Source organism: Mizuhopecten yessoensis, unplaced genomic scaffold (assembly GCF_002113885.1).
Source record: "Mizuhopecten yessoensis strain PY_sf001 unplaced genomic scaffold, ASM211388v2 scaffold715849, whole genome shotgun sequence".
NCBI classification, from domain to species: domain Eukaryota; kingdom Metazoa; phylum Mollusca; class Bivalvia; order Pectinida; family Pectinidae; genus Mizuhopecten; species Mizuhopecten yessoensis.
This window is the reverse complement of record NW_018479822.1, coordinates 1-57,056: the sequence shown is the minus strand read 5'-3', so window position 1 is coordinate 57,056 and position 57,056 is coordinate 1. Positions and strand designations below refer to the sequence as shown.

Here is a 57,056-nt window from a genome sequence, read left to right as displayed (position 1 = left end):
CATAGAGGGGAGAGGTGACCTGAGGTAGCCACAGTACATAGAGGGAACAGTTAATATCTTGTAGCAACAGTACATAGAGGAGAGAGTTGACCTTAGGTAGTCGTAGTACATATATGGGAAAGGTGGCCTGAGGTACATAGAAGGGAGAGGTGACCTGAGATAGCCAGAGTACATAGAGGGGAGAGTTGACCTTAAGTAGTCACAGTACATAGAGGGGAAATGTGACCTGAGGTAGCCACAGCACATAGACGACGGGAGAGTTGACCTGAGGTAGTCACAGTACATAGAGGGGAAAGGTGACCTGAGATAGCCAGTGTACATAGAGGGGAGAAGTGACCTGAGGTTGCCACAGTACATAGAGGGGAGAGTTAGCCTGAGTTAGTCAAAGTACATAGAGGGGAGAGGTAATATGTGGTAGCCACAGTACAAAGACGGGAGAGGTGACCTGAGGTTGTCACAGTATATAGACGACGGGAGAGTTGACCTGAGAAGTCACAGTACATAGAGGGGAGAGGTGACCTGAGGTAGTCACAGTACAAAGAGGGAAGTGGTTACTTTAGGTAGCCACAGTACATAGAGGGAAGAGTTGACCTGAAGTAGCCACAGTACATAGAGGGGAGAGGTGACTTGAGGTAGCCACAGTACATAGAGGGGAGAAGTTACCTGAGGTAGCCACAGTACATAGAGGGGACAGTTAATATCTTGTAGCCACAGTACATAGAAGGTAGAGGTGACCTGAGGTAGTCACAGTACAAAGAGGGGAGGGGTTACTTTAGGTAGCCACAGTACATAGAGGGGAGAGGTGACCTGAGGTAGTCACAGTACAAAGAGGGGAGGGGTTACTTTAGGTAGCCACAGTACATAGAGGGGAGAGGTGACCTGAGGTAGTCACAGTACAAAGAGGGGAGGGGTTACTTTAGGTAGCCACAGTACATAGAGGGGAGAGGTGACCTGAGGTAGTCACAGTACAAAGAGGGGAGGGGTTACTTTAGGTAGCCACAGTACATAGAGGGGAGAGGTGACCTGAGGTAGCCACAGTACATAGAGGGGAGAGGTGACCTGAGGTAGCCACAGTACATAGAGGGGAGAGGTGACCTGAGGTAGCCACAGTACATAGAGGGGAGAGGTGACCTGAGGTAGCCACAGTACATAGAGGGGAGAGGTGACCTGAGGTAGCCACAGTACATAGAGGGGAGAGGTGACCTGAGGTAGCCACAGTACATAGAGGGGAGAGGTGACCTGAGGTAGCCACAGTACATAGAGGGGAGAGGTGACCTGAGGTAGCCACAGTACATAGAGGGGAGAGGTGACCTGAGGTAGCCACAGTACATAGAGGGGAGAGGTGACTTGAGGTAGCCACAGTACATAGAGGGGAGAGGTGACCTGAGGTATCCACAGTACATAGAGGGGACAGTTAATATCTTGTAGCCACAGTACATAGAGGGGAGAGGTGACCTGAGGTAGCCACAGTACATAGAGGGGAGAGGTGACCTGAGGTAGCCACAGTACATAAAGGGGAGAAGTTACCTGAGGTAGCCACAGTACATAGAGGAGAGAAGTTACCTGAGGCAGCCACAGTACATAGAAGGGAGAGGTGACTTGAGGTAGCCACAGTACATAGAGGGGAGAGGTGACCTGAGGTAGCCACAGTACATAGAGGGGAGAGGTGACCTGAGGTAGCCACAGTACATAGAGGGGAGAGGTGACCTGAGGTAGCCACAGTACATAGAGGGGAGAGGTGACCTGAGGTAGCCACAGTACATAGAGGGGAGAGGTGACCTGAGGTAGCCACAGTACATAGAGGGGAGAGGTGACCTGAGGTAGCCACAGTACATAGAGGGGAGAGGTGACTTGAGGTAGCCACAGTACATAGAGGGGAGAGGTGACCTGAGGTAGCCACAGTACATAGAGGGGAAAGGTGACTTGAGGTAGTCACAGTACAAAGAGGGGAGGGGTTATTTTAGGTAGCTACAGTACATAGAGGGGAGGGGTTACCTGAGGTAGCCACAGTACATAGAGGGGAGAGGTGACCTGAGGTAGCCACAGTACATAGAAGGGAGAGGTGACTTGAGGTAGCCACAGTACATAGAGGGGAGAGGTGACCTGAGGTATCCACAGTACATAGAGGGGACAGTTAATATCTTGTAGCCACAGTACATAGAGGGGAAAGGTGACCTGAGGTAGCCACAGTACATAGAGGGGAGAGGTGACCTGAGGTAACCACAGTACATAAAGGGGAGAAGTTACCTGAGGTAGCCACAGTACATAGAAGAGAGAAGTTACCTGAGGCAGCCACAGTACATAGAAGGGAGAGGTGACTTGAGGTAGCCACAGTACATAGAGGGGAGAGGTGACCTGAGGTAGCCACAGTACATAGAGGGGACAGTCAATATCTTGTAGCCACAGTACATAGAGGGGAGAGGTGACCTGAGGTAGTCACAGTACATAGAGGGGAGGGGTAACCTGAGGTAGCCACAGTACATAGAGGGGAGAGGTGACCTTAGGTAGTCACAGTACAAAGAGGGGAGGGGTTAGTTGAGGTAGCCACAGTACATAGAGGGGACAGTCAATATCTTGTAGCCACAGTACATAGAGGGGAGAGGTGCCCTGAGGTAGCTACAGTACATAGATGGGAGAGGTGACCTGAGGTAGCTACAGTACATCGAGGGGAGAGGTGACCTGAGGTAGCTACAGTACATCGAGGGGAGAGGTGACCTGAGGTAGCTACAGTACATAGATGGGAGAGGTGACCTGAGGTAGCTACAGTACATAGAGGGGAGAGGTAATATGTGGTAGCCACAGTATATAGATGGGAGAGGTGACTTGAGGTAGACACAGTATATAGATTGGAGAGTTGACTTGAGGTAGCCACAGTACATAGATTGGAGATCTAGAGTTGACTTGAGGTAGCCACAGTACATAGATGGTAGAGGTGACTTGAGGTAGCCACAGTACATAGAGGGGAAAGAGATGACCTGAGGTTGTCACAGTACATAGAGGATAGAGTTTGTTTAGGGCTGTGACAGAACATAGGGGGTGGGGGGTGATGTACGGTTGTCACAGTACAAAGAGGGGAGAGGGGATCTGATGTATCTATACACAAAATAGAAGAGATGCTATAAGGTAGCCACTGTACAAAGAGAGGAGAAATGCACTGAGATATCCATAGTAGATAGAGGGGGAGATTTCCTGATAGTGGCATGAGGTAGCGAAAGCACATCAAGAGGGTAGAAGTGATATCAGGTAGCTTCAGCACATACTTGGATGTGGTGACCTATGGCAATGTTTTGTAGGTTGCAGTGGACTTCGTATGTAGTGTTGAGAGTAAACCCGTCTACCTCGTGATGAACTAGCTATGACCCGTAAATTATGTCAGTTTTCATGGACTTTTTAGAATCATCAATACACTTACATTCGTTTTTGGTAATTTCGAAATTCAGTTTTCAAAATATGCACACCTGTTATACAAATATGTATATTTGTGAGTTAAATTACTTTGTGTTGATGAGTTACTAAAGTACCTGTGTGGTTAGCTGCGGCAACCGTAGCTTGTAGGCCCGATCGGGTTTTTTTGTTGTTGTTCTATGCTGTTTTATTTTGATACGTCATTCTTCTTCTTCTTTTCTTTTTCTTCTTTATAGTTTCACCAGATCTTCCTGGCATAGAAGATTACCTGGAGTGCGTGGGGGACGCAAAATTAGTTAAAAGAATTTCATTTTTTTTTTTTTGTTATTTTGGATTTAACATAAAACTATATACATAAGTAGTATTTTGTGTAGGAGAGGTGCGAGTACAGCTGGAGTCAGCTGATCTCTGAAGGTGTCTACAGTAGCACTGTCTACAATGGCTGCAGGGAGGGCATTCCGTTGGACTATGGTGCGCGGAAAGAAGGACTTTTAAGGGTGTCGTTTGTTGCGGATATATGTCTGAAGTTTTGTGGAACAGCAATGAGACGGTGGACAATTTCATAAAATACTACAAGTCGTGTTTCTAGACGACGTTCAGCTAGGAGTGGCCAATGGAGATTTTCTAACATTCCTGACACACTGCTTGTATTATGGAAGTTATTGCATACGTATCTAGCTGCACGTCGTTGAACCATATTTTTTTTTATGTTTATTACTTTAAGCATTATTAAGTTCTGAACACTGATATTTATTAAAATAAACCTATAGCTATTGATATACTATTTTAACATAAAGAATGTTCGGTGTTGAGCAGATATCATTGTATCATAATTGCATCGTTTAATTCTCTTTTTTTTTTTTACATAGAAACCGGAAGTAAATATTTCATGAAATCAATTAGCTAGTATACCACAGTCTTTTTGTATTTGTTTTTTTATTGAAAGATTCCTAAAGCCAATATTGCAGCTATAAAAAGAAAGAAAAATCCAACATTATATATAGCTACAAACTCTATACGGTATGCATTGTAGTGATCGTTATTTTAGTCTTTAGTTTTTTTGTAATCACAAGTTGCATAATGCATTTCTGTTCATGGATACAATGTTCAAATGTAAAATATTCCTGTTTTGGCATGTCTTTTTCAATGTCTGCGTTTTCAAAATATTTTTTAGTTTAACTAATAAAGAAAAAATTGCAAATATGCTGTTTAGAAAAAAATATCATAACATTAAATGATGCATTTTTTTTCCACGGCCGGTCCCAAGTACTAAACAATGCACTAGGTCTAGTAGATTTATGTAGGTCTGCATTTGACCAGACAGTCCATATGATGTTCAGCTACGGATAAGAATATATCAATACAAATGTAAATATAGCTAAACATGAATTTCAAAATAAAATCTTCTACGATTTCTGACGTTATCATTTCCCCTCTACCGGTCAAGGGGGAATAACTTCAATGTAAAACGTTAAAAATATAGGTCAACCGCAAGATGGCGTATCCATCGCAGAAATTGTCAACAGAAGCAGCCATCTTGGAACGCCGCGCACTTCATTTCGGGACTACGGCGGGATTCTCAAACTTGAGGACAGTTTTGAGCGATTTCATCTAGAATGTGTATGTAGTCCACAAGTAGAATGAGTCAGTATATCCAGGTAACCGAGGATGAAGGCGACGATCCAATGGAGGTTCCAAGCGAGGACGATGGAACTCTTCTGCTGTCAACACTAGCTGCTCAGTTCCCAGGGGCTTGTGGATTGAAATATAGAAATCCAGATTCGGGTGCTTTCAGAGGAATTAGATTGTCTGATGGACGTCTTTATCCACCTGATGGGAAATGGGGAAACAGGATGTTTATTGCTGTGTTTCCAAAAAGTAAGTAACTGCGTTTTCAAGGATTATATCTGAGTGGTTTTGATGACGCTTTGGGTTTTTTGCTGGAGCAGACGCCTTGGAATTTCACGTTGTTTTTGATATTTTTGTCTTGAAAACACTAAAAACATCGTTGCATTATGATTCTTTAATATTTCAAAAATATGCTTGCATAGACAAAGTTAGTCAAACTGCATTTAATCGTTTCAAATGCATGTGTTTGTTAGGCTAAAGTGAAACTGACAGCGAAATAAGTTTGACAGCTAAGGGCGATAACTCTAATTTTTTAAGCGGAAATAATTTACATGACACAAGGAAACTTAAACTGCGTGTATATTCATGAAGAGTATAATCTCAAATTACTGTCAATGAAGTAAAACAATGTTGAGTGACGTTTATAAGTCTTAAGTTGGCGTTCATTGTTCCTTGTTAAAAGGAAACTATTTGAAATCATATAATGAAACCATCAACTGATAGGGTTTGCTTTGAAACTAAGACAACCATGCTATTGATTGCTACAGGTTGTATTTACTTTTATTTAGCATCGTAGTTATTCTGAGCATTCGTTCAAGTTTTGTTTAATTAGTTAATGTAAATGTTTTTGAAGTATTTACACATTCTCTAGGAGTAGTTGGTTGATGCATTTATATACATGTAGGCATTTCCCTATTATTGTTTTTCAGCTGGAAATGAGTGTAAGCGTGTACGTGAAGAAAATCCTGTTATTGACAACACCATGATCAGGAGGAAACATGAAAAATCAAAATGCAGCGACCTCATAGTTCTGGGTTTACCCTGGAAGAGTACAGAAGAGGACCTCCGAAAGTATTTTTCAACTATTGGTGACCTACTGATGGTTCAGGTATACAATTAAGAAGTGGTGATTTTTATAAATAGGACTATTTGTAATGTGATGGTTTGTTTCACATCTTTCAAGGCATATTTATTTCATGTTATCCTCCAAAATGCTTAAAATCTTATTTACAATACTTTTTATCCTGTTATAAGTCATTTATGTTTAATTAATGGGAAAAAATATTTTTGTGTCCGTTGATTAATTCCTGTCTAACAAGTCAAATTGATATTTACAAAAATGTAAGCTCATAACTGAAGTGAAGTGGCTCTGCTACGAGCATACAGAACGATATTCATTTTGAGATATTTTGTGTGATATGTTAATTCTTGACTGAGTTATATAACATTTCATGATTTTTGCTATAGTAGTTGTACATGTGTTGTGGTATGATAAAGAAACTCATTATAAAATGAGAAGTCTTATACTTTACATTTAAGATAAATTATACCTTAATATTGCTTTGAATTGCCAATCAAAAATTGAACTGCTTTAACTCATCCACCCCTGAAGACAAATTTGAACTCTTCCAATTCAAAGGTTTAATTAGTTCATTGTGAAATTTCAGGGATGCATGAGTTAATAAGTTTTAACTGGCAAAATATTATAATAAGGATGAAATATACCAAATAAGTACAATTTCCACTGAGATTAGACAATCAGTACTTTAAAAAGCTCAAAATGATCACCCTGGGAAAGTATCCTCCCTTTAAAATGAAAATCAATGGCTGCAATGTTGGTTTAGATGTCCACCCAGTGAAACCCTTCAGTAAGGTGCTTATAGTTAACGTAAGGTTGGAAATGTGTACTTTAAATTTGTGTTGATGATAAAATATATTTTGTGTATAAAACTATGAAAATCAACAACAACTATTTCTTTCCTTCAGGTAAAAAAGGACACAAAAACTGGTCAGTCCAAAGGATTTGGATTCATACGATTTGCAGATTATGAATCACAACAAAAATGTATGGCAACGCGGCACCTGATAGAGGGAAGATGGTGTGATGTGAGAATACCAAACTCAAAGGTACGAGACCATACATTGGTAAAAGAGTAACAACTATGGTAGATTTTGCTTCAGACATGTATACATGCATACTTGATCTTAGGAAATGTAACTAACTTTTAACTTTTGCACCCTTTCTACTGTGAGGACATTAAATGCATCATGGTGTTGAATAGTTATGCACAGCTGAATTAAACAATGCTATATACTGGTAAACTTATGCCCAATCCATCTCTCGCCCTTCGCTGGTAACATCTGTATTGGCCCAGTGTTAATTACACCCTCCACATTTGATTACTATTTGTATTATTTTGTTTACTAATATTCCCTCTGATGATAAATCCGCCCTCAATGCAGAGGGTGTAAAAAGGCAAAAGTTATAAAACTTTCTGTATCTCACAAGTTTAAAATTGTGGTTATATTGTGTTTTATTCAAAAACCAATAATCATTTATATACTGTAAAAATAGAAGAAACATAGCACTTGAACATGTACTGAAATACAATGTATGCTTAAATAATGGCAAGATATAGTAGGTTTATCTCAAGTCTCAAAATGTGATCGATTTGGAAATTGAACAATAGTAAGTCAGAATTTACCTAACAAAAGCAACAATACTTGTGTACGAAACTTGTAGAAAAAAAAGAAGCAAAACAACTGAATTTTATATTGAAATACAATGTATGCACTTAATTATGGCAAATGTATATCATGTATAGGATGCAGAAAGATAATAAAAACATTAAAAAAAAAGGCAAAAGTTAAACGGGCGACAAAATTCTTTCAGTGTACAGTATTGTTTCTAATAGGAGAAAATTAAAAGGAATCTGTCAGCATATATATCTTTGTACCTGATTTATGTTGATAACAACAGACCGGTTGCTATCTCAACTCTATTTGTAATTTGAAGAGTTAACTTCATGTAAAGATATATATATACATGTATATGTATGTGAGGGTTGAAAGCTTGGTTTTGGGTGTACCCTTTCCTTTATATGATGTACGAAATGTATATGGATAATGAAACTTGCTCATCACAACTTGTAGGTCTTTTATCTATCAGGGGGAGACAATTTTGATGTCTGTGTTGTCAACAGTACATGTAAATTTTCTAATCTAACCATCTCCATCTCCTGATGATTTGCTGTTCATTTTCATAAATCTGACAGTTTCTTATTACATGCGTATGAAATATTACACCCCATAAAATACAATACATGTCAGTTATTTGTTTTGCTCATTTTTACTGCAGAATACAGGCTGATTCCCCAAGCTAAAAAGTGCCTAATTTTCACAAATTACCCAAAACTGAGGAATATAATCCTAATTTCAATACAAATAATGCTACATTCTCCCAAATCGTAAAGGAACAGGCTTTTGTAAAATTTAGGTAACAAAAACACTGCATGTATACCACCCTGTTACACCTCTGACATGACAAGAGTATCGTTAATTCATTGGGGTTTGACATTCTTTGGTGACCCTCTGGTGCCATTTCCAAAGGCTTTCTCTTATAGCAAAAAAACACCAAAAATTGAAACCGACTTTTAAAAAACTGTGCATTGCCAACACCTAATGAAATATTGGCATCAATTTTACATCTAGATCTGAGAAATACAAATTCACCAGAACCCATCTAGGCTAATTACATTCTCTAATTGAATCACATATATAGTAAATCAGTATGTTCAATAAAGTGAACCAGAGAATCAGGTAATTTTGTAATTAATTGTCTTTGAAAGTTTAGCTACTGCATGTGGTAGGAACTCTTCATCGTTTGTTAGTGGTCCCTATTATGACAATAAAGAGGCCAGGGTCAATGAGGTTTATAGGGGACTTGGCCTCTGGCTTCCACATAATGGATCTAACTCACCTCTATTCCTGCAGAGAGCCAGTAACTAACCAAACAACTAATATCACTTGTCATTTGTCAGGGAAAATCGAGATATCTGCTGTCAGTATCCCATGAAATACAAAAAAGACATTTCAAAAGAATGAGTTTCTGTTTTTTGTGTGATACATTAATGAAATTGACTGCATTTCCAATATATTTATATGATGTTAACATTATGATTGCAGATATACTGGTTTGACTTATACATCATTGATAGTATTATATATTTTTTGTTTGACAAATAATCTATTGAATTGCCTCCCTTTGGTTAAAAAATTTCAATCTTCTGATAAAGTTATATTTTCACTTTTTCATAAATTTTCTAACTTGAAAAATGTATTTAATAAAAGAGTGCTATGGTAAATGAAGGTAGTTAGAACTATATAAGTATTAAACTATTAAAAGATATGTATCCAACAATTCAAACTGAAAGTGAAACTGAAAGTACCTGTTTTAATACTTAGAAATTTCACATTTTGATTTTCTGAAAATGGAGAATAAAGATTTCTTAAAGCAGAATCTAACTTAACCCTTTTACCACTGTAGACCATAATGCACTCATCCAGATCAATGCATGGTAGAGTCTACTAAAGTTACATAGGGGTGAAAGGGTTAAGATAACTAAATCTATTGTGATATGTTTTTCTTAAGTTGTTCTGTAATTTTCTTAACTTATTTGAGCTATTATTTCTGTAGTTATCATATATCTTTTGTAACTGTTGGAGTTTAATTTTGATACATGTATATTATTATCTGTAAAAAGTTTGTATTCAATTAATTTTTTTCTTTATTACAGGAAGGAGCACAAAATGTTATGAACAGGAAGGTTTTTGTTGGAAGATGCACTGATGATATGACAGCTGAAGATTTGCGACAGTATTTTGGAAAATTTGGAGAGGTTGTTGATGTATTTATCCCCAAACCATTTAGAGCATTTGCGTTTGTAACTTTTGCCGACTCGGACGTATCCCAGGGCTTGTGTGGTGAGGATCACATAATCAAAGGAGCCAGTGTGCACATTAGTAGTGCTGCCCCAAAGAACTACGACCGACAGAACGACAAAAAAGCAATTACGCCAGGACATCCTGGATATGGACAGGGATATGCACATCACAGCTCATGGAGTCAGGGAGGGAGAAGCAACACTCAGGCCATGGCCAACCAGGGCAGTGCCATGGGGCATGGCAACATGCCTAATAACCTGAGTCTGGGTCCGATTCAGATCAGTCCTGCCATGCTGGCAGCAGCCCAGGCCATGTTGAGTGGTCAGGGGGGATGGGGCCCCATCGGTCTGGTCAGCCAGGGCAATAACACCGGGACTGGTATTGGAACCGGTGTTGGAGTCAATGTGGGTGGCGCCTCAACCCCAAATGCCCAGCCTACAGTGGAAACCTCAAGCCAAGCTAGTGCTCAGAGCTTTGGAAGTATCGGGAGCAACAGTCAGGCAGCGGCAGTAGCAGCCCCGGTCCCCACAGCCAGTAATAGTTTCCTGGGGTGGGGCAGTTCCCACTCCCAGGGCAGTGAACCAGGCAGCAGTCCGGGGGTGGGGGGATGGGGCACGCCTCAGAGTGGTAAGACAGGGGGTACATGGAACTAACTGGACACTTTTGAGGATAAAATGAAATGCATGTGGCAGAGGCATCTGGAGTTAATTGCAGTGAGCAAGTCTTGTTTGTGTGAAAGTCCATAAAAAACCTGTACATGATGTGTATTGTATTGTTGTGTAAAGGGTGTTGATATAAATAAGCAAATCAAGATGTGATTGTCTTTGTATGAAGTGTTCTTATTTAAACCACAAGGATTACCTAATAACCCAACTCCTCTTCAACTTCGATTCTTATTTAGGATTAAAAGTTCTTTTCAGTATTTTTTTTATATTTTTTGTACAATATGCTACAATTGATTTTGGTTTAAATTACTTTATTGATGAAAATTATGACTGGAATATTACTAAAAAATTACCTTTGCTCATGCACATAAATAGAATATTAATGAAAACAATTTACATTTGAAGTACATGTATTTCTACTATTGTTACAAGCACAATGTTTGAAATTTGTTTTTTTACCAGAGTATTTAAAATCGATACATATACAGAGCTTTCTATTCTGGCAAAATGTAGATGAAGTTACATACATGTTATGCACTGTTACTTTGTTAATGAGTTTTATCACAGCATGCTTTTTGTTAACGATACTTCCTTACATAAGTTATATTGATTACTAATACCACACTACCCGTGTATGCTGCTGTTTCTGAATATCTTTGAATATTTCTTTGAAATTCACCACTTGTTTGTTTTTATTTTTGTTACAATTTGTAATAAGTAAAGTTTGATAACATGTAAGGCTCTGTTTGTTGACAATGTTTTGTTTCGCTTGCAGTTACATGTTTTTTAAGTACACTGTACCTTAACAAATGACTTTTAAATCAACTTGTTTGAAAGGATTGATAAAGATCTTTATCCAATGACAGTTTGCTATAGGAAGTCAGAAGTAAATCAAATTTTCATCTGTACCTTTGTAAGTACATTGTATATGAAAATCAAATGAAGGTAAAGGATTTTTTAAGATGGTACCAGATTTACTGAACTTTTAGTGTTGTTTTTTCATGGTAAATGACTCTATATATGTATTTAATTGCAATCAGTATAAAGTTTTGACAAGTAAATTTAAATTAATCATGATTTTTTTTCTATCAAAATAACAGTTATGATGTAAATTAAATGTGTCGTGTTTCAAATATTCTCAGTACAGTTTTCAATCATGGGACAAAATTTAATAATTTTTGTAAATTGTATTTATCAAACATGTAGTTTTTCTTGTCAACTGCCTCAACTGAATTAAGGTCATAGTAATCATGATAAAATATTTCTCAACATTTTGTAAAGGATATCCAACAATATAGGAATTAAATGTGTTGAAGCCTTTCTAACATGTAATGTTACCCGATACAATTTAGAATCGTCAGAATCAGATTCGGTTATTGTTATGTTTGATATGGAAATATGGGTTTATTGCACATCAAAAATCCTTTTGTCAACTGCTTGAAATCTGAAACTTCACAATGCTTCCAAATTTTGTCGTTATTGTGATATTGATGTGAGTATATATAATCATGATGTCGTGAGGGTTGTTGATTTAGAGTGATGTGGTCCCAGTTCTTTACATTTCAAAACCTTTCATAGACAATGACTTTTTACCGTATATACAGTATCTTCTCTCCCATGGCACTTTCAGGTGATATACTTTTGAAACAAAAAAGCAGAGAATTAAAAATGAATTGAAAAAACTAAATTGAAAACCTGTAAAACATTATACTCAACAGTTTGAAAAAAAATGTGATTAATTTGGGGAATTATTTCTTAAATGTGGATTCAGGAAAGTGTTTTATTGTTATCTTTTTTTTGAAAATTTTAATTAAAAAATTAGTTTATGAATAATAATGCAGAAAGGATTTCAATAGATGTGGGAAGTTGTATTTATAAAATATCTTGATGATGACAGACCTGGAATGTCTGGTTGGATGAGTGAAATATGACCATATCACCTTAAATGACAGGAGAAGGGGAGACATGAAGTGGAAGTGAGGGTAACGTGGCTTGTTGGTTCACATCCTTGTGGATGCCTTTTGAAAGGGAAATACATGTATTGTAAAAATGTAGATAGTTTAGAAGAAGAAATTTGACTGATTGTTTATCAAGCCTGAAGATCAAGATGTGTTTGCTGGAATGTGTTAAGTTATTTAAAAGGACATTCATTTAATATCCGGCTGTGAAAACTGCCCGTATGGAATCATCGCAGAAATCATGAGATGTTTTATATAACTTGTTTACTAGTGAGGTAAAAATGAAGATGGGAATATGGAAAAAAACAACACTTTTTTAGTGTTGGAATTTTATATGCAGAATATATCGTACAACTCACAATAATTTATCAGAGTTGTTTCAAATGTTGGACATTGAATTAATTTTGATATGGTAGTTTATGATTGGTCATGATCATGAAGAATGGAAAATATGGATTTTATTTTTTTGCATCATTTTGTGACAATTTATAGGTGAAATCAGTGTTTTGATTTTTTTAAAGAGGGAGAAATATGGGTACATAAATTTTCTAAAATCTGAAGATTTTTCTTCACAAAATAATTGGCATATTAAGGGAGACCAATACATATACCATACATTGAATTCTGAGAGTAATTTGGTCAATGAAAGATGAAGGATATTATTAAGTCTGAAGTTTATGAGATCAATATGAGATCAGTATGTATATTTTCATTCTGAAAGTCAATTTTAGAAAGTGAAAGATAGCTTGTTTAGATACGTTAAAGTTATAATGTTGGTAGCATCGCATAAGAGTTCTCAAAAATCTACTTCAGGCGGCAACACATAGTACCACAATGGTTTCTGCTGATACTGTGTGGCCAGGGTTTGACTCCATGGTAAATGTAAGGTAATGATATTGGTCCTGGTTTGTGTATGACCTCATTCATTTGCATATATGTAAATAGAAACACCCTGATGGAGCCATTTCACATTAAGTCTTTCTTCAACTAAGAATCTTGTACAAATTTATGCAAACAATTAACCAAATAATTTGTAAAAGACAAAAAAATGAACGAATGAATTTAATGAAAGTTTAGGAAAAGATGGCAAAATATAATGTTGATGTGTTTTTGCTTTCGAACACTGTCTTTGAACTGTTCATGTTTCCGATGCCATGATGATTTTCTTAAAGAAATTAATGCTGATATTGTTTCATATTTATGTAAAAAAAAAAACAGCTGATGACATTGACAATGATGAGTAATGAAATTTGACAGTTTTAAATTGATGTTGACTATGATGCAAAATTGATACAAGAAAATTTCTTTGTTGAGAAAGACTATTTCACTATCTGCTTTTATATTAAGTGTGAATTTGTGGTAGATGTAGTTTGCATAAAGAATATTTGACTGTGTAGAAAGGTGAATTAGAGACGAAGAGTCTCTGTACATGTTATAAGGATATACTAAAAGGTGTGTCTGGATTACATAGACTTTGTATATATGTAAGACCTAGCTATTACTACTTAGGTGTGTAACTGTATACCCATCACTACATATACACGGCTAGATGTGTGGTTGATCTGTGCTCTAATTGAGGATGCATGTGTGTATGTGTAAAACAAATTCTGAATAACTGGTTATTTTTGCAAGTAGATGTACTATAGGTAAACATAGAACACTATCGAGTAAAAGTCATTAGACCGTATTTCAAAACTGAGGATGTAGCAGTAGTATTTTGACTAAACTTGCTATTAATTTCGGCATAAAAAATATTTAAGAAAATAACCAGTTATAAGGTTTGTGTATATATATTATATATTATAAACGTTGACTTGGTCTTCTCTGTTCCCTATATTATGTCAAGCCAAGATTTTACAATGTGAGTAAAGTCATCTGGTCTACACCTTTCTCTAGAATGTCTTGTGGCTGTAGCAAAATACTGTGTCAACAAATTTCTTAAGTAAATACAATATAACATTGTAATTGATTCAATTCAGATGCAGAAATAATTTGGAAACTTTTTAAAATTGTAAAATGAATATAATGAAAACTTTTTTGAATTTGCTAAATGAATGTAAGCCCTGAAAAACTGACTTGTCCTACATAATAGACTGTTAGATCTAACATGCATACATAGTTATCGTGCTATAGAAAACAAGCATTTTTTCTACCTGCTCTTTCTGTCCTTATTTCAGAAATATTTCTAAAGTCTTCTGCTATTCTTATGAACATATTTTCTTTCCTTATTACGATTTTTTCCCAACTTGTGTAAACCCCCGCAGGCACAGAAAAATCATACTGCAAAAAGAATACAACTGAGTACACAGAGCAGTACTTATAAAGGATAGCATAATCATTTCTTTCTGTAAAATATCTTTACTTATTTCCTTTTTTAATGAATTATTTTCTTCCAAAAGTAACAGCATTGCCATCAACAGCAATGTAACTAATGTTTTATTAGATTTGTCCTGTATTGGAGTATTTCACATGGTTTTAGAAGATGATAGTTTAGTTTTGAATGTAAGTGCACGATTGGTATAAATGGAACTTTAACTTCATTCAATAAGATCTACTTTTTATACAAGTGTTATAAATCAATATGTAGATTGAGAGTCTGTGTTTTACCTCTCGAGTTATCTCTCTTATTTTCTTTTTATGCATCTTTATTTCAATGACTTGGTTCTTGTACTGTTAAACAGGAACTGTATGCCTCATTATATTTTCGCCTACTTTCCACCTCTGAACAAGGTTGTTGGTTCAACACTGTTCAATATTTTTAATCTCTCAAACACCTTAATTTTAAATGGTTGGTTCATTTACTGTATAAGGAATATTTTCACCCTTTAAGGTTGAGATTTCCAACACCATGTTGTGTCTCAAGCAAAAAAAGTTTACATCTTTGTCCTAGGGTTACCATTCCCTTGATGTCACTATTAGAAGACCGGGAGTTTACCTACATTGCTAAAATTATGGTACATGCAATATTAATACTTTACAGCAAACTTGTGGGAAATGTTATGCTCTAATTCCTTGAAAAGGCCCGTCACCTTAAATTCTCTTATTATAAAGGAAATGTTACCATGAATGTAACAGGAAAATAAGTTTTCCATGCCTATATGCATTAAAAAAGTGTTGGAACTTTCAATCTTAATGAAGGCAAATTAATCAGGAACAAAATAAAATGTGTCGAATGATATCAGTAAAATCTTGAAAGGGAGGGCAGATTCAACCCATGGAATATAATGAAAGGTGCAAGGGCGAAAACTTAATGGGGCAAACATAATTACATTTTATAGTTACATTTTTTTTTAAAAGAATCTTGTTTTGGTTAATTTTAAGGATGGTTATAATAACAGTTTACCCATTTTTGACAATAATAATTTATAACAAAACAGTACCTAGGGTGTTTGAAAGATTTAGAGTAAAATTGCATAGAATTTATTTTTCAAATCACAGGTGAAAAGATCATATCATAAAGGATACTTGACAAGCAAAAATTGGTTAGGATCTACATTTGCTGTACTCAAGTTTATATCAGGTGTAATCTGCAAGCTTTGGGTGGTAGATTTTGTTTGAGAACAAACTCGTAACATTTGATATATTTCCTAATAAGTTGTTGTAAGTTAGTAATCTGGTTTATCTGATAGTCTGTACACTAAAGAAAAAATAGCACTTTGTACCAGATGCATGCATTGTCTTCTCCCTTTTGATAAAAGAAAATGTAAAATGCACAATTATCCAAAATTAACTAGTGATAATCGAAGTATTGAAACCTAATTCAGTTAACAGATAAGCTAAAATAAGTACCTTGATTGTTAGCAAACAACTTACAAAAAAGTTCTCATGCTCGACACAGTAACACTTATTTAGATTAAGATTTAATACTGGTGGGCTTATACAATTACAACATCTTAATTTTATCATCAGTTCTCTTATTAATTGAGCTTTGTAGCTCTTAATTAAGTATTCCTTAAAAACAAGCTTCTTATCTTAAACTAAATTCTATTTTAGCATGTTTCCTTTTCCTTTTCTTTGGATTTTTTTAAGTAGATAAAAGTTATATTTAAAGGCAGTTGAAACTATGTGCAGTTATTGAAATGTGTATAAAACAAAATTAGATATATTTATTTACTAGATGACTAGATTATCAATTCTAATATGCATGATTATGATCACTAATTAAATACAACCACCATGCAAATAGTTTTAATGGTTCTGTAATTCTACTAACAGCAGAGGGATTGGTTTTAACTTGTAACCAGCAAACTGAATTGTATATATATATATTTGTATCTGGTTACTGATATGAAATACTGGATGAACTGTTTTATTTGCATCTTTATAATTTCATGGAGATCTTTATTATAATAAGTTAAGCTTAAACAGATTTTTAGATTCCGAATAAATTTTAACACTTTACGCGAAACAGTTATTTATTCTGTATTAATAGGAAACTGATTGGACAATGACGTAGCTAATTTATTTACCAAAGTATACATGTGGAATGAATTTTATGATGCATAAAAGTTTTCATCTATTATACCAAGCTTCAGAATTGACGAATAAAATTAGACAAAAAGTTTGTATGTTTTTGTTTTGTCTTAAGCTTACCTGGTATTAAGTACCACTGTGACCTGGGGCTTCGTCTGTCGTTTTGTCAAATTTTGCATTAACCAAATTTCCAAATCTCTAAAACTACCGAGCAGAATTCAACCAATTTTGGAGGTACATGTAGCATGTTTAGCAATGAGAATAAGATTATACAAATAAAAGAGCCTACCCGGGGTATACTTGGTGTGGTGAAATTTGACAGATATACAATAAGATTAAACTAGTGTTTTGTTGAAATTGTTAAGTAAATACGTTTTTTAAACAGCTGGGCAAAGAAGTCGACCATCTGCTCTCCTTTTAATTTAAACGAAAAATATATCAGTATGTAGAGGTATGCTAATAAAATAAGGATTGACCAAATTTATATCAATATCTGCTATACACAACGTATATAGACTTACTACTATTGCCAAGAAGCGGCCGCGACAAGTTCAGAGTTTAATATTTGTTAAAGGATCCCCGTACCANCCCCCCCCGGCAAAACAATTGACGTGATTTAAGACTTACAACCAAACGTGTGTCGTTAAAAACTTTGTTAACATTTGTGTTTTCTTTGCAAAGAGAGAAGAAAAAAAATGTCAGAAGGAAAATTGCTACTTGTTGGTCAACTCGCCCACAAAAATGTACCATTTAAAATATTCATCCGATAATTGATTGGTTTGATAGTCCTCTTGGTGAAATGGTCTAATGTTAAGAATAGATGTACTGTTTATAAATCTAATTAGCAAGAGTGATGAATTATTACGACCAAATCGTAAATTCTCCACTGGAATCCGTCTGTAGCCGCGTTACTTCTGGATGGAAGAAAACAGTCGAATCAAAGGACACAAACCAGGTATGTCAAGTGTTATTTGTGACTTAAGTTTCGAGGTAAAGTTCACAAACATGTAAGCGAGGTTGCCCGGATTGCACAAAGCATGTATTCTGTTTCGACCATCGCCCGAGAGTTTCGTGGCCCTCACTCGAAAGTCGAGGTGATAGACAGATTTAAATGTTCAATACGTTTCTGTGCATCCTCGACATTCCAAGAGTTAACGTTGTACGCTCACTCGCGTTCTCTACGTCCCTGGGATATGTCATCACGACATTGAAGGGTATAAATAAGTTTGATGCACATGAAAAGAATCGCGCGTCACCGTTACGGTTACATTGACTGGCTGTGAAGTTGGGTGTTGTTCTTCTGTAATCTTCAAATGTTAGGTATCAGCCTAGCGATTGATCAGTTATTTTTCACCTAAAACCAATCAAATAGCTTACCGCGTGCCTTTGATTTTGTCATGACAATTTTCAGAGGTGCAAAGAGCTTAACCCCTGGAATTTAGAGAATGGTTCTGTGCTACTCAAAATGAATTTCTTAACCATGTGATCAGTTATTAGTATGCAATGATATATTCGGTTAATGTCTCTCCGCATTTGGATGCTTGCTCGACAGGCAATCAAACAACGACTTTTTGCAGTTAAATATTTTAGGGGCTAATCCTACATCTTGTAACCTTTGGTTGATGTATGAAATCCTGGCAAAACGCATGCTTTAATATTGGATTTCCAGGACGGTACAAATTCAGAGGCAGTCAAGCAAGTGACATCACTCGATGTCCACTTGTAACCAGGTTCGAAGAAGTCACATCATAGTTAAGTGGATTGTTGCCAGTATACACCTTGAACATCTGCCCATAGAGTAGACCACTAAACTGTCTATGATTGTCCACTTTAGTACAAGACGCTCGAGCATGTGAGCAGGAAATGTATTCTCAGACAGCCTTAGTCTAGGTCTGGCATATATATAGCTGGTTACCCGAAGTTACATGTAACCAATCGACGGTACAGTACAACACAATATCTTCTCCTACAGGTATCCATGTGTAGCTTGAAAGTTATGATGATGATGTCAATTGTTTCTCAGCTTCTGAAATGCTGTAAGTTTTTCGCCAAACACCCGTGTTTGTGATGTCTTCTTTCTGCCTGTAGAAAAAAAAGACATCCTGGCCAGACGGTTCAACTTGGTCTCTCTCGAAGCCGCTGGATACTCATTTCTTACGCCGAACAAGTAGACAAATATTAATCTTGAGATTTAGAAAACCAAACCACTCTCTGATACGTGACAGGGCGTTTGGCAATCTGAATGATAACCTTTATAATTCAAATAACCCGAGATATTCAACCTTTATAATTCAAATAACCCGAGATAGTCAACCTTTATAATTCAAATAACCCGAGATAGTCAACCTTTATAATTCAAATAACCCGAGATAGTCAACCTTTATAATTCAAATAACCCGAGATATTCAACCTTTATAATTCAAATAACTCAAGATGTTCAACTTTGTACACGATGCGCTGCTTATAGTACTCCTCCATTTCAACCTGGCAATATTCTGATTTCTTATCAAGCATTGGCAGTATTTACCTATAGCGGTCGATAGCATAGGAATCTTTCATGGTCTGTTGTTATTTTATCAGAAGTTTATACACATTCTAAGCTTACCCTTTTCTCCATACCTGGGAATTTGAATGTACTCACAGGTTGCGTGATGATTTAAATGATCCCCACCTCTTACAACATATGCAGATGGCGCAATAACCTTTTCATACATTTCAGTTGGGACGAATCATTGACCCTGTATGAACGGTTCTGCATTGCCGAGCTCGATGGCGGGTCTCACTGCCAAAATAATAACTGTGCCCTCATCAGGGATGACAATACTGCCTTAAAATGTTTAAACATGGTCTGCGCTTAGGCATCTGCGTCATATACATCTGTTCAAGAAACTCGTCGAATCGTCATCGAATCTCATTTGTATCACCTGTCGACGTACTTACAAAGCATAGCTCTGCTTGAGATCACCAATACCGGACAAGACGATGTTTAGGGTTAATAATACTTTATTCCTTGGACCTAACGCCCGATATGGTTAAAATGCAACATAATTATGTACATTATATACAACCAAACGGAGAGTGATCCGTAACGGAGTGTTTACATGCTTATATTGTACATGAAACAGTATTATAATGAACCCCACATGACTCGTTCTGGCAATGGTACTACTGAAAGGCGTACCCTTCCCTCCGTACAATTGTGTCGGGCAGGATTCGTATTCCAAACCTTAATCAGGATCTCCAGGTCATCCAACGGAATGAACACTTTTGTCAGGTACGAACTACCAATATACAAGAGGACACTTCATCAGATGAGAAGGCACCAGATATAAATCACCCAAACTAGCTCTCCAGTGAACATTCCAAGTTTGTTACGTTGACCCTGATCAAACCCCATCAGAGAACACGCATTAATAGTTCCTGCAGTTACTGCAAAAGTACGATATTGTGTTTGGCCCACACTTTCAGGGCTAAAACGGTGCTGTATGTCCCTTTGAGGCTAAGGTTAACATGGGCCCTGTGTTACCTCCTTAACGGAATGGTCGAGTCCCACAATATTGCCGCAAACAAACAAGGCAAGTTCGATGAACTGGAACAGTTAAGCGTTTTCAAATGGCCAGAGGACGTTAAAATTTCGGTGGCAATCTGTCACAATCTGATTAAAACCAGACCTTTGATTCCACTCCGATACTCTACGTTACAGTGGAATCAAAGATCTGATTTTAATCAGATTGTCATTTCTAGTAAATAAAACAGATGGATGCTACCGCCTTGTCACCGCCTTTGCTGATGTTGGCCGCTACAGTAAGCCCCTGCCCTCATTAATGCCTGATATCGACTCAACATTACGCCAGATTGCTCAGTGGAAGTGACCCCGTTTCATGGCGTGCGGGCGTATGTTCGCTCAGATATGGGCATGCCTGGATCAGCGACTGCTCTAGAAGAGTTAACTTGCCGTGCTCTTTGCGATTTGGTACACGAAGGTACTGTCGCCAAGTTGGCAGATGATTTTGTACTATGGAGGTAACACACCTGATGATATGGCACTAAACTTCGAACGGCTGTTACTATGTTTACACAAGTGAAACATGAGCTTGTCGACAAGAAAAAAAACAATCGCTCTGAAACAGATAACTATCCTTGGTTGGATATGGTGCTCAGGGACGTTACAGGCGCAATCACATCGCATCTCGACATGTGTTCCACCTCCTACCGTATCAGCACTTCGGTCATTTATTGGAGAATACAAAGTCCTCTCTCGATTGATAAAAGACAGTGCCTCACCCCTTACCTTATTGCATGACGTGGTAGCATGACGAAGGACACTATTGTCTCTGATCTGAGTGTCCTGGGGAGTCCTTAAGAAATGCCCAATGCGCACTCAGGTCTCACCGCTCCATAACTCTCACTCGTCCGTCCGACATATTGTGGATTGTCACTGATGGTGCCAGCAAGAATCATGGTCTGGGAGCAACATTGTATGTTTCTCGGGACAGGGTTACACACCTTGCTGGATTGGCTTCACTTGGCTACCTTGTGAAATTGAAGCCTTATCCATTGCCTCTGCCATAAAGCACTTCAGTCCTACATTGTTCAGTCTGATCACCGTGCCTGTGTTCTAACAGACAGCAAACCTTGCGTGCAAGCATTCGACCTTTTCGCGGAGAGCTTTCAGTAAGTCCACGCGTATCAACAATTTATCCGTTGCCAGCAGGTATCGAATATCCATCAGGCATTCTGAAGGTGTGTCCATATTGCCATCCGACTTTGCAAGTAGTTATGCCCCTGCATCCAGATCTGTTCATTTGAACGCTTCGCTGAGGATTCTACTGTTAGGAGTGTCAACATCAAGAATGTTTAAGATGGTATTTCTCAACTACCGTTTGCCGGGAGAAGTGTATGAAACTCGATCCAATCAGGATGTCCTAACTTGCGTCGTGCCAATGCGCATCTTCGTCAGGGCAATCGTCCATCACAAAAGCTTACAGGCATTCACTATTTTAAACGGTATCTCCAAGTCGCATCCATTGCCAAAGACAGTTTGATGGCAGTGAAGCGTAATGTCCAATTACTCCAATCCCACGAGTGTAGAATGGTGCCGCGGAGTGTTATTGATGGTCTTTTGTGATCATTGAACATCAAGCTTAATCATACTTCCGCTCACCAACTGAAAGAGTGTCGTTCATCGCTATTTCTTTGCTTTGGACATGGACAAGTCCATCGGTGTTCTTCCCTTAAAAATGTGCCACATACTATGATACCACAAGAAAATTAATCCCCTTCAGAAACAGTTGGTAGCACTTTCGCTGCCGATGCAATGAAACGCGAACGAGAGCTCATTTTGGTGCTCAGCGAATGTGTCACATCCTACACCGACACTTCTCTGATAGAGAACGAGCAACGCGACACTCTCAGAGATGCCCTTCTTCAACTATGTGCAGAGTTAAACAGAATCGCCCTAAAGGTTGGCAGGGTTAAAGGTAAAAACAGGAGTCCTGTTGCAGAACAACGTATACTCGAACTAGAAAATGAGATTCTTCGTCAAGACCCTGGTTGTCGTTCCATGACGCCTCATGCGTTGTCATTGGCTACAGCTCGAATGAACTCGCCCATTCGCAAACGAGGTCTGTCCGCTAGAGAAATGTGCACTCAAAGGGATCATTGTTTAATTTTCAAATACCAGTACAGGACACCGACCTTATCCAACGGCAACATGCTTTGCGAGCCAGTAGCCACCAGTCGAGTGAGCTATCAAAGTGCCCTAGTGGTCTATACCCCTCGTATCACCACCTTAGCATTGGCGACCTGGCGTACTCGTGACAGATATCTACAGATTGGGAATGGTGTAAAATCCGTAAATTTGTTGGGTCATAACTTCGCAACTCATCTTATCGTGTGAAACAATCTGGTGCTATAACGTACCCCCAGTTGTTACCAAGGATACCCCCCGCATCGGGTCAGCAATTGCCGAACATGCATCGATCTGATGAGGAGGATGTAAATCACCGAAAACCTGCAGCTCCACAACCTCCACCTCCACCAGATATTCTAGTTGTGATATCTGCCCCAGGTCCTTTTGCCTGACAAACAAAACGAGGAAGTTGGTGTTGCTGTATTTTGTGGATTTATGATAGGTCGTTTTTGTTTAATGTTTTGGTCTCTTCGTGCATTCACCTCATGTTTGTGTTGGTACTGATTGGTTGTAGACAGTAAGAGGCGCAATTTTTTTCTGACATGTTTGATAGTTGGATATTTATAGTCCTGTTGATTGCTCTTAGAATAGTAGCTTATCTATCATTCATCAAGTCTTGGCTTTAATTACTAAATTGTCGATAGGCAGTAAAATAATATAAAAACACAAAAAGTCAGATTATATATGGAGATGTGAAAAGGTTTGCCTCCTATAAATATAACATGCCATGTGCATGCATGCGATTACTGCAGAATTTGCGTATCTATCAGTGATGAAGGGCCCTGTTGCTGTATTGAATGTTTGGGTAAACAAGTAATTCAGGAATATAATTTCACCATTAAAGAGGACATTTGAGGTAAGCGAAATAGTAGAAATATATTTAAATGGAATTTGACGAAATCGAGACCATGAGCCGATACAAGCTGTTGTATTTAATCTTCAATCTATGCAAGGAGAAATGGTTTGATGTGAATTAGTATATATTTGTAATAAAAAATCAAATACATTTTGATCATAGAGTTTCACTGGCAATTTGAACCATTCTTTTGATAGAAATTTAAACTCAAATTTGCGTTTGGATATACCAAAACCAGTGAACATTCACAAAATAAAAAATAAATAACACAGAAGAAGCAAATAACATAAATAGAGTCCGATATAATATCACTAGTGTACCTTAAACGGCACACATTAAGTATTAATCGTAAAATGCAAAATAGTTTGTTCTTATAAAATTCCTATTTATTACATTTATTCCAGTGAATTATCAGGAATAATCAATGTGATCCAACATATTTTCATGGAAGTGAAGATGTACGAAATGTTTGTCCATCGACTATGAAGATATAAGGGCCGTTATCTATTTTATGTTGATCCAGACTGAACGGTGTTTTCAATTTACCGTATTCAAAGTCACAAATGTTCAGCTGCAGATTTAACCTTTGGTACAGTACATACACTTAGTTATTGACAGCCTCATAATTAATCGTACCAAATAACACCAGAAAACGATATAACTGCATTCATTAGGCCATTGAAACGGCACGCAGACTTGTCGTCAAGTGTTACTACGCTACTAAATCCCGCGCTTTGTTTATGTAGTTATATTTCCGTCATTGCACATTTAAAATGAGGGAAAGAGATATTGTGTTGGAAACCACATTTATTTTACTAGTATGACAGAATATACCGATGTTTTCACGACTGCTTTGCTCGTGAAATATTTACATTGTATTCAACAGGAAACAATTAAATGTACTCTATAAATCAAATTTAATGTTATATATAATTTAATTGTTACAACCTTAGTCTAGTGCCCTTTCTGATCTCATTACAAATACTCTAACGCGTATAGTGAACTGCACCTTCCTACACTAGCCCTGTTATAACTTCCATATGAGTGGGATCGCACCGAAATTTAATCGGTTTTAATGGTTATCAATTGATTTTATTCCGGCAGGTCATACAGAAACAGCAATATCCATCCCAGATCAGTTATGGCACTTCACTCCAGCAGGTGGACGATGTAACCTCATCTGGCCGTCTGGATCTGAACTTACTACGACCGTCTGGTAAAGGAGCCGTGTAGTTAAGTAGCACACATTAACTTACTAAGGACGTTTATTACACGTGTCTTAAGGATTTGTTTGATGAGTTATGCACATACAAATCTGTTTACTGTTATGCGCACCTACCACGTTGTCTGTTGACTTACTGCGAGGTAAGAGAAATATGTCCAGGATTAGGTCGTTTTGCGTTGACTGATTAACACTGTCATGACTTACAATGTACAGTCACTGTTGTGATACACCTTACAACTTAAGTGGAAATGTTAAGTGAGACAAACATTATAACTGTTATCACAAAAAGGAGAAGTGGCGGTGGAGATTGTAATGTTATTTCGTTGTTGCGATGTTTCCTCGGTAGCTGAATAGTTGCCTTTTCGTATCGCAGTCAGCATTAATATGTAGTCCTTGAGAAGCGACACTGTGATATCTTTATCCGTCTTTACAAAAACAATTTAGATATATTTCAGCATTGCATTAATTGTGTACGCTAACGAAGTTATAGTTTTCGCGTTATTGATGTTCCAGGAGTTCATATGAATTACTATGCCTCAATACATTCATCATAGGACGAAGGTGCCCCATTCTTGTCTTGCTAGAGTAGCCTCCCTTCCATCCATTCTGATTTAACAGAAATCGATGCGAACTCGATCAAATAAACAACAGAACATTATAAGTCACACTCAAATTATTAACATCGGTTTCATTTTTTGTTGTTGTTGTTGTTGTCAATCATCGTATAGGTTTAGCATGCTGAAACAAAGACTTCATAGTCTTCTTTCTCTTTCCTTGCTATCGGGGATATATTACCTGCGTTCGTACCAGAAGAGTTGCTAAATTTCATGAGTTAAAATAAGTCGTATTCCTGGACTTATTAAGCTTAATATTGTTTAGAACAATTTAACCAATCAATTCATCGGGGAAGGAATATCTAGATCCAACCTACATGTCCAAGGCTATATGGCAGTGGAATGGTTTTTACTGTAACATATATATTTGTTAACATGGATGAACGTTAATTAGGTGTCTGTTTTCCACGCTTTAGCCCTTAACCTACAACCAAAAGATGTCAGCCTGCCTTAAACTAATTTGTATCCTTCCATAGCATGCTATTAATTATGTAAAACGAATTGGCAAAATAAATGGTCTGAAGAAATAAACAATACGATATTTGAAATTTAACCTAATGTAGGTCCATATGCAATATGTTGAGCTGACCACAGAGAGGAAGTTGTTCTTTCGCGTTTGCGCATAGGCCATACCTGCATCTTACATGGTTATAATTTCGTAAGGAAAACCAGCACTACTGTCAAGCAGGTGATCAACTATTTACGGTATAGCATTTTATGATTTAATGCGCGGATTTCAATCAAATACGTGACCGATTCTACAGTGTATCACCGGAGAGAAGTTTATTTGATACAGTTTCTGTGCAACTAATTGATGTTTGACTATTAACACTTAGTTGATCTTTATAATAAGATTTCACAACCAATTCGTTTGCTATTGATCTATTTTAACATCCTGTACATATTTTTACCTATAACTATAATTTTAGTTTGATACATTTATTTCTGTGAATGTCAATTCCACAGTGTTGTTTGGTCAGAACTAACATTGTGGATGAGCTGTTGAACAATACACAAAAATGAATAACAAAACATCGCTTTGTTGTAACTCATTCTGTGTGTGCCCTTGCAATTTCTGTATTTTTACATTAATATCATATTATTGTATCTTAAGATTATGTATTAGATAAGACAAATGTTTAGATCATGTCAAAGCATTGTTTCCTATGACCGCATGTCAAACCTGACACTAAGTGTGGTGTCTTGCTTAGAACATTTTTAAATAGCAAAGGTCATACACATTTCCTGTCCGACATTCTACCGACTTTTGCGACTATGTCTAGATCTATTATTATTATATTTTTCGAGACAAAATTTCAATTTGAATAATATATATAAAACGTAGCATTTCAAACAGTAGGCATATCATGACAATAGATACACACTGTAAGTGATGACGTAGGTTATCAATTATCCGTTCACGTTTTTACAGATACATATTTAATGCTCCAAAAAGGTACTACAGTACTGAAAGATTTGGTGATGACGCAGACTGCCATACTGAGACTATACTATATTGCACCAAATAATGATGACGTAGGTTTGGCCAACTCCCTGTTAACTCGTACACAGTTTAATATGTCATAAACTATCAACCTCTCAGTGAAGTATGACATAATTTTTCAAACTTTATGTTCACTATAACCGTGGAATTAGACAAACTATCTTAGTTCGTGCTATTACACACTTAATGATGACAAAACTATATTTAATGCTATCTCTCACTTATACTATTGTTATATATATATATTTATCTTGGAATTTTCATTTAGAATAGAACATATACTTGCAACGAGGTGATGTACTAGAAATATTACAAATATATCGTGATTAAAATGTTAAATGAGAGTGGGTGAATAAGTGTGTATATATCACAGCAGGAGAGAAATCGAAAAAGAACATTAAGATTAAGATTTTCTATTGAAAGTTAACAAACATAATTAATAAGCATGCATGTGTATTATACATTGCATATCAAAATGCATGTAATGTACATATTTACAGGTGATGCTCCATTACTCAGGATTTTCACAATAGAGTAGCCTCCCTTTGATCTATTATGTATTACTTGATTTATGCTGCCTGCACGACTTAATTAATTAGATGTTTCTTTACTTCATGTGATGATTAGTTTATTTCACCTGTTAAAGGACTATCAGCCTCCTAGATGTTGCGTAACATTGTGGCTGAAATGGATTTTCGCAAGGTTTACCGTACTGAATAGTTCACAATAAATGATATGTTGTAGCAAAAAATGTATAATTGTAAATTCATTAAGGATTTTACAGATAACTTCCCCCTTTTTATGTATCTCTTCATCTGTCGTAACACGCTAGACATGCCTTTTCAATCGTTTTACTTGTAGTTTCACTATTGAGTCCTTTTTGGTCAAAATGACCATATTGTGATGTAAAAATATTTATTCTCTTAGACATTTCTCATCGATTTATTAATTTTTGAATAATTGCTTCCGTACTTCATTTATTAAATTTCAGTTATGTTATGGCTCATTTCCGACTTTGTTAAATATGAAATAGCCCCTGCTATATCCCTCCCCTAACGCATCAACCATCCTCAAAAGCACACTATCGTATAGGACATACTTCCAAAATACGCATCCTTTGGTTTCATATTTTTCATATTGCCCTCACAGCATAGAATTAAATAGGCGTAAAAATAAATCAAAATAATAAATGAAATTTTAAATTTAATTTTTCTTTCATTTCAAAGTATTTTTATGGTATAAATCTCAAAAACCAAAAGGAATTTGAAGACAGGGATGAAGGCTTTTCGGCTGAATGTTTTTCTTTCAGTTATATTAGGTACTTAATGGTAGTTAATTGAATTTTACACTGACTGTTTGATGTGTAAAAAAAAACGTGATATCATTACCCTCTGTGCCCGACACGCAGCTGCATGTATGTTTATATCACGCATAACAGCCATTCAGATTGATCGTATCCAAACTCCGAACGGTAAATCTATGCAACATTTCTTTAAAGTTCGGGATGCTACTATGTTTGTGTACGTGACAAAAGCCGTTTCCCCCGAGGTACAACAGTCGACCTGACCTAATGTGTATACATTATGCAGTTTGACCAAATACATTATGCATGTTAGGGTTGACGGTAATTGTACTATTTTCTTTGATCATTATCTCAGTCATTCTTGCCGTCTTTTCGGTTCGTCATGACAGAGGGACATATTTGTGAATTCAAAAATGTTATACGTAGTGATTGTATGCATGCTATTGGAAGTCATCTGTACACTTACAATTGGTTGTAAATTGATAACACTTGTATTATCGTTCATGATCATTTTATCACAATTATAATTGTATTTGCGAAAGTATATAATTACAAGTGATAGGAGTTCCTTTGAGAACCAGTTTAAGAAAGTATCAAATCGATAAAGATTCCTTTTACATGATTTTTATGCATTTTGCAAATTCTTATTTTTCTAATTTTCTTCAAAGATCATGTAATGTTGTTTGTATTCTGCATTGAAATCATCCGGTCTACTTATAACTCATAAAACATCTGGATTTTTTCATATTCGTGCGATGTATAAATATAATTGTATTATTAGTGTTAATGTTATTATATGATATTTACCTGACAAGATCAATGCACATTTCTGTTGACCATCCGAGTTTAAAAGACTGAAGCGTTATATATTTACCATACATTTTAAGTGTACAGATGACCTCCAATAGAATGCATAATACACACTACGTATAACGTTTTCCAATTCAACGACAATATGTCCCTCTGTCATGACGAACCGATTAGTCGACACGACTGACTGTGTCAATGATCAAAGAAAATAGTACACTTACCCTCAACCCCAACATGCATAATGTATTTGGTCAAACTACATAATGTATACACATTTGGTGAGGCCAACTGCTGTACCTGAAGGAAAACGGCTTTTGCCACGTACACAAACATAAGTAGCTTCCCGAGCTTCAAAGAAATGTTGCAAAGATTTACTGTTCGGAGTTTGGATACGATCAATCTGTAATGGCTGTGTGTATTAGTATGCGAACGTATTTTTTCACTATATTTATGAAGACGATATATGATTAGAAAATATTATAATCAGAACACACGGAAATAGCAATGCATGTTGTTGTGTGCATAAAAGCTGCTCAAGTCATAGCTAATTCACCCTGAGCAGCTGTAAACATAACAAATCCACTATGATATGTGGTATAAATATGACAGTAACATTGATATCTGTTGTAAATAAAAAAGGAGTCGCATTCTGCGCCAATCCCATTTTACGGATTTATATTTCTTACTTTCCGTTGGTACTGAAGAAAATTGCATGTAAACATATATCAAGTTCTTGCAAACTAAATCCTTTTTGTTTTATGTGCCAAATACTGCTGAGAATGCGGCGAAGTAGAATGACATATCATTACGCTCCTAGCAGTTTTTTTAACTACTTTGTCAATGTTGAGACGACTGTACAAGTGTACGACGTTTCAGTTAACTTCATATGATGTAATACTGTCGTTTTCATGCGCGCTTCTCCTTAACATCCATCAAGACTTTCAACGTTCCTAGTCACTGTGCAGTCATGTCCTAATTTATTGAATTTTCAGACCTGATAACGCAATGTCGTCTTCAGGAGCTAATATTGTTATTCGTAAAGTTTACCTAATTTAAACATATGTTATTAAAACGATGCCATAACCTAATTCTTACACGTTCTAACTACAACCCCAAACGAATACATGTTTTTGAATATACTGCAAACCAACTCGTACAGAGATATGTTTGTTAGCAAGGTATACAATGTCTCATGCCGTACCTCATGTAAGCTCCTTACCGTGAATTACTTGGGTTTAGAGAGTTATACATTTAGCGTAATAATCCAAAAGTGTAAAGCGCAGATTTAATATCTCGCTAATATCTGTCGACATACTTAAACAAAGAGTATTTAGTTGATTAATGCTCATTTGGCAATCGAATTGTTTTGAATTTTCGCTAAATATACAATTGTAAAAATACTTGCGAATTTACGAAAAAATGAAGAGTGATTAACGGTGACATGGTTTGATTTACAACAGTTATTCTAACTTTAAATCCACGTTGCCGGTATTGTTCTAACTTCAAAAACGTGCAACATCCCATATCGAGGGATCAATCACTGTCATAGTCCTCTTTTTCGTCCTCCGTTATTTTTAACAACAGGGCGGCTTCCTGAACGTATTCCGTTGGCTGTTTATTTTTTACTTCAAACAAAATATATAAATAAAACAATCTTTCCTGAGCGGCCAAGTGCTTTTATAACCGTGCAGCAAGAAAATCCTTAACATCCTAGCCTTATATCATTTAGATACTGTAGTCCAAAGTTTCGAGTAACCTGTGTATTCCGCTTTGTGGTAAGATATCACGTACATAGATTAAGTTGTAAGTTGTGTCTTCAGCTTACGTCCCAGATATAGCATAGTGTACGCACGAATATCTACACAATTGACGGAGTCAATATATATTCATATATGTACGTTCGCCCATTAAAGGAGAATTACACTTGTATTTACAACGTCAAGTGAAGGTATATATCCATGTTGTCCTTTTATATGGGCCTGGTTTTTTATTGAGCATATATATGTGTCGTATTGGTTTAATTGCCATATATACGTGATCGTTATTGTAGAAATTATGATATGATCGCTTAAATATCATATTGGGGGAATGTCTCCATCATTTTTCCATAAGAGTTCGGGATAGAGCGACCAGATTTGGTGGAAACAAATACACGTATAACAATTGTATTTATTGGCAACAAACGGCAATCAAGATAATTTAGATTTGAATGATTTTTTTTTTTGTGACAATCAAACCGAGTAAAGAGTTTTTAAATAATGTTTGCTACCATGTACATTATAATGGGAGTTACGTAATAGTTATCTCTCTTAAATCTTTTACAACTTCATAAACCAAAGTTTTATCAATTCAAGTGTACCTTTCAATCGTATTCAACATTTATTGATAGGAAACCAAATACAGCTACTAGAAAGGACATAAGACACACGGCTGTAATTGCACGTTCATTATTTGGTTATAAGTACCGTATGTCAAAAATGAATTACGCTACACTAGAGGGATGTATCGTAATTCATTTCTAAGGCTCATTGGTGATGCTGGGGACCAAAAAGGTAGAACTCCAAATTGATCTTAACTACTTTTGAAACAAGATGAAAAATGCATAAAACCCATGCATCAATGAATGTGCAAAACTTAAAAGAGTCCTTATTCCGAATATTAATAATGAGTACTTTTTGTTTATTATGAACTGTGCCACGACTCAAAAATACAACGGTTACTATGAAATATAGGTAAATGGAAAGTATATTATATGTATAGGTTATATGTTAGCACAATGACACACTATACCAGTGAAATGTGCTTTTATTGATTACTCAGCACAACTTGTATCATGGCATTATTCCAACGCTTACTACATGTAGTACATACATACTTAACAATTAAACTGCATAGGGGACTCACACCTTACTAAGTAAATCATAATGACAGACTAAACAGATTTAGCTGACACTTGACTGTCGTTTTGTATAGGAAGTGTCAAAAAGACACAGAGAATTTTTTCAAGAACCATTATTAAGTCTGACCTCATAGCAAGAAGGGTTTAATGGTTGGCTACTGTTCAACATGGTTTTATTTTTGGTAACACCTTTGTTTGATTGATTTACTAGTACGTGTCATGTCCATTGCCTGTTCTTACTGGACTATCGCCTCACATTTAGACACAATACATATACAACCATTAAAAGCAGTCGCCATAAACCGACAAAACAGCTTACAACTTTTTGTCCGTTACACCTGCTTTGACGGGCATAATAAAAGGACATTACAACGTTGTCTATAAATAAAGTGTACAAGTCTCAGTCGGCCATGAGTAGTCTCTAGCGAGCGTTGATCCCCTGACATAGAAGGCTTGGTGTGACTCTCGGTTTCTAATGTAACATGGCTTGGACCCTATATGAAAATGACGAAAAATATTTTCCTTCAAATTTCTTATTAAGGCATCATTAAAAGTATGATACAAATACCAACAAGGCAAAGACGGGAATGTCACTCAAATGTGGAATTTTTCATCTATTTCGTAAAGAAGTAAACAAAGTTAAATTATCAGACGAAAGACTTTTTCTCCATTATTTCGCGTTCACGTCAACGTGAAATATATTTTTGGGGTGTTTCAACGTCACAATCATAACAACCTTATAAACAAAGAAAAACAATGTTTCATCAATACCATGTGCTAACAATAAAATCACCATATACATATACCAATTCTGTTTTTCAATAACACGTATAATGGTCTCATCATAGTACTTGTCCTAACACCTACTTTGAGACAGGCATCTATTTTTGAAAACCATTTTTTTTAATGGTCAAAACGTCAATTATATGATCACTTTTTCAATTGTGATAACTTCAAGAGTTAACGTTTTCCAGACTACCAGCTTTGTTAATATAACGTATATATACCAGTTCCTTTTATGCTATGACGTTACATCTTTCTATGATGATTTGAGAAGGTGATAATGATAGCATGGTAGCAACATGTGGCGAATCTTTCTGTCATTGTAGGACATTTAAAGTGACAGAAAAAAACTTCCTGTTTTTAAAACTGTCGTCATCTTGGGTACTGGCTTTTTTTTTGTACAGCGAAGACGGATTATTTTAACTTTAATTTATCCTCAATGAATTTAAGTAGATAAATTCACAAACGACATAATTAAAAACACATTACGGAGTGGGAATGTTTTGAAATAAAATGACGGTTTTCAACCTGACTTTACATGGTTCAATCCAATTCAATGTTTATAGCCTTTTTTGTAATAAAAAGCTATTTCAGAGGTGATAGATTTGAAGAAAAAAATACTTTATTAACACGATTTATACATATGGAACTATAACATACTGCCATATGTTTAGAGTGCCAAAAGAACAACAATCTTGTAAAAAAAGATTATTTAAATGACATATTTCATTAAATCTACCATAACAGTGTTTATGTAGTAATAATAACGGGGTTTTTTCACCGGAAGGGGTTATTTTCATCATATTAGCGACAAAACAAATCGTGTAATTTATTTCTGTGTATAAATACCACAGTTTTTTTTATCCATTTCAGATAAAGTTATTTTTGACTCTTTCTTTAGCGATTCATTGCACGAGATATAAGTTTCCGCATGTTTTTGTTCCGGGATGAAGACATCTTCGTATTTTGCCTGCGAAATAACAACGTCTGATAAACTAAAGGTTAAATGATCAACTAAAAATATATTTGAAGACAAGTTTATTACTGTAAATCTTGACTTCATCACAATTCGGTCATCTGCATGCCATAAGAAGGTCAAGCAGAAAATAACCTGTCAGGCCGGTTATAGTAACTGTCGCCTGTATTTAAGGTGTTATCGTCAGCCTTTCAACGTAATGGTGATCTGTATATGTACAGGGCACCTCTCTCTATATAAGTACACAGTGATAACAAACAGGCCTAGACTCAACACTTTTATTGTTTGTGCGGAGCCTATACAGTGTAGCTAGATCACAGAGCTATATGTATCCCCAGTCAATTACTCAAGTGTGTCAAGAATTGCAATATTCAATATCTCACATTTGCATATAAAACTGAAAACTCAAAAAGGAAAATGTTTTCATTAACACGACTTGAAAACGATTTATGGTGTTTTGGCCATAGAGAGTTGTTCTGACGTGTTTTATATAATTTTTGTTTTTAGTTTTAATGATTGTGAAAATATCACTTATATGTAAGTAATCGTAGTGTTTTCTGAGTCCGTTCATGATATCACAAACGTTATCGCTGTTTTCTACAAACTATATTTATCATACAGCAGTTCTGTCTAAGTAGGAGAGAAAGGTCGAAGATTGTTCATTCTGTGAGAGAATGAACTGATCGAGGAACGTAGGGCCGAAATCTATTCAGTCCCTCGGAGAATCGACAGGTTGAGGAATTTCTCCTACTCAAAACCACCCCTTTGAAAATAAATTGGAAACCGTTTTTATTTACAGTGAATAGCTATTAAACAATGCACCGGTAATTAATTTAACAGTGACAAGGCATTGGTGTGTATACAGCGTGAGCTAAGGTCATTCATGCATGGATGCATACTGTTAACTTATTGGACAGGTACAGGTAGGGTGATTGTATTTGGAAATGCACATGTTTTTCATGTCCAAATACTGATAAAGTGAATCCTGCATATTTATACATCAGTTCACATTGGTCATTTCAATCGAGAACATGTCATTCTCAGGAGATGATTTCAACGTCCTTTTGGAAAATATCTTTAATATAATTATAAATTAATTAATTCAACACATCGAACTTAGAACATCAGTGTAAGATAAATAAAGTGGTACTTAAATTGCATGTACAATGGATAAAAAGAAACAAAATACTGAAACTGAGTCAATAAAAAGCAATTAAATACTAAATTAGCACCTAAACCAATACTAGTGCACGTGGCAGTTCAATAATCTCGCGTCCAGGAAATAACGACTTTATTTGTGAAACATCAGGATATGTCTATTGGATTGACCGATTCTACCTAAAAGTATGGACCATTGTGTAGGTAGATATGTTATTCCTGATTCAGCCTTGGATTTTTACCCATACATCAATATTCAGATTTTAGAATAATTGTTGGTTTCCCATTCACCTCCTCTAGCTAGCATTCTTTTGAACTGATTTGTTCTCAAATAAAATTCACCAGTGATATGGTCAGCTTGACTTTTACTGGATCAAATATAATAATATGTGGTGTTATTAGGGATTATAAATTACTGTTAACTTTGTGTATTAAGATGTACTTTTATCTAGTAATGCCAGCTGCTGTAATTAAATTTNGGGGGGGGCTGAAACTGTCCATTGTTAAACATAATAATTGACAGATATTGTTTAATAAAGGACAGCTACAGGTACTTCTTTGTACATTCTACTATATAATGCACAATGCGAACTAAGGATGATAACTGTGTTTAACTTATATTTATCACTCTTGTTGGGTTGGAAATTAGCAAGCAGGTGTCTTAATGTGGGAAGAAACCTGGATGCCGTACGTTGAGCAGACCCACATGGGCGGGCAGATGATCCATAACCATTTTACGTCCGATCAGGGAATCGAAACTCGGTGGGGTGGCACAGTGAATAAAATCACAACAAACACAAGTGGCGAACTAAAACAGCATCAACACGCCTAGCATGGACCTACCCTCAGCTCCTAACAATACACCACCTCACCTTAATGAGCGATACTGACATACGAATGAAATGGGAGACTCTACGCAATCCTACCCATTTTTGCTAATGTCTGGTAAGATTGGCTTCGTCGGAAGCATTGGATACCAAGAACCGTTTTGATTTAACAATGCTTAACATTGTATCTTTACACTGTGACTATACCACCTTTGATAGGTGATAAAATTCGATATCTCTCTAAATAAAATATAACAGACCTCAATTTGATGTGATTGATCGATTATTGACACACAAAATATATTTTATAAATCTAATATATGTATATAATGATGAAAGAAATTGATATTTAACCACAATATGGCGGCTTTACATGTCGATTAAATCGGTAATTGGTGTAGGAAAATATCTTTAATATAAGTCAATGATGTAAGATATAGATGACCCACTCAAAGGGTACAGACCTTTGGTTAACACCGAGACTTAACTGGGATTTTGGACGATAATTATGTACCCAATTATGGAACATTTCTATCCAACATAGTTTATGTATATTTAAGAAATTTTTTTTAAATCACTTACCAATTTAATCAACACCTATAACCACCATCTTAAGGTGAATATATAAATAAAAAAAAATCATTTTCAACCTAGTTTAAATCATCTTTTGCACTGGTGAGATAAAACATAGTTTTGTTTTTAATGAATGTGTAAACTTCAAAACATAAGAAAAGACGGATGTAAATAAAATGTAACTGGAAAATAAGATTCAGCAGACAGATTTAAATGAAATAAACTTGCTTCGGTTATCTGATTGACTTTGTATTGTGACGACCTGCCTATGTAAGATAGATTTAAACGTAGCATAGTAGCATTCGGACATGGGAAACAATTATCTTACGTAGCCAATAGAAAATAATACTCATATAAGATTGGCACTCATCAATTGTCGATCATCATATGATGACACCAAGTCAATTGTCAATGATCAGATGATGATACTTAGTCAATTGTCAATGATCAGATGATGAACATCAATAAATAACTCTTAACACAAAATAAATATATAGTATGTAGTATATCACATAACCTTGACGCAAAGTGTATTTATATAGTTCCAGATAGCCAGATATGTGTGCTTAACAGCCGTATTTGTGTGATGTTATTTGCAAACACCAGTTTACCAATGTTTATCGCCCTTCGTGATTGACAGCCTCGAGTCAGGTATTGTCTGGTGGTAGTTCTACACCACACACAATGGTCCCGTGTACCGTTTCACCTGTCGTTAATTGTCTGTTATTGTCACGAAGCTGTGCAAGTAATCATTAGGTCAAGGAGAACTGGCTCAATTACAAAAAAAGGTCATACCTAAACTCGCTGGTTTGTACAGGCAGGTATCTAGATTAGAGACTAGTTTTCAGGTAGGATTAACTCTTATGTTACATAATCAGTATAACTGTTATACAGTTATCTGTCTAGAGTATTTTCACGCGAGTTATGTGCTTCTTCCATCAAACTATTGATTCTGAGTCCCATAACTAAGATATAAAGTGGGTCCTAAAAGGTTAGTGAATCCAAAAGGTAAAGAATGAGTCCAGTACTCAAATATCTGAATCCAAAACTAACCTCACAGGTTAATGTGAATGTATCAGTTATTTGCCTAAAATGTATTATTTCAACATTTAGTAGTAGTAAAATGAATGTATATTGAGTTATTCTATTCAAAATACCGCTTGATTTACGTCCTCATATGATTGTTCATTTTTTCCACAACTCATTTTAACGCCGTCATTGTTGGCCAGAAAATAGGGAGAGAAATTGTACAAACCGTGTTTGGAGTAGAACTATTTATTCGACAAGGGAATAAATAAGTAAAATATCTTAGCAGTATTGTCCTTGCGCGTTGAGCGTATTGTTGTGCGCTAATCAAATATATTACACGGCACAGCGAAAAGTTGTTTTTCGAATTTTATATGGCTGGAATCTCAACAGCTAAATATGCGGTTAACTAAAAAGCTATCTTCCATCGTTTCCTTGTTTATTATCCATCTAAATGATTATCAAAATGCGTATGATCAATATTAAATGAAATGTGTCATAAAATTGCAAAATATTGATAAACAAGTTTAACATTAACATTACATCAACGCCACAGTCAACAATCAATCAACGTCTTAGTCTGTTACACTACTACAGTATGACGTCACAATTTGATATTTTATACATTGTTTTGAGGTTGAATTCGATCCATGATGTCGTAATGTAAAAAAAAAAAAAAATGTTCATTATTTTACTTTATGTATATGGGTTTAATAATCACGGATTTTTCTTAATGTGTGTGCGTATTTTATTCAATTCTTCATAAATAATCAAAGATACCTCAGTGTCATAATGCATTAAAATATTGTTGAAATTGTTTAAGAAAACACCGCATCTGATCTTAGAGTCTTACCGAATGGACAACTACCATGGACCAACACCACCACCACATAGATATTTACTTCCACCAGAAAGATTAGTTAATGGATAATGTATATATATAAACACGATGCTGTTGTTATAAATATGTCATCGAACACATTATACGGACAAATTATTTACATTGTGTTTCAGTATAGTATATATTGCTTCAATCCAAATTTAGAAAAACCTTGATGGTTAGTGTCAGGTCTGAAAGTAAAAACATAGTTCCTACATGGATGGTATAGGTGTATTAGGACCTATACTTTCCTGATGGATGACATACATGTCAGAATTGTATGTAGGTACATTACACACACTATATTTAGCAAAGCGATCGTAAAGATATATTAAAGCAATGGGGAAAGAATATATGTTCATATTTAACACATTTTATCACAATATAGAACTACTATGAGGTTGATGGAATGAATACAAGTACCATGAGCTTGTTTGGACAAATGGATGTGATATGTGTCGGTGTTTAGGTGACGGTGTGTGCACAATAAGGTATAAATGCTTATAAGTATCATAACGTATTTTTCTATTTACCCAGACTACAATGCCGTGTAATGATACCATTACATACATGTTATATATGAAAAACCTGCGTTTTCACCAACAGTAAGGTCACAAGGAATATTATGATGACGTCACAAATTCATTATGTAATTCTGTATGTTTTGTTGACTATAAGACTTCTCTTTCCTTTTCCATTCAAACTCGCTGAAGATCGTTTCATTAAAATAATTTGCAATGGGAACAAATTTATCTAATTAGTTTAACAAAATTACAAGCAGAACTGATGTAAAATGAATATAGTTTATTTAAGTTAACTATAACATACTATTATTCTACTAAGTTCATTATATTATGGTCTGGGATATATTTGCTTCAGTATTCAAGTAGTGGTTCATTCACCCGACTTCGATTGTTTATTACTAAAGGAGAGGTGTGAGAATTTATTTGTAGGTCTTATTGCAAGGACAAAAGCATTTTGTGTTGACAGACCAGTGAAATAGGATTGTGTTCCTTTTTTGACAATTGTATGGCATTGCCTGCATCATCTGTAATAGTTTACGTCAATGGCAGACAGTCAGTGGCTTACCACTGTGAAGTTAACATCGTCAAAACGCTTGTTTTCATGACAAATTATCGATTGAAGAAAATTTGATGGCCACATGAGAACGCGGAATCAAGAAATACGATACCATCAAGAATGATTAGGAATGTATATTGGTTTATATCAAGGATTTCAATATTGATGACCTGGCATTGTGATATATTTCATATTTTTATGGTTTTTAATTCACATTTATTTGCTTTTAAAGGTGGCTTGAAAGGTGTACATTTTTATTTCAAACTATCGTATATGGAATGCAACTGTTATTTTTGCTCAAATATCTTAAATCTGAATATGTCCAAATTGTACAATCAAGATGAGAAATATATTCTGAAATGTATGAGCTGACCGTAAGTGACATGTTAAAACACATTTGCTACATGTAATTACTAGCATTAATTACTTTCCTTTTAATTAAATTGAAAAATTAGTCATAAAAAAGCTACAAAACACAAACAAACAAATTAAAATAAACAGAGCGTAGTATATAAATGGTTTCCTGTTTAAGTGTCCTTACGTCTTACAAATGGTGTATGGGCGTCGGCTTGTGTAGATGATACATTCAATCAACGTTGAAGTGTCTTTAAATGCGTTTCAAAATGTAAAAAACATGAATGTAAACCGGATGTTACATGATATTATTTATTATTTTTTCCATGACGGTCTGATGTTCAGGTCCCGTTTTGTTACTTACACAGTTTATCACATACGCTTTATTTTCTGTTTAACATAAACACAATCACATCTGGGAAAGTTGTTGAAAAACTGGTCAGCTCAACAACTATTTTGTTAATCTGTTAATTTCAAAACCAAAAAATACCCGTAGAGAGATTAAAATTGACAGTCTGTTAACGACAACCATATGTATTTGTAAATTATTGATGTCTTTCTCTAAACTCACATACAGGAATAGTTTATAAATTGCTGATCCTGTGTGAAAAGTATGCAGCATTTCTTTTATCTGTTGGAAAATGCTTCCTTTAATGTATGTTATCCATGAACATTGTATCTAAGTGATACTGCTTGATATCGAACCACCACAACAAACGCATTGCTACATAAGTGTGTCATCACCATTGTACATTCCTTCAGCTTGTAACTTTGTAGTAGGAATCTATTACTGCATGGTTTACATGAAATGCATGTCCATTGTTTTGACCTTGAGCACATCTGAGACGTCTGAAAAAGACAAAAGGTCCAGACGGTTTAATAGAAATATTTACTTTATTTACTGTATCGACTGACCAATTTTTAATAGTTGTTTCTTTTAGTTTATTGCAAATCAACGTTAACTGTGACGTCATTATTTAAGGATTAACGTTAATGTATTTTTTATGTTATGGAGGTATAACACAAAAAAACGGAGTGTACTCTAAATAAACCGCGAAACCTCCATAACATAAAAAAAAATCAAGTCAATCCTTATAACTTAATCTACTATACACAGTCCCTGTGGAAATCCACTTTTATTGATGAACTATTTTCTCTTAGACATCTTTACGCCGCTGCATCAGCCAATCAAAAGCGACGTTACAAACGGCGACGTCACATTTTTACGTTATGGACTGATAACATAAATGCTTAAGCCAATGAAAATGCTTGTTACAAGCAAGATTAAAATATAGTCTTATATCGCAATGGACTATGACATTGCTTTAAACGTTGATTGTAAATTATCGCGCCAAATCATTTGTAAATGAAAAACAATTTAAACACACAACATACAGCGACAACTTTTGTTGCCATTTTATTAAAATTTGATGGGACATAATAGACGGGTTATGAATAAAAGAGCATGCACTCATTTGCAAGTTCATAGCACAGTGATGTATTGATTTTTTCATCTGTACTGAGGATACTTCAATACATGACACACCCACATACATATGGAACCGCACCATCTCCGAGAATAGTCGCCAAAGCATCAATAAAACCATGCATATAAAATCGGGCGAAATACGAGGTAAAGAAGCACCTTTAGAACGAATATGGTAAGTTGATGAAGAAACCAAATATGTTCTGCATCACGTGGCCATTTCGTCCATTCAGGACTCTTCGGTGTTATTAAGGTTAAAGAGGGAAAATACTTGTCAAGACGTGTTCCGAAGCCAATGATGTAATACTAATGTAAACAGGAGAGATGTCCGTTAACACCCTTTAAGGTGGTACACCTTTGAAACTTTTGGCTGAAACAGATGATGTATTGTAGATACAACAATAAGGCCAACCTCTGGGACTGATAGTCAAACAGCAGATTCCCCTACCTTGTTGTATCGAACTAATCGCGGCAATATGAGGTAAGGTAGCACTATTTATACGGTTTTGTTAATGGATGCAGAAAGCCATTGTAAATATATGTAATAAAATCTCTAGTTTTAATCAACACTAACGAACATTTTTTACGGTCGAAATCATATTGGTCAATCTTTGAATTATGACGTCACTTAAAATTATTTGTGCTGTCATATTCAATTGTGAGGTCAATATGTATGGCGACAGTTTCCAATCGGAAACAAGAAATATGCATATCCAAGGAAAGCATGAGGTTTTGTAGACATTAAAAGAAAAGGTCCGCAAACTCGTGATGGGTAATTATCATGTTTTAGTTAATTTTCAAATTTTAAAAGACTCTGTAAACCTCGGGTCTTTATGCAATTTGAAAGTCAACTAACTCAATTTAGATGACCATGATAAGCAACCACCGCTCGTTGGAGAACCCCCATATCTTCTCTTAGTCGACCAAGTTGTGCAATTCATAAGTTGTGTTTTTCGTTCTTATGACAAAATCGACTACTTCAGACAGTTTATAATACTGGCAGATTACCTTTATCAGCATTAAACTGCCTGCTAGCGCGAACATAGTTGTAGGAGCGTGAACAATAACATCACAACACAATAGGTATAAAGGGAGTAATAACAATAGCTTGCCATGTATCACCGCCTCTGTCCGCACCAAAGCGCCGAGGTGCCAATCAGTCCCGCCGTCATCGTGTTTGTGGTGACCACAAATAAGTAAGGTATGACAGGTATTGCTCGATTCGCTTGTACATCATGATACCTGCCTGTCCTTCTCGTCCAGATACATATTGTTGTTATTACTGGTAATAAAAAAAAATGGTACAAACAACAATAAACATAAAGTAACAGCACAATCATTCGGCGGCTGGTTGCCAAAGACTTTAAACAATTCATATTTATTTTATCCTTACATTGTAAACCAATCAGATGTGAACAAAATATTTGTGAATTTAATGTCTAAATACGTAGCGCTTGTATCGGTGTTAGTATTGCATTTAAAATGTAATGTCATGTGTAGGCGATCCTGGTACGCATATCACCAATACACGATTTATCATTCTGATATTGGTATCTTTCGGGTTTTTTTGGGGTTTTTTCACTTCTTTTTCACTTAGATATGCATAATGTTACTGTACTTTTGTCAGTATAATAGAGTGTATCGTAAATACTCTCCACGACTCAGTAGAGCAGGAATAGGTTTGCGCATGAACAAGCTCGAGTAAAGTTTTAATGTAGGCTTTCCTTCGTTAGTTTCCGTAACTTCACGGTTATGGCCGAGCAAATCAGGTGCAATTTGGGCGGAGCTTGTATTTTATATTGACTGGTCCGTCTGTTTATTTGTTTATTGGTCAAAACATCACTGCATACTAAAGTGAAAGAGTTGTATACTTTTGAAATGTGTGTGTAACTAACTACTTAGAGTATTGCTGTTTTTAAAAATGTCTCGAAGTTTCGAATAGATGTAATAATTATAGTAAAAGTTCTCTTAACTTAATTGTTAAGAACTGCATCTTCTGTCAAGGCGTATGTATGGAGTTATGAAGAGGTTGATTTTAACTATTGACATTACATAGAAGTGCTACAAATGATAAACGGTTCTTAATTTATCGGAATGTGTTCATAACACTGGATTCAATATATGTAGCTCGGTTTGTTTAGTGAAGTACCTAATATAGCGCTTCGGAATCACTGCGAATGAGGTTAATAATAATACCCTTGGAATAAATACAATGAATAAATATTGCCTGGCGTGCTTCATTAGAAAAAGATTTAGATTGACTTCGATGAAGCAAAAGACGCCTACCTTTCCCAAACGGATAGTCTTATTATCTTTGTACTTTTTCAAATGTCCCAATGTAAATGTTGTTCGTATTTTAATTTAGTTTTACCGACTTACGCTTATGCTAACATTTCAGTATTATATTGTTTCGCACTGACACTTTATAGTTTTATTAAATTCAAAGAGATCGGCGCTTTGACGAATTCGCACATGCAAAAAACTATTAGAAACAATATACATGGTCTTCAATTGGCGCAATCATAATTTAGCGCAATTTTTAAAGCGCAAAAATCGCAAAAATAAGGCCATCGCTAAAATATGCACTTTGAATATCTTAGAATAAAGCCAAATGTATATTATTCGGTATAGATGTATACCATTACGAAGTTGAAACTATTTTCCGATTAAAAGATCCAGTGGTGATATGGACGCTTCGACTTGATTATTGTTACTGATGCAGCCTAATGTATTCCTTGTGTGATCTCTGTCACCTGAATACCTCTGTAATTGCAGTTAAAAGTCATAGCAAATGTTTCTCCTGGAGTTTACTGTCATGTGACATAATGATATGTAGCCCTCTCCACCTGTTTGCATTGGATCAGGTTTGTACATATTTCCTGTCAGGATAAACCGTATTTATTCCCGGGAGGAAATTCATCCGACCCTATGTCTCCGTGACCGACTTGTTAAGACCACCTTCTGGTTAGACGGTTGTCAACTAGACTTAATCATGTTTTATTTATCAAATATGTATGAAAACAATAGAATTGGATTTCTCATTTAGAATACCTACCTAAGCGTTAATTGTTGTGAGGTTAATAAACATTAACCACATCCTTTGAAAGAAATGCTCTAAAATGAACAAAAATGGGGGGAAATTTCAACGTGTGAATAGCGTATAAACGAGTGAAGGATATATTACATATTATCCATGGTATAGGTGTGAAGGTATCTCCCCTGTCATATATTGATACACATTTTGTAATATACAGAATGGTATGCCACCAACAGTTACTGACGTCATATAACAGAGTTTAAATATGTAGAAGCGTGGAAATTTTGTTTGATAGGAGATAACCGTTACAGTAATGTGACTAATTTATTCAGTAGATAATGCAATCTTTTCTAAGTATAAGACTGACTACAACTTATCATCTGGACAGTCACTCAAATACACAAAAAAAGATATTCCCTGTATGTTGTCGTTGAAGTTCTATCCAGACATTAATATATATACATTTTCCTGCCATCTTTTATGTCAATTCGTTAAAGGTATACGCTTTTCTGACCACGGAAATTTGAAGAAAAAAAAAATAACGAAGAAAATGCCGATTAACATTTCACGTTTCAAAATATGGAACTCATCATATTTTTAGAATACGAATTTTTCAAAACGTACCAATGACCAGAATTGTGACGTGTATATACACAGCATGCACAAATGACGCAGCAGCAATGAGGCCCAACATTAATGACGCAGGTAGATTGCTTAGGTTTATCACTCGTGAGCGAAGATTGATATACCTTTGGTGACATTAATAGCGCGTGTTCTTTATAAAGCGAATAGTAGAGCTCTTCCCCACATTTTGGAGCTTTCGGGTAAACTGAGAGGCCAATTGTAGCTAGGTAGCTTGTTTAGAGTGGAAGAAAAGAAGAATCGCCATCATGATTGGAAAGTCAATCCTTGTTTTAGGATTACTGGTTGGTGTGTGCACAGCACAATTCAAATATAGAGGTACGTTTTTTTCCCCTTTTTTAATGATGAAAATTGACTATTGCTTTAAACATTTAGTTGGTTTAAACAATCTTTACCTTTGAAATTATTTGAATTTATAATCAACCTTTTGACATTAATTGCAAATGTCTTAAGCCTATTTTATTTTAATTTTCACTTTTCAATTAAGGTTGATTCAATCGTTTACATACCAACACTTGTATCAAACTATGCTTTCAACCCTTTTTCCTGATTTCTCATAGCGGTATTACATTGTATTGATATCAGTCAATTGCTTTCAATAGAAATGGCATATTTAAATATGTTCGGGTTTAAAGAAATTAATTAGTTTGTAATCACCCTTAATGTATCGCACAGTTTTAGCCTTAATATACCTTTTTGTTATCAATATAATAGGTTTAAAATAATTAACGTCAAAGTTCTGCCTCCTCTGCCAATCTAGTGTAAACTGGAAAACATATATTTATTTGTGAAATGTACATTTTCGCGAGTTTTCATTCACCCCTGAAATACATAATGAACTTTTCCAACCTTTGAATTCGACGAATTCATCTAATACAAACAGATTTTGCTAATTATAATTGAAATAAATTGAAAAGGCACATATATCTCAGAAGACGCAAAACGTTTTTTAATAGCAAAAATCTTCCCTGATGCTATTATTTGAAAAGCCTTCAAAGTTACCAAATTTCAAGTATTCTGAATGAAAGATTTATCGTTACTCTTAAACACACTATAAGGAGTTACTTAAAAAGTTATTAACATATACCCCAAAAAAACACCAAGCGCTGTTTTGAATTGCTAACAGAAGACTTCCTCATTACCTCCCAGAACACAATTCGCTGTTTTGAATTGCTAACAGAAGACTTCCTCATTACCTCCAAGAACACAACTCGCCGGTTGGAGTTACTTGGAGCATTTGTCAATATTCTTCACAACTCAAAGCGCTATTTTGAATTGCTAACAGAAAAATTGTTCATTACCACCAGGAACACAATTCGCATAGTTACTGTATGAAGGATTTCTAATAACCATTAGAAACCCAAACTGATATTGTGAGTGACGTAAAAGATATATATATTCTTATTTTAAAGTAATATTTTCTACCCTTAATCATACAAAACCCTATTGTGCGCTACTGAAAGAGGATTTATCAAGACCACTATTTAGAGTAACTTAAAGAAGGAATTCTTATTACGCTTTAAGTTACACCAATACCTGCACCTACCTTACGATATCGCCGAAACATACGTTTTATACAAGAACAGCGGGATAGGTGTACCTCGGGAATCGTACTCTTAATTAATCTATTGTAGCCATCAGTAGGTATGCAGACAACGTTTATATATTCTGGGTAACGAGCTTCGATTCTATAACAGAGGAGCTTCGAAAATCTAACCACCTGTTTTTTCTCCCGTCCTCAATTGACATTGGCTGTTGTCTCCCTAGACACCTGTCCTCATATGACCCTGGCTGTTGTCTCCCTAGATACCTGTCCTCATATGTCCCTGACTGTTGTCTCCCTAGGTACCCGTCCTCATATGACCATGGCTGTTTTCTCCCTAGACACCTATCCTCATATGACCCTTGCTGTTGTGTCTCCTTACACCGGTACTCAGATGACCCTGGCTGTTGTCTCCCTAGACACCTGTCCTCATATGACCGTGGCTGTTTTCTCCCTAGACACCTGTCCTCATATGACCCTGGCTGTTGTCTCCCTAGACACCTGTCCCCATATGACCCTGGCTGTTGTCCCCCTAGACACCTGTCCTCATATGACCCTGGCTGTTGTCCCCCTAGACACCTGTCCTCATATGACCCTGGCTGTTGGCTCCCTAGACACCTGTCCTCATATGACCCTGACTGTTGTCTCCCTAGACACATGTCCTCATATGACCCTGGCTGTTGTCGCCCTAGACACCTGTCCTCATATGACCCTGGCTGTTGTCGCCCTAGACACCTGTCCTCATATGACCCTGGCTCTTGTCTCCCTAGACACCTGTCCTCATATGACCCTGGCTGTTGTCTCGCCAGACACCTGTCCTCATATGACCCTTGCTGCTGTGTCTCCTTCAGCACCCGTCCTCATATGACTCTGGCTGCTGTATCTCCTTCAGCACCAGTCCTCATATGACTCTGGCTGGTGTATTTCCCTCGGCACCTGTCCTCATATAACCCTGGCTGTTGTGTTTCTCTCGACACCTGTCCTCATATGACCCTGGCGTTGTGTTTATCTCGGCACCTGTCCTCATATGACCCTGGCTGTTGTGTTTATCTCGGCACCTGTCCTCATATGACCCTGGCTGTTGTGTTTCTCTCGGCACCTGTCCTCATATGACCCTGGCTGTTGCGCGGACGTTAAACCAAAAACAACAAACAAACCCTTGTTTTTTAATGACACAGCTCCGTTATTACGAATAGAAAATCGACAGACTGTTACGTAAAACACTAGATGGATAGTGAGACAAAATGTTTGGTAGTGTCTGGACATATATTAACTCAAACTACTTTACTATCGGGCATGCACCTACAAATAGCCAATCCCGCGACCTGTGGGTTGCCTATCTCATTTCCTATTCATTCAAAAATAAAGCCAGTATGCCTCTAATGTGTAAGGCAAGTACCAGTAAACTTCAGGGCTTATAAGATACATAAGTGCTATGGGGGACAGGTCGGGAGACTAATCTAGTGACTTTGTAGACCAGTCAACACACGGATTTTGTTTGATTTACCTCAGAAACTTAAAGATACTGGGGCTTTTGTGGGTCTCGTGTGGTCTTGCCGGGTTGCAAAAAGGCGCCAAGAGTTAATGACGTTACGAAAAGAAGACCGTAGCTGGTCTCATAATCATTATCACAAAAACGGTACCAATTCAAATGGCAATTTCCGACTATGAAAATGGTGCGTTTACCGTCCAAGATCATTATGTTACCGCCGCCAAAACGAACGCCTTTAATAATGTAATAGCCGGTAATAATGTAAACGCTGGCTGTGGCACGCAAAAGTGTGTTGTGGCGCGCAAAAGTGATACTCTTCTGAAAGCATAATGGGTTTTTTTTCGCCTTAGGGGGTTACACGTGGTCAACCATGCAGATATAACATAAAAGTACATGTAAGTAAATGCAATATCTATATTGACTTCGTTGAAAGAAGGAGGCGATCTATAGCGGCGATTCTCCAAGGTTGAAACACAGCTTATATTACCGTATCAGATATATCAATGCACATCTTCTTAAACATGTCAATTTCCAGCGGGACAAAGCGTGCGGAGTAAAAATGGCCAGGTCATCGCTGTACGCGTGACTCATTTCTGTCAGGCGACAGTCATGCTATTATCATCGCTGTCATCTGATGTATGTCCATTGACACGTCAAGGAATTTATCTAATATGTGCATCGCTCTTGTCGTCCATTGCCTCATTTATTTGACCTCTGGTGGATGCTCAGCATAAACAAACATAAACTATTGCCATCGATACTTATCGCCAAATTTTTATTTCTATGTTACAGCTATTGTTCAATGTATCGCAAGTATATATATGTATTGCTTTTGATGAGGGCCATCCAGGTGAACATATATATTAACATATGTTTGTCATATCAGAAAATTCTGTCAACTGTTAACTAATAAAGAATAGGCACGTTTTCATTGTTTGGTGGATTTTATTCTCAGAATACATATATATATCGTTAATTCCTGCTTAATTACGCGTATGCATTGAACCTGTTCATAATCAAACAATTTAATGATTTTACAACACATCATCTCTTACGCTTTTTGTTTAATTGTGAGACATATAATATTAATATTATTCAAAAAAAGCGAAATTGCATTAATGTGACATTGTAAAAACTATTTGGTTACGTATGTTAATCAGTATTCATATCTTAAGGTATCAAAAGGATATAAATCATAATTTTTCGCAAACTGTGTTTCATCGTTACATAATGTTCATAAAAACAATCATTGAATTATGTTTTTCTCATTGGAATATTGTTCTTAACTTTTATAGCCGCAGCGAAATCATCGCCCCCTAGGGCACCACCTGCCGGAGGACCACCACCACCACCAGCACCACCTGCCAGAGGACCACCACCTCCCGCCGCGCCACCTGCTGGAGGACCCCCACCCCCACCGGCAGCACCACCTGCCAGAAGAGCACCACCACCTGCACCACTAGCTGGAGGACCACCACCTCCCGCCGCGCCACCTGCCGGAGGACCACCCCCACGGGCAGCACCACCTGCTGGAGGACCCCCACCCCCACCGGCAGCACCACCTGCCAGAAGAGCACCACCACCTGCACCACTAGCTGGAGGACCCCCACCCCCACCGGCAGCACCACCTGCTGGAGGACCCCCACCGGCGGCACCACCTGCTGCACCAGCCGCTCCACAACCCGATGCCTTAGCTCCATTTGCTATACGTCCTGCACCTATCGCACCTGCTGCACCTGCTAGACCTGCACCCTTCGCACCTGCTGCACCTGCACCATTCGCACCTGCGGCACCTGCACCCTTTGCACCTGCGGTACCTGCACCATTCGCACCTGCGGCACCTGCACCCTTCGTTCCTGCTTCTCCTGCTGCACCTGCTCCTGCTTCTGCTCCCGCTGCTTACCAATTTACACCGTTCTGGTTTAATCCCACACCTTATTATCAACCATTTTATCAACCACCACCACCAGTCAATCAGCCACCACCTACATCCTATTACTCCTCATGCTCCTGTGATTATGTGGACGACTGCCCGCAGGGAACCGTTGATCAGGGATACTGTGCGAGCGGTGCAAATTACTGCTGCGAGCTCGAGAGTTAAGGTACCTTGCTCGCAAGAGACGTTGCTTCATCGAAAACTGACCAGGAGTATAACACATGCATAGCCTAATTGAATAATCTTCTAATTCGATTTCAAGTTAAGCCGTGCCGGTCTCTTTGTCTGTCATTAATCCAATGTATTGCATGAATGCATAAAGAATATAAATGACGAAATGAACTATTCACATTGACGTATTTTTTTGAAACTTTACAACTTTATGTGTTACAAATGTTACACATAAACAAATTCAAAAACATGTAATTTTGTATTATACCGTCTACTTTTATGTATTATTTTCTTGTGTCTTTCTCGTAACTGATTTCTATTATTCTTTTTCAGGTGACTTGATCTAGTGAATGAAACATTTACATGAAAACATTTTCGAATTGCCAAAGCATCGTACTTGGTTACATAACAAGAACAAAAGTGACATTTAAAAGTGAAAACGTTACAAGTTTATAAGTCTGGATAAAGCTTGAATTATGTACAGTCGTCAAGTTTTGTTGAGTAAAATATTTAAAAAATTACATTGTCTTTATTTCATTCCCTTTCTCTTAAAAATTCTGTTTCTTCTGTTTTCGAGGTGATGAATTTCGGATGGTGTATTGTTTATCAACACCTAAACACTATTATCGCAGAAACATATCAGTTACTGTACCTCCAACGTTAACATCGAATCGATTAGGACTAATAAACGTATCAGTTACCTTAAACGTTAACATCGAATCGATTAGGACTAATAAACATATCAGTTACCTTAAACGTTAACATCGAATCGATTAGGACTAATAAACGTATCAGTTACCTTAAACGTTAACATCGAATCGATTAGGACTAATAAACGTATCAGTTACCTTAAACGTTAACATCGAATCGATTAGGACTAATAAACGTATCAGTTACCTTAAACGTTAACATCGAATCGATTAGGACTAATAAACGTATCAGTTACCTTAAACGTTAACATCGAATCGATTAGGACTAATAAACGTATCAGTTACCTTAAACGTTAACATCGAATCGATTAGGACTAATAAACGTATCAGTTACCTTAAACGTTAACATCGAATCGATTAGGACTAATAAACGTATCAGTTACCTTAAACGTTAACATCGAATCGATTAGGACTAATAAATATATCAGTTACCTTAAACGTTAACATCGAATCGATTAGGACTAATAAACGTATCAGTTACCTTAAACGTTAACATCGAATCGATTAGGACTAATAAACATATCAGTTACCTTAAACGTTAACATCGAATCGATTAGGACTAATAAACATATCAGTTACCTTCAACGTTAACATCGAATCGATTAGGACTAATAAACATATCAGTTACCTTCAACGTTAACATCGAATCGATTAGGACTAATAAACATATCAGTTACCTTCAACGTTAACATCGAATCGATTAGGACTAATAAACATATCAGTTACCTTCAACGTTAACATCGAATCGATTAGGACTAATAAACATATCAGTTACCTTCAACGTTAACATCGAATCGATTAGGACTAATAAACATATCAGTTACCTTCAACGTTAACATCGAATCGATTAGGACTAATAAACATATCAGTTACCTTCAACGTTAACATCGAATCGATTAGGACTAATAAACATATCAGTTACCTTCAACGTTAACATCGAATCGATTAGGACTAATAAACATATCAGTTACCTTCAACGTTAACATCGAATCGATTAGGACTAATAAACATATCAGTTACCTTCAACGTTAACATCGAATCGATTAGGACTAATAAACATATCAGTTACCTTCAACGTTAACATCGAATCGATTAGGACTAATAAACATATCAGTTACCTTCAACGTTAACATCGAATCGATTAGGACTAATAAACATATCAGTTACCTTCAACGTTAACATCGAATCGATTAGGACTAATAAACATATCAGTTACCTTCAACGTTAACATCGAATCGATTAGGACTAATAAACATATCAGTTACCTTCAACGTTAACATCGAATCGATTAGGACTAATAAACATATCAGTTACCTTCAACGTTAACATCGAATCGATTAGGACTAATAAACATATCAGTTACCTTCAACGTTAACATCGAATCGATTAGGACTAATAACCATATCAGTTACCTTCAACGTTAATAACGAATCGTTTAGGAATAATAAACAAATCAGTAACCTTCAACGTTAACATCGAATCGATTAGGACTAATAACCATATCAGTTACCTTCAATGTTAACATCGAATCGATTAGGAATAATAAACATATCAGTTGCCTTCAATGTTAACATCAAATCGATTAGGAATAATAAACATATCAGTTGCCTTCAATGTTAACATCAAATCGATTAGGAATAATAAACATATCAGTTCCCTTCAACGCTAACATCGAATCGATTAGGAATAATAAACATATCAGTTGCCTTCAATGTTAACATCGAATCGATTAGGACTAATAACCATATCAGTCACCTTCAACGTTAATAACGAATCGTTTAGGAATAATAAACAAATCAGTAACCTTCAACGTTAACATCGAATCGATTAGGAATAATAAACATATCAGTTGCCTTCAATGTTAACATCGAATCGATTAGGAATAATAAACATATCAGTTACCTTCAACGCTAACATCGAATCGATTAGGAATAATAAACATATCAGTTGCCTTCAATGTTAACATCGAATCGATTAGCAATAATAAACATATCAGTTACCTTCAACGCTAACACCGAATCGATTAGGAATAATAAACATATCAGTTACATTAAACGTTAACATCGAATCGATTAGGACTAATAAACGAATCAATTACCTTCAACAGGAATAATAAACATATCAGTTGCCTTCAATGTTAACATCAAATCGATTAGGAATAATAAACATATCAGTTGCCTTCAATGTTAACATCGAATCGATTAGGACTAATAAACGAATCAATTACCTTCAACGTTTACATCGAATCGATTAGGACTAATAAACGAATCAATTACCTTCAACAGGAATAATAAACATATCAGTTGCCTTCAATGTTAACATCAAATCGATTAGGAATAATAAACATATCAGTTGACTTCAATGTTAACATCGAATCGATTAGGAATAATAAACATATCAGTTGACTTCAATGTTAACATCGAATCGATTAGGACTAATAAACGAATCAATTACCTTCAACGTTTACATCGAATCGATTAGGACTAATAAACGAATCAATTACCTTCAACGTTTACATCGAATCGATTAGGACTAATAAACGTATCTGTTACCTTCAATGTTAACATCGAATCGATTAGGAATAATAAACAAATCAGTTGCCTTCAATGTTAACATCGAATCGATTAGGACTAATAAACGAATCAATTACCTTCAACGTTTACATCGAATCGATTAGGACTAATAAACGTTTCAATTACCTTTAACGTTAACATCGAATCGATTAGGACTAATACACATATCAGTTACCTTCAACATTAACACCGAATCGATTAAGACTAATACACATATCAGTTACTTTCAACGTTAACATCGAATCGATTTGGACTAATAAACATATTAGTTACCTTCAAAGTTAACATCGAATCGATTAGGACTAATAAACGAATCAATTACCTTCAACAGGAATAATAAACATATCAGTTGCCTTCAATGTTAACATCAAATCGATTAGGAATAATAAACATATCAGTTGCCTTCAATGTTAACATCGAATCGATTAGGAATAGTAAACATATCAGTTACCTTCAACGCTAACACCGAATCGATTAGGAATAATAAACAAATCAGTTTCCTTCAACGTTAACATCGAATCGATTAGGAATAATAAACATATCAGTTCCCTTCAACGCTAACATCGAATCGATTAGGAATAATAAACATATCAGCTACCTTCAACGCTAACATCGAATCGATTAGGAATAATAAACATATCAGTTGACTTCAATGTTAACATCGAATCGATTAGGACTAATAAACATATTAGTTACCTTCAAAGTTAACATCGAATCGATTAGGACTAATAAACATATCAGTTACCTTCAATGTTAACATCGAATCGATTAGGACTAATAAACGAATCAATTACCTTCAACGTTTACATCGAATCGATTAGGACTAATAAACGTATCAATTACCTTAAACGTTAACATCGAATCGATTAGGAATAATAAATAAATCAGTTACCTTCAACGTTAACATCGAATCGATTAGGACTAATGACCATATCAGTTACCTTCAACGTTAACATCGAATCGATTAGGACTAATAAACATATCAATTACCTTCAACGTTAACATCGAATCGATAAGGACAAATAAACATATCAGTTACCTTCAACGTTAACATCGAATCGATTAGGACTAATAAACATATCAGTTACCTTCAACGTTAACATCGAATCGATTAGGAATAATAAACAAATCAGTTACCTTCAATATTAACATCGAATCGATTAGGACTAATAAACGTATCAATTACCTTCAACTTTAACATCGAACCGATTAGGACTAATACACATATCAGTTACCGTCAACGTTAACATCGAATCGATTAGGAATAATAAACAAATCAGTTACCTTCAATATTAACATCGAATCGATTAGGACTAATAACCATATCAGTTACTTTCAACTTTAACATCTAATCGATTAGGACTAATAACCATATCAGTAACCTTCAATGTTAACATCGAATCGATGAGGACTAATAACCATATCAGTTACTTTCAACTATAACATCTAATCGATTAGGACTAATAACCATATCAGTAACCTTCAATGTAAACATCGAATCGATTAGGACTAATAACCATATCAGTTACTTTCAACTTTAACATCTAATCGATTAGGACTAATAACCATATCAGTTACTTTTAACGTTAACATCGAATCGATTAGGACTAATAAACATATTAGTAACCTTCAACGTTAACATCGAATCGATTAGGTCTAATAAACATATCAATTACCTTAAACGTTAACATCGAATCGATTAAACATATCAGTTACCTTCAACGTTAACATCGAATCGATTAAAGATATCAGTTACCTTCAACGTTAACATCGAATCGATTAGGAATAATAAACATATCAGTTACATTAAACGTTAACATCGAATCGATTAGGACTAATAAACATATCAGTTAGCTTCAACGTTAACATCGAATCGATAAGGACTAATAAACATATCAATTACCTTCAACGTTAACATCGAATCGATTAGGACAAATACACATATCAGTTACCGTCAACGTTAACATCGAACCGATTAGGACTAATACACATATCAGATACCTTAAACGTTAACATCGAATCGATAAGGACTAATAAACATATCAATTACCTTCAACGTTAACATCGAATCGATTAGGACTAATAAACATTCAGTTCCCTTCAACGTTAACATCGAATCGATTAGGACTAATAACCATATCAGTAACCTTCAATGTTAACATCGAATCGATTAGGACTAATAAACGTATCAATTACCTTTAACGTTAACATCGAATCGATTAGGACTAATAAACATATCAGTTAGCTTCAACGTTAACATCGAATCGATAAGGACCTAATAAACATATCAGTTACCTTCAACGTTAACATCGGATCGATTAGGACAAATACACATATCAGTTACCGTCAAGGTTAACATCGAACCGATTAGGACTAATACACATATCAGATACCTTAAACGTTAACATCGAATCGATAAGGACTAATAAACGTATCAATTACCTTTAACGTTAACATCGAATCGATTAGGACTAATAAACATATCAGTTACCTTCAACGTTAATAACGAATCGATTAGGACTAATAAACATATCAGTTACCTTCAACGTTAACATCGGATCGATTAGGACAAATACACATATCAGTTACCGTTAACGTTAACATCGAACCGATTAGGACTAATACACATATCAGATACCTTAAACGTTAACATCGAATCGATAAGGACTAATAAACGTATCAATTACCTTTAACGTTAACATCGAATCGATTAGGACTAATAAACATATTAGTTACATTCAACGTTAACATCGAATCGATTAGGACTAATAAACATTCAGTTACCTTCAACGTTAACATCGAATCGATTAAACATATCAGTTACCTTAAACGTTAACATCAAATCGATTAAGATTAATAAACATATCAGTTACCTTCAACGTTAATAACGAATCGATTAGGACTAATAAACATTTAGTTACCCTCAACGTTAACATCGAATCGATTAGGACTAATAAACATATCAGTTACCTTCAACGTTAACATCGAATCGATTAGGACTAATAAACATATCAGTTACCTTCAACGTTAACATCGAATCGATTAGGACTAATACACATATCAGTTACCGTCAACGTTAACATCGAATCGATTAGGACTAATACACATATCAGATACCTTAAACGTTAACATCGAATCGATTAGGACTAATAAACGTATCAATTACCTTTAACGTTAACATCGAATCGATTAGGACTAATAAACGAATCAATTACCTTCAACGTTTACATCGAATCGATTAGGACTAATAAACGTATCTGTTACCTTCAATGTTAACATCGAATCGATTAGGACTAATAAACGTATCAATTACTTTCAACTTTAACATCGAATTGATTAGGACTAATACACATATCAGTTACCTTCAACATTAACACCGAGTCGATTAAGACTAATACACATATCAGTTACTTTCAACGATAACATCGAATCGATTAGGACTAATAACCATATCAGTAACCTTCAATGTTAACATCGAATTGATTAGGACTAATAACCATATCAGTTACTTTCAACGTTAACATCTAATCGATTAGGACTAATAACCATATCAGTAACCTTCAATGTTAGCATCGAATCGATTAGGACTAATAACCATATCAGTAACCTTCAATGTTAACATCGAATTGATTAGGACTAATAACCATATCAGTTACTTTCAACGTTAACATCGAATCAGATTAGGACTAATAAACATATTAGTTACCTTCAACGTCAACATCGAAATGATTAGGAATAATAACCATATCAGTAACTTTAAACGTTAACATCGAATCGGTTAGGACTCATAAACATATCAGTTACCTTCAACGTTAACATCGAATCGATTAAA

General features: G+C 35.9%; 2 protein-coding genes across 2 annotated transcripts; both read left to right on the top strand.

Moving 5' to 3' along the window:
- The first annotated feature begins 4,888 nt into the window (after positions 1–4,888).
- LOC110441304 (TAR DNA-binding protein 43-like) lies at positions 4,889–17,165 on the top strand. Its single transcript, XM_021484417.1, has 4 exons — positions 4,889–5,283; positions 5,964–6,142; positions 7,021–7,161; positions 9,831–17,165. Exons 1-4 carry the CDS (start codon positions 5,046–5,048, stop codon positions 10,629–10,631), a joined length of 1,359 nt encoding a protein of 452 aa, XP_021340092.1. The 5' UTR covers positions 4,889–5,045; the 3' UTR covers positions 10,632–17,165.
- Positions 17,166–44,960: 27,795 nt separating this feature from the next.
- On the top strand, positions 44,961–50,462 carry LOC110441303 (basic proline-rich protein-like). The gene is made up of 3 exons (XM_021484416.1): positions 44,961–45,117; positions 49,130–49,936; positions 50,275–50,462. The coding sequence occupies exons 1-2, from the start codon at positions 45,048–45,050 to the stop codon at positions 49,933–49,935; spliced, it is 876 nt and encodes a 291-aa protein (XP_021340091.1). The 5' UTR covers positions 44,961–45,047; the 3' UTR covers position 49,936; positions 50,275–50,462.
- Positions 50,463–57,056: the final 6,594 nt, after the last annotated feature.

Bases quoted from the DNA above. Each gene is read 5' to 3' on its own strand.
- LOC110441304 (XM_021484417.1), top strand. From the start codon at position 5,046: ATGAGTCAGTATATCCAGGTAACCGAGGATGAAGGCGACGATCCAATG. The intron at 6,143-7,020 runs GTATACAATTAA...TCTTTCCTTCAG, and splicing joins GTGACCTACTGATGGTTCAG to GTAAAAAAGGACACAAAAAC. The intron at 7,162-9,830 runs GTACGAGACCAT...TCTTTATTACAG, and splicing joins TGAGAATACCAAACTCAAAG to GAAGGAGCACAAAATGTTAT.
- LOC110441303 (XM_021484416.1), top strand. From the start codon at position 45,048: ATGATTGGAAAGTCAATCCTTGTTTTAGGATTACTGGTTGGTGTGTGC. The intron at 45,118-49,129 runs GTACGTTTTTTT...TAACTTTTATAG, and splicing joins AGCACAATTCAAATATAGAG to CCGCAGCGAAATCATCGCCC.